The 58,400-nt window shown below is 40.4% G+C and overlaps 2 protein-coding genes across 3 annotated transcripts in view; both read left to right on the forward strand.

Moving 5' to 3' along the window:
• Positions 1-14,059, forward strand: part of adamts17 (ADAM metallopeptidase with thrombospondin type 1 motif, 17) — a 213,355-nt gene extending 199,296 nt beyond the window's left edge. Inside the window, exons 22-23 of the mRNA XM_039795147.1 lie at positions 12,487-12,664; positions 13,708-14,059. Of these exons, the coding sequence (XP_039651081.1) occupies positions 12,487-12,664; positions 13,708-13,859 (330 nt within the window). The 3' untranslated portion in view covers positions 13,860-14,059. The remainder of the gene's footprint in view (positions 1-12,486; positions 12,665-13,707) is intronic.
• A 27,544-nt stretch (positions 14,060-41,603) lies between these two features.
• Positions 41,604-52,555, forward strand: lins1 (lines homolog 1). Of its 2 annotated transcripts, none has more exons than XM_039794581.1 (6): positions 41,604-42,077; positions 42,183-42,272; positions 43,695-43,827; positions 45,394-45,999; positions 47,837-48,023; positions 51,619-52,555. In XM_039794581.1, the coding sequence occupies exons 1-6, from the start codon at positions 41,745-41,747 to the stop codon at positions 52,481-52,483; spliced, it is 2,214 nt and encodes a 737-aa protein (XP_039650515.1). In that variant the 5' UTR covers positions 41,604-41,744; the 3' UTR covers positions 52,484-52,555. The 2 variants fall into 2 exon arrangements, with proteins under 2 accessions (XP_039650515.1, XP_039650517.1); XM_039794583.1 differs by having other exon boundaries at positions 47,840-48,023.
• The last annotated feature ends 5,845 nt before the right edge of the window (positions 52,556-58,400 follow it).

Consider the following 58,400-nt stretch of genomic DNA (forward strand, 5'->3'; position numbering starts at 1 on the left):
ACATTGGATATTTTCTTTCCACCTAATGCCACTGTGTTGAGATAAAATATTTTTTCAAACTGTAGCCAGAATAGCTCAGTTGATAGAGCAGGAGCACATATTTAGAGGTTTATGCCAAACCAAAATACAACAAAACTAAAATCACACCTTGCTTAGTCACTCTCCTCTAATTCTTGTGATGTTTAGGTCATTAGGACTGCTACTTGTGCTGCTGCGTTTTTTCCATAGGTCTATAGTCGATGACTTGGCTTTGTTAATCCTTGCTGTAGAGAGCTCAACATAACTATGTCCAAAAAATATGCCAACCACTGTTTTATACAAAGCGAGTGGGGGGGGAGCCAGCGTTGAGCTATCATTTTCTTGGTCGCAGTTGATCCAGCTATCCAAATTTTCTTCTGTCTCCCAAGCAGATGTAATTTAGAGTCATCATTAAGTAACAAAACACTCGGGTCAGTAGGAATTCAACATCCTATCACATCAGATATTATTGATGCTGTTTTATTCCAAAACTCATGCACCTGTTCACACTCCCAGACCACGTGCAGGAAAGTTCCAGTTTGTTCAGGTTGGCAGAATGTGCAATGGGGAGTAGGAATGGCTTTAGAGACGTATCTCTTCTGAGGAGTCCAATATGTCCTATGGCATATGTTGAAACGGATCTGCTGGTGATTTGGGTTTATGGAACAGTGGGAAATGTTGTCCCAAACTGTCTCCCAATTAATTACGTTCCCCTCCGAGCTCAACTCTCGCTCCCATTTCTTTAGTATTGGGAGTTCTCCTACAGATACTTGCATCAGTTTAGCATAAATCCCGGACACTAATCCTCTCATCGGAGAATCAACAAGCCAATGATTGGGTGCATCTCAAGACTGTTCCCCCATGGTACTCCATAACATTTTAGGGCTGATCTTAAGCGAAGATAAAGGAAGAAGGATGTCCTAGGGACCTCAAAGCTAGCTTTCAGGTCTTCAAAACTTAACATATCTTCGTCATTGAATAGCTGGTCTAGAGTATAAATACCTCTGTCACTCCACTGGTTATAAACAAATGGTTTGTTACCAGACATTAAGTGTATGTTGTGCCAAATTGGGGTGTTCAAATGCCACTTATTGGAATAGCATAGTTGCTCCTCCACCTGTTTAAAGTTGGTCAATGTGTTGGTGATAATAGGGCCATAGGCTAGCATACACATTTTGGACACACACCTGTAAAGGCAAGGTCTTGCAGTCTAAGACTTGCAGTGAGGTTTTGCTCTATTTCTCTCCATGGGACTGTAGATGAGGGGTCCATCCACACTCTGAGGGCCCGTAGCTGAAAGCCTCTGTGGTACACTTAAAGTTGGGGAGGGCCAGGCCTCCCGTGTTTGTGGTACATTGCAGGGTAGAGAATTTTAGCCTAGGTTGTTTATTATTCTATATATACTGCCGAATTAAGGTATCAAGTTTCTTCCAAAAATTTATCGGTGGGTATAAGGGGATCATTGTACCTAAGAAATTCACACGAAGAACTATGTTAATTTTAACAACAGCAATCCTGGACCGTAGTGATACTGGCAGCACAGACCAATTGGCCAGATCCCTTTGAATACTACTTAATATAGTTTCATAGTTGTCCTGGACAACTCGCTGTAGGGATGCGTGTATGGTGATGCCCAAATATGTAATTTTGCTTTGGGTTGGTATTATAACACGACTGGCTGAATTCAATAAAAGAAGAGTAGATTTATTCCAGTTAATTTTATAGCCGGAGATTGAGCCAAATTCGTTGAAGATCTTAAGAATTTTTGGAATACAGTCCTCAAGATCAGAAATGTACAAGAAAATATCATCCGCAAATAATGATATTGAGCTGCTATTGGATTTAATCTGGACATTACATATTTTATTTTGCCTTATGGCTTGGGCTAATGGTTCAAGAGAGATTGCAAACAGCATTGGGGAGAGCGGGCATCCCTGTCGTGAGCCCCGCTTGATGGGAAATGGCTGAGAGTGCAAGCCATTGGTTGAGACTATGGCTGTGGGATTCGCATATAAAGTACGTACCATGTCAATGAATTTGGCCCCCAAAACAAGCCTCTCCATTACTTGCCACAAGTAGTTCCACTCTAGGCGATCGAAAGCCTTTTCCGCGTCCACTGATAAAACTGCTGCCGTTGTTGGGAGGTTTTTGGCTTCTTCTATTACATGAAATAATCTGCATACATTGTCTGCAGCATGACGCTTGGGTATAAAACCTGATTGGTCGGGGTGGACTAGCTTCTCGATAAAGTGCTCTAAGCGGAGAGCCAGGACTTTGGAATAAAGCTTAATATCAGTCCTGATGAGGCTGATGGGCCTGTAATTTGAACAGTCCGTAGGATCTTTGCCCTTCTTTGGCATAACAGAGATCAGCGCAGTGTTGGTGGAAAGTACCCTTCTCTATAGCTGAAGTTAAAGCTTGTAAAATGGTAGGTCCTAATATGTCAAAATACTGCAGAAGAAGCTCTGATGGAATTCCATCCAACCCCAGTGTTTTCCCTTTTTTAACTATTTTTAATGCAGATTTAAGTTCCTCTAACGTTATAGGTCGACCCAGTTCTTCTGCCTCCTCTGGGTCAAGAAGAGGCAGATTTAGCTCTTTTACGAACTCCTGGTACTGTGTCGGATCGGAGTTGCAGGAGGACTCATACAACTTTGAGTAAAAGGATTGAAAAGTGACGCTGATATCCTTAGGATTTGTTACCTCGGTCTGTGCGGATGCTGTTGATAGTAGCTCTGGATTCGCTTTGTTTTATATTCAGAGCTAGCAATTTGCTTGGTTTACAGCTGTTAAAATAGTAATTTTGCCTCACTCTGTGCATTATAAATTCAGCTTTCCTTCTTAGCAAAGCATTTAGCTCTGCTCGATTTGTGATTAGAAGAGTATGTGTAGATTTAGAAAAACAAGTCTTAAGAGATTATTCTGACTATTTACAGCGTTCTTCCAACTCTGCAATCCTTGCCTCTCTTTTCCTCTTCAAGTTGACCATGAAGGAGGATGTGAAATCCCTGATAAACTCTTTAGTTTCTTGCCATGTATATGCGGGATCAGGAACTGAGTCGGTGTTAATTGATATAAATTCAGCCAGTTTGGTTCTAAATTCTGCATCAAAAGCTGTGTTCTGGAGAAGGGAATTATTAAATTGCCATCCACTAGATCTTTCTCCTAACATATCGCAACAGAAAGTGGTTGTGGTCAGACAGAATTGCTGGTTCTATTGCTATCGTGTGGAACATTACCTTAAGTTCACTGGAGCACAAAATATAATCAATGCGGGAGTGGATGAGGTGATGTGTGGAAAAGAAGGTGTAGTCCTTGCTAGTAGGATTGTGCATCCTCCATATTTCTGTAAGATGGTGGGATTCCACATGTGCTTTGAACATGTCTGATATATGTTTCTGGGCTTTGGTGTGGTTGACCCCTGATCTATCCTGATTTAAATCTAGTACTGCATTCATGTCTCCCCCTATAATTAATGAATATTCGTTGAGAGAGAGCAATTCATTGGTTAGAAGCAGGAAAAAGCTTTCATCATATGTAGACGGTGCACATATCGAAACAAAGGCTATTTTCCTACTCCTTATCGTGTTACATATATAACATATTCTGCCTTACTGCTTTTGTCTACGGTGAGGGCGCATTTCCGCAACAGCAACACAATAGAGCCCTTGGTTTTGGTGTTGTCACTAGATGAGGCAGCAACCTTAAAGTATTTATTTTGTAGACGATTTACATCTCTTTTACGTAAATGTGACTCTTGTATGAGTGCCACATCTATGTTCTTCCTTCTTAAATAGTCCAGGAATTTAGCTCCTTTGATCGGCCCGTTTAGCCCGCTGATGTTAACTGAAAGGATTGAAAGCTCAGCCATATTCAAAATTTACACGCATACATGTCTCGAGTACCCTACAGGAATTTGCTGAAAAATATTTAGTAAAGGTTGAAATGTTAGCTCTGAGCAAGGTGTGACAAAAACATATAATATGACAAAAAACAATAAATCCCCTAACCCTCTGAGACCGCAGACCCCCTCCCCTATTTGTAAAATGCGTGACCACATCAAACGCAGTTTGCGCCAAACTCCAGCTCCATACTACACCTCAAAACTACACCTCCTCACAGTCACCGGTCAATTGAAACAGGTCTAGTGAATTCTTATGTTAAACATGAACAATATTGGTTTCCGGTTCCGCTAGCGAGAGGATGGCAGCTTAATTTGTTAGCTCCCGATGGTGTCTTAAAAATATACCCCTAAATTACTCTTTTTGCTAATACCTGGGAATTTTTGTCAAGATGGAAAAGGGGGTTTCTACCAGAAGTAGGAAAACCGCAAATTTGGTTGAGGATGAGACCACTTCGAGCCATAGTGACCTAGGCAACTCCCCGGAGATAAGCTCTCAGGGCGGCGACACACCTGAGCCTCTGCAACGTATCCTGGACGAACTACGTGAATTTAGAAAAGATAATAACGTGCAGCTGGCGGACATTAAACAAGAAATACAAGGCGTGAATGACAGACTGGATGAAGCGGAGGGTAGAATACAGGAAACAGAGACGGTGCTACAAGCGGCATCGATGATAATTTAGAGGCTAACCCAACGCCAAGCTAAGCTAGAAGATAGGCTGATAAACCAGGAGGGTCATTCACGTAGGGAGAATCTGCGGATTTACAGTATACCCGAAAATAAGGAAGGGGCCGACGTGGTTCATTTTCTGGATAATTTGTTTAAAAAAGAGCTAGCCCTTTCGGAAGACCGAGATTTGGGAATTGAACGAGCACATCGAGCACTGACTCAAAAGCCAGACAGTGCGCAGGGCAAGCCCCGCTCTATCGTGGTAAAGTTTGGGAGCTACCGCACAAAAGAGGAGGTTCTCCGGAAAGCATGGATGACAAAAGAAGTATTCTGTGACGAAACGCGTTTCTTTGTTGACCATGACTTTCCAGTTGAAGTGCTTAAAAAACGCAACGAGTACACGGGTGCCAAAAAAAATGAACGTATCAGGTTTCAGACCCCATATCCTGCGAAGATGCGGGTGTTTTATGAGGATGGCACCCGTCTCTACCAGGACGCAGCAGAAGCGACAAGAGATATGGCAGCTCGCGGATTCCCTGTCGCCGTCGTACCGTCCGCAGCGGTCCCGGATCATGAGGAGATTCAACTCTTGTCTTCGTGGCAGACGGCGAGAAAACGACGACATGTGCGGAGCAGCGTCCAAGAGCTCGGTGCAACAGGGGACAATACACAGAAAAGCCATCACGCACGATTCAAGGAAAAGCTCCAGGGATTCAGATGACCACCTACTACTGAGGACTGATGCTTCAAGGTCACCTCATAAAGTCGGATAACTTTAACTAGAGGTAATTCATTTAAAGGGCTCCTACTTCCCTTTTTTTTTTTAAGTTAATATAATGAAGGGTCGGGACAACCAAATTTTGAGTATGCTTATGTTTTGTTCAGCACAAAATCTTGCTAGTGTGTGGACAATATATAGGGCCCCATCTCCGCGAAGAGGTGGGAAATCTCCCTATTGGGACCTAGACTATTCAGGGCCTTGCAGGGCTCTCTTGATACGAGCCTCAACCTTGGAAACACGTGTTTTATTTTGGTTTCATCATGGTAATGTTGTCATTGTTTACTTTGTCCGTTATTGTTTAATACATGTTCTATGGGAGAGATTTTGTTGGTGCATAAACTTTATAAAACTGGACATGGCGCATGGGGGAGTTATTATACAGGGTCACCAGATAAGAAAAGTATGAATATACAGGACGTTAAGATAGTATCACTTAATGTGAAGGGCATTTCAAACCCAGTTAAGAGAAGTAAAATTTTATCAAAAATGAAACGGGAAAATGCTCAGATTGTCCTCTTACAGGAGACGCATCAATCTGTAACAGAACATGAAAAAATGAGAAGATTGGGATACACAAGGGCTTATTATTTTTCCTATAATCTGGTCGAAGAAGAGGGGTAATAATATTAATCTCACAAAAAATACCTTAATAAGGAAGGGAGATATATAATGGTTACTGGAAAGATAAATAATGCAATAATCACAATATGTAATGTTTATGTTCCTCCTGGAAGCAGTTTTGGTCTGTATAGGAACATGTTCGATTTAATGGTGAAAGCAACAGGAATTGTAATCTGCGGGGGAGACTGGAACCTTCGCCTTAACCCTGAATTAGAGGGTTCAGACATCCAAAAAGGTACCTACTACATCACTACATAAGAAAGTTAACAATCTCATGGTGGAATTGGGCATACTAGACCTTTGGCGAGACTTCTATCCACTAAGACGTGACTACACTTTTTATTCATTCCCTGGTAACACATATTCTAGAATAGATTATTTTTTTGTGTTTAAGAGAGATCGCTCCAAAATAAGTTTTTGTGATATTGGCTCTACGGACCTGTCAGATCATGCTTCTGTTTCTTGTGGGGTCCATATCAGTGATAATCCACGTAAAACATTGTGGAGATTGAACACAAGTGCTTTAAACAATCCATTTGTGGCTCAGATGAGAAAGGAAATAAAACTGGAGAACGATAAGGTAGAGGTTGATGCGGTAATAGTGTGGGATGCCTTAAAAGCAGTTATTCGCGGGAAAATTATATCTTGGTGTGCTTACAATAGGAAAAATAAACAATTAAGACTTACTGATCTTAACAAAGAATTAAAAAACCTTGAAGTGCAACACAAAAGGGCACCAACCTCTAATTTGCTGACCAAAATTAAGAAAATCAGAAATGAAAGTGACTTATTATATACCAAAGAAATAGAAAAAAAGATGATTTTTGCTAAACAAAAATACTATGAATCCGGACCTAGATCGGCTAAAATTCTTGCAAGGAGGTTACAAAAACAAAGAGCAGATAATACCATATACAAGATAAAGCATCCAGCTTCCAATATTTTACAGTATAAACAAGAAGAGCTACAAAATTCATTTGAGAATTACTACAAAATTCTGTACTCACAACCACCGTTAGAGAATGAACAACATATTGAAGCCTTTCTTAAATCTCTTAATTTACCAACTGTCTCGGAAGAACATAATACAGTTTTGACTGCTGCAATAACTGAAATCGAATTAAATGGTGCTATCTACAGGTTGAAGGCAAATAAGTCACCTGGCTCAGATGGCTTCCCTTCAGATTGGTATAAAGCATTTCGAACTGAGCTGTTACCCAGCCTTCTAAGGGCCTGCAATACGGTTCTTAAAGATTCAAAGATGCCGCCCAACTGGAGGGAAGCAGTCATCTCTATTATTCCCAAAGAGGGAAAGGATCTTTCAAAATGTTGATTATAAGTTATTTACGGCTATTTTTGCTAAAAGATTAGAAAAAATACTACCCCAGCTCATACATACTGATCAAGCCGGTTTCATCTTACAAAGACAGACTCATGATAATATTAACGGTCATTGCATATTATGGATCATATAGAACAGAATAAATCAACAGCCCTTTTGGTAAGCCTCGATGCAGAAAAAGCCTTTTGGCTTTCTTACACAAAGTTCTTGAACAATTTGGCTTTCATTCAAATTTTTCTAATGTCATACAGACACTGTATGACAAACCATCCGCTCAAATAAAAATTAATGGCAATCTTTCAAACACTATTACATTACACCGAGGCTCGCGACAAGGGTGCCCCATCTCCCCTTTACTCTTCGCTCTCTATATCGAACCCCTCGCACAATGGCTGAGACAGACAGGAAGTATCAGGGGAGTCATAAGGTAACTCTGTACACAGATGATATCTTGATATATTTAAGTGACCCTTCTAATACATTTCCTGATTTGAACCTCTTACAAAAATTTTGTAGTTATTCTGGTTATAAATTGAATGTACAAAAGACTCAATTGTTGGCTTTTAATTACTCCCCGACATGTCTTACTGACAAATTTCAGCTAAGATGGGATAATTGTTCATTGAAATATATAGGTATACACTTACCAAATAATGTTTCACGGCTTGCAGAGATGAACTATGGCCCCCTCTTGATAAAAATTAGAGAAGATATCAAGAGATGGAACTCTATTTCCTTTCTTAGTCTGAGTCATAGAATTGATTGTGTGAAAATGAATATCCTTCCACGATATCTTTTTTTATTTCAAGCCCTTCCTATAGAAATCTCCATAAAAGAATTCTCAGAAATGGATAAAATCATTTCTCGGTTTATTTGGCAAGGGAAGAAACCTAGGGTTAAATTTAAAACATTGCAGCTCTTGAAGGGGGAGGGGGGAATGGGGTTACCTTATTTTAAAGGATATTACTACGCAGCCCAAATTAGACCCTTTATTAACCTATGTTAGCCAGGTGGAAAGATATTGAACTCTCAATCATGAAGGACCCTCCGATTCACGCATTACTGGCCTGTACGAACCTAGACAAGCTTATAAAGGATACTCAAAATCCGTGGATCAAAACCCAATTAAAAATTTGGAATAAAGTAAAAGGAGAGTATCAGTTAAATGATAAAATACAGATAATCCAATGGTGTGCTTTTGACCCTGGTTTCAGGCCAAATTTGACGGATAATAGTTTTAAATCATGGATTTCCAAAGGTATAACGACTTTCTATTCACTCACAGAAAATGGAAAATTAAGGGATTTTGAGGGTCTGAAAAAGGAATACCATCTTGAAAACTCAGATTTTTTTCGATACCTGCAAGTACGCAATTATTTTGAACATAGTATTAAACCTAAAACAGACCTTAATGACCCAATACTAAAAACGATTTTGGTTGCATACAAAAATGCTTCTGTTAAGGGGGTTATAGTTTTACAAAGGTATCTTGGTGAAAAATACCCACTCCACAGACTACATAAAAGAAAAATGGGAAAAGGAAAGCAACGTGTCAATATCTACAGTTGACTGGTTAAATATATGTGAGTTTAAATGGAACTGTACAAACTCTCATACATGGCGTGAGTTTAATTGGAAATGTCTTATTCGTTTTTTTATAACACCGAAGCAAAAAGCACACTTTGACCCAAGTGGTGCTAAATGCTGGTGGCTGTGTGGCGCTCGGGAGGCTGATCACTGGCATGTGTTTTGGGAATGCCCTAAGATCAAACCATTTTGGGCAGAATTTCACAAGATCTTAAATACTATACTCAACAATTAAGTACCTTTACAGTTTTCCTCTCTTTTTTTGGGGAATTGTGAGTTCCTGGCCAGAACTGCTGATAAGTATTTATATGCCATTCTTACATCTGCCTGCAAAAAAGCATTTACAAGACGTTGGCTGCTTCCCGACCCTCCCACAGTCTCAGAATGGATAGATATCGTAAATGGGATATATGTAATGGAAGCAATTACCTTTTCCATTCGTCTAAAGAAAAGTAAATTTGTTAGTCTGTGGTCCAAATGGGTCAAATATATAAAGCCCTTAAGATCAGACTTTGTAGAGGTGCTGAATTAATGATCCTGTGCTTTTTATTTATTTCTAATTTTTTTCTGAAAAAATGAATGAGTTCAGAGTGCAGCTCGTGCTATATCCCCTCAGAATAAAAAGAGGGATAAAAAAAAAATCATCTTTTGGAATTGATCTTAATGCCTAATTGAAAAAATGAGGAAAGATCCAACCTTTGAGAACGCCAATTTTCTTTGTGAATGAATAATGTATCGTAAATAAATAAATGTTCTTCCTTAAAATACAGGGGCATACTGTAAGTATAGACACCCCTATGTTAAATTCCCATAGAGGCAGGCAGATGTTTATTTAGTTAGCCAGTTATTTCATGAATCAGGATACTATGCATCCTGAAAAATAGCTTGGTCTTTGGAATTAAAATATCCCCACATCATCACATACCCTTCACCATACCTAGAGATTGGCATGGGGTACTTTCCATAAAATCATCTCTCAATGCAAATCAAACCAGCTATTAGGCTAACTGAAATAAAACCATGCCAATCTCTAGGTATGGTGAAGGGTATGTGATGATGTGGGGATATTTTAATTCCAAAGACCAAGCGAACTTTATCAGGATGCATAGTATCCTGGATTCATGAAATAACTGGCCTTTAAAAATAAAAATCTGCCTGCCTCTATGGGAATTTAACATAGGGGTGTACTGACTTATGCCCCCTGTATTTTAAGGAAGAACATTTATTTATTCACGATACATTATTCATTCACAAAGAAAATTGGTGTTCTTAAAGGTTGGATTTTTCTTCATTTTTTTATTAAGGCATTAAGATCAATTTCCAAAAGATGATTTTTTTTATTCCTCTTTTTAGTCAACTTTAGCATGGGTTCCTATACTCATGCCAACAGGTCAGCTTTCCCTTGCCAGCAAATCGGCCTGTTTGATCACATCCAGAGAAAGCATGGAACTGTGGTAACACTGCAGCTCTTTCCTCACCAAGATCATTAACTACTGGCTCCAGCAAGATCATCCGTTTCTTGTTACCAACACCAGTGATGAAATAGGTGTCTTTGCATAGCTGATGGTACCGTTTAATTACAAGAATAAACGGATGTAGAGTTTTGTTGCCCCTCTTCGTACAGCATCCAGGCAGTCAGCTCATCTTTGGTACTGGTACTTGATAAGAACTGCTTTGCAGACACTTTCCCCACTGGTCTGCTGTCTTCCACATGGTAAGCAGTTGGTTGGTTGCCACCTTGCAGTCTCTCCCGTGTGGCCATCTTCAATGAAGATGGGAGATCATAGCGATCAAACACTACATGGATCTCACTATGCTCTTTGGTTTTTCTGTCCAGTATGGCTATGAAGTGTTCAGCCCATTGAGCACACATTGTGATCCATGGTGGGTTTTTCCCATTCACTGTACTACTGCCATTCCATCTATAACAATTACCTTATTGGTTTGCTGAGGACAACTATCAGTCGTGACATTCTGTTGTTGATCACCAACATCATGGTCATTGCTAGCCTTCTGGTTGGGCCATCTCCTCTAGTATAGTCATGAGCTTGCTCTTGTCTGTGCATGGCAGAAGGGTACCAGTTACTGTGAACAGTGCACGTGGTTGGGAGGTAAACTCATGCTGACCAATGGCTTCTCTCAGGTTGATCTCTGATCGTGATCGTGCAACAATCAGCATACATGCAAATAGTTCTTTTTTTCACACTTACATAGGTTACGGAAGGCCTTACAGATTTCAGCTGGTGCTGGCTATGTAAAAGTCTATTAAACTTGATTAACAGAGATCTCTGCACTTTTTGCTCTGAATGGGTGTATACAAGAACTGTCAGAGCAGGCTAGGCCTACACTCAAGCACACTAATAGGTGTAAATTGATAGTACTGATATTGAAGTATTATTTTTTAAGTAGACATTTTTGAGCATTTTAGGCACAATTTCTTGCTAAAGAGATCAATCATCAGCCTAAAAATATTTTATAATGTTGTATTGTTTATGTGGTCCACTTTTGCACACCTCCATGTAGAATATCTTTACTTTTTGGCACCAAACCCTATGCTACAATACCAGAAATGTGAGGTTTATGGACAAAACACAGAATTTGACCTTTTCTGAATTTGACCTTTGATTAGGGTCACTAAAACCTTCAAGAAAAAATGGAGACATGTTTTTTTTTTTTACTCCTAAGAACCCCTAGAACCAAGATATAATGCTCTCCAGAAATTAACATGCGAAACCCACAAACCCCAAATTAGACACATAGGCCCCCCCTACTATTCACTGTGCTATATATCACTGATTTAAGCACACGTAGCTGCTTCGCCAAGACCCGGTCAATTAATTCCTCCATGTTAGAGAACGTGTCCATATCAGCTGCTCCGTTAGCCACCACTCCATTAGCCACCGACATGTTAGCGAATTTCTCTGAATGAGTAGACAGCCCAGGCGACAACGAGACCCGCTTTTTCGTGCCTGCAGGCTTTTCACCGAGTCACCGTGACAACAGACAAAACGTTTTGGCGTCGAAGAAAAAGCAATAGACCTGGCTATTTAATGAAAAATGGAGGCGAGTGTTGGAGCTCAGTCTATTGCAACAATTGCGGGTGCCGGTCACATGCTTCTCTTCTTGTTTGGATTTTTTGAAGTGGGGTTGTATGAGATACTTATCTATATAAATGTGTGTCAGTAGATGGCGTTTGGAGAAGCAGGCAGGAGTACCGGCACGGAGGCTAAGCAATGTCCTGCTCTGGACGGGGGCAACAGCTAAACACATTTTAGACACCTTAAAAAGGCTCACCTGAAAAAATCTATATCCGTTTAAGTGTACGCTATATTTAGAATATTTTCACCACATTGCCTTGGCATTAGACAGCCCTTTCTGACAGGGAACTGAGCCCGTCCTGCCTGATTCTCCAGCCTGGGGTGGGAGGGGTAAGCCAACCTCCATTTACTGTACATAGGTAATAAGCAGCTCATAGAATCCCACTTCAATTGTTTAACCTGTACAAAAACAGAAATGTAAAAATGACCTGTGTCAGAAGTAAACCCTGTAATTGGCTGTTTCAGTGCTCGTCATCCTGCGGGAAGGGCCTGCAGTCGCGAGTGGTCCAGTGTATGCACAAAGTGACTGGACGTCATGGTAACGACTGCCCAGTGACGCTGAGACCACCGACCTACCGGCCCTGTCACCATGGTACCTGCAACGACAAAATCAATGTGAACACCATTACCTCTCCCAGGCTAGGTGAGGCACTTGTCCCGACTCTGTTCTACACAGGGGGTTAAGGGTTAGGGTTGCCTTGTTCATTCGCAAGAGTACAGATTATAACTAAAGACCTCTGACCAGACACACCGTGGAATAATGAACAGCTTTTCATATTAAAGGATAATTTCAGGGGGGTTTTCAAACCCATTTCCTGACCAAAAATCTTTGAAATTGGTCCAGTATTGACCAAGATCGCAGTGACAAGCAGGCGCGAACCAAGCTGCAATGTAACTTAATGGGGCAATTGTGCAACCTCGATTTTATTATTTTTTTTGCTACTGACAGGCTCTGATTGTTATTAAGTGTCTGACAACATTATTGATCTCACGGGATGACTTTTGTCTGTAGGCAGCTGGTGGAGAGTCTGTTGTTTCACTCTCCACAACGCTGTCTTCGGACAAAAAGTCACCTTGCGAGATCAATAATGTTGTCAGACACTTTTAATAACAATCAGAGCCTGTCAGTAGCAAAAAAGACTAAACTTAAATATCAAGGATGCACAATTGCCCCATTAAGTTGCATTGCAGCTCGGTTTTCGCAAGCCCATCATTGCGATCTTGATCAATACTGGACCAATTTCAAAGATTTTTCAGTCTATTAGACACAAATGCATGGGGAAATGGGACAGGTTGAAAAAGGATGGTCATACATGCACACAGACAGAGATTCTGAATGCAGGACTTCTACTGTGCGGTACTAATAGTTTTACTTAATAAAAAACATTTTGAGTACTTCTTCTACCACTGCCAAAACCAACATACAAATCTGCGGCCACCCCTAAATCATTAACCACCCCTAAAAAACACACCCAATAGCTACTGAAAAAAGATGATGTCAGCGAGAGCATCAAAGCATGTTGAGTAGGTCAGGCTCCCAGGAAGTGCGCCGGGCTTTGAAGCCAATTTTTTTAGTGACCAAACAGAGGAATTGCATCTTCCAGGTCCGTCATGTGATGTCTTGTGGCCCAAAAATACTTTGTGATGCAGCACATTAACTTGCTGCCTCTCTACTATCTCCCCCAGCTGCTCTGACCTACAAATGCATGGGGGACCAGTGGACAGTGCACTGTCGTGTGATCCGAGAGAAGAACCTTTGTCAGGACATGAGGTGGTACCAGCGCTGCTGTGAAACCTGTAGGGACTTTTATGCCAAGAAAATACTGCACAAGAGCTAATGACCAAATGCACCTACTTGTCCTCTACATAACACTCTTTTTTGTAAATGTTTTTAATATTGTTAAATGTTAAGAAAGTATAATGGTAAGAAAACCATTTCTACTGTTGATGGAACTTTTTGTATTTAAAAAAAGAAAATGGCAAGTACACATAAATGTACATTTTAAATGAGCTCATAAACTTCTAGATTTGATGAAAACTTGAACGTTCAATATTTCTTTTGCTGTACACCAAAAAGAAAAAGAAAAATGGGGAGGCCTTTATTTGCACAGAATGATTAAAAATAAGTCCTTGGTTTTGAAGTAGACTCTAGCTTAGTTTCCATCCACTTGTCAATCAAGTTTGGTAAAAAAACTCCAACCATCCAACAGCTTTAAATCGAAAAAAAGCCTGTGTGTAATGATGTCACATGCTGTTTTGTGGTCAAATTGGTATATTGAATTTGAGACATTTTATGGTGTTTCCATTCATTTTCACACTGAATCGCACAACATTCAAGCTGACATTTTGTCTGGCGAAAAACATTTTGCCAGACAAAATGGATACCAACCTACAAATGAGTAATATTGCACAAATTGTAATAGGGCTTATGTGCCAGCTGATAGCGAAATATCAAGCTATAATAAGACAACGACGACGCTATCAACACATTGCTATGATGATGCAGATGCCCGACGACAACGGAGGCGGCCTGTGGTGTGGGAATGACAGTGCTCCAAACTGTTCTGGAAGATCGTGGTTTAGAGACACTTCACGGAAACCCTTTGGTTGAAGCATTTTCGGATTTGACCTGTTGTGTAATTTCATTGGCCAGTCCCTTGACCCAGATAAGCCATGGCCCTCCCGTTCCAATCGAGAAGTGTTTATGCCGTGTGCAATGCCATACGAACGAGGATGATGCGAAGGTGGCGCATGAGATGTCACTGCGTAACTCCAGAGCACACCTTGTGCCACAGGTGTATGGTGCAATAGACGGGACTCACGTCCTTATTAGACCCCCTGCTGAAGGCTGCAGGGATTTTGTCAATAGAAAGGGCTGGCCATCAATCGTACTATCGCATAAGCCATATATCGATTAAGAGAAAATCCGATGAGACCGAACATATAAACTTGTGAGTCGATATTCATGAAATTCAATTAGAATTTTACTGTTTCCATAAGGACTTTTTCATTCAATATTACTTAATTCGCATGAAAAACGTGTGGATGGAAACATAGCTTCTGACATGTCTATCAGATAACATGGGATTATGAGTCAGCCACAGCTTTCCCCCTCTCCTGTCTTTCTTCATTGTATCTTTTACTCTGTTGTACTGTATTACAGCTAATTGTTGCAATTTCCAATAACTTGTAGGCGAAAATAGGTTTATATATAAGTAAATAATAAATTATTGTACTTAAAGGGGTGATAGAATGCAAAACCGATTTTACCTTGTCATAGTTGAAAAACAACAGTTTGGAGGGTAAATAGGACATACATAGAACGTCAAAATTCCATTGCCACCGCTTTCCTCTGCAAATCTAAAAATTTTAAACTGCTGCTGAAAACGGGTAAATCTCAGCAAAGCTCATAGTTGACGTCAACTATGTGGCTGTACCTTATTTGGCTCTAGTCTTTGTCACGCCCCAACATTTACATAGGCTACACCACTGACCTGAGGTCAGTTTAGTCTTCTAGGTCACGCAGATCTCAGAAATTTTATACATTGTTCGTCTGCTGTTTAATTACTAAATTCACTTCTGAGACTTTTTTATGCAAGAAATCAGCTGTGTAGAGGTCAAATATGTGCCGTTTTACGAAAATGGATGGCTAATTGCAAATTTTGTCCGACTGTGTGTCAGAGTTCAGCAGGAGCTCAGCAGGCTAATGTGACAGCAGCCGGTGCTGCCTCGCCGCCTGGCGTGTCCTCCTTCACAGACCCTGGCCCACTGTGCGCTAGATGGATCTCCGTCACGGCCGGCAAAAGTGTTAGCTAAGCTTTGTAAGTCCTTAGGGTAGCTGTAATATAAGTGGCGTGACGAAATTCAAAGTGTAAATATATTTTAGTTATGCCGAAAGTGTAGCTAGCTAGCTACACTTTCGGCATAACTATAATATAGCCGCGATCTTTACCCATAGGATTGAAAATACACTAGCAGCTAACGAAACCCCTCACATTCACAAAAATGCATTAAATTGAAATTGGACACAAGTGTTAGCTTTGTAAGACCTTAGGGTAGCTGTAATATAAGTGGCGTGATGAAATTCAAACTGTAAATATACTATAGTTATGTTGGAAGATGGCCAGCCCCGAGCCCCGGTAGTCCAGTAACCCAGAAACTGTGACTTTCTCAGGTATAGAGCGCAGCAGGGCTGCCACTGTCTCGTCAGACTGTGTTGACCTCCTGAAGTCCGACACTTCTTACCAAATTTGCAATTAGCCATCAATTTTCATAAAACAGCCCATATTTGAGCTTTATATAGATGATTTCTCGCATAAAAAAGTCTCATTGCAGTGTCTGAAATATGAGACCTGCTGTCTCGTCTGTGTATGGGGTTCGCTCAACCAAACAGCGCGCAGCTCATCTAAATATTCATGAGCATACCATATTTGGAAGAAAAGCTCTCGTTCCAAATAGGGCCAAAACACAGGGATGCATAAGGGCCCATAAAATAGCAACCGGGCCATTTTCAGCCCAATCAATGTTACACACCCTATTAAGAGACCTTAAGGAACAGTGTGAAATACCCTATATAATCATTATATCACCCCTTTAAATACCGGTATTAATTAAGTATACTGTAATGTGTAAGTATCGATCAGGAGCCATGGTAAAACGCTGCAGCTTTACAGTGAATGGACCAAGCTAATGATAGGAGACTGGCCGGTCTGTTTGAGGGCCCTGATAGCTCATGGGGCAGAACATGGTGCAAGCATAAACATAGTCTCTGTATGCATGGGTGTTTCAAATGCAGTTGAGTTGATGGGTTTATTTAAATTCACCACTTAGATCAACTGTGCACCTCAGTGCAGTATATTCTTATCAGTCCTAGCTGTTAGTTCTGTAAGTAAGTGTGTGTCAGTATGAACAGAAAACCATACAGTATGAGCAGTGAGAACTAACAGCTTTCACTGTTTCAGTTCTCGTCATCCTGACCATGGACGTGCTCAGTGCTGTAGTCTACGTGATACGCCGTAAACCCACTAGGAAAGGACAAGTGGATGGTGATGGCGCAGTGGATATGACACCTGCCTTTGGTGTGGGAGACCTGGGTTTGATTCCTACTGCGATACATCAACCAATGTGTCCCTGAGCAAGACACTTAACCCCTACTTGCTCCAGAGGCGTGCGACCTCTGACATATATAGCAATTGTAAGTTGCTTTGGATATAAGTGTCAGCTAAATGTAATGTAACAAGGATTTCCCTATACCCACTTACAAAAGCGCGAGAATAACATTACGTTACGACAATTGTTTTGTGACATAACTTCACACTTTCGTTCATAAATTCCCCCCATCTGTGTTGCAAGTCACTTCGGAACAACATAGTTGCTTGGCGGTATTTCTCTGCGCAACCCTAAAGGACATATGAAACAAAACTTAATTTAAACTACACTCTTTCAGTGTTTTGGTAAGCCTGCCCCTGCACCTACTGCAGACGTTAATGTTACAGAAACTACAGAAAATGAGCCAAATGAGGCTGATGCTATACGCGGTAACGTTACAAAAAACTTATGGGGTTGTCGCTTTGTGACTAGACTACACCACTGGACGTGCTATACAGTAGGTTGCTTACATTTGTTACTTGCTGTGCCGTCCCAAGCGTTGCCACTGCGGCTAAAATATAGAGTTGTTGTGATCCTGCTTGGTAGCAGGACCCACCATGGCTGTGAGCCATTCAGACTTCAGTTGAAGAATAGACTTTTAGTCTTTAGACATGAACTCTTACCCATGGCCAGTGCACATAAAGTAAGGGTTAATCCCAACTACGTGTCCATTGTCAGGAATAACTGGACGACAGAGGAGGCCAAATGTCGAAGTCCATTAATTCCTGACAAAAGACACCTCGAAGGGCATTACATTACAACATGGTCAATTGCCGCAATTTTTTTTTAGGACTGTTTATTTTAATGCATGTACAATCAAAATCTTAGATAGACTTAAACCTGGAACAGTCATTCCCATCCCATAATGTTCTTATGCAATGCAAACATGTTTCAATGCTCCAGCAAATAGGACGGACCTTAGATACGACTTTCCATGCTTAGCAACGGGAGGTATTTCTATTCCGCTCAGCTCGTAGAACCCTTCAGCTAATGTTATGCTAGCAAGATTCAGAGTCAATGACGTGTATGGGTGGCAATCAGTAAATGTAATTTTAACAGTATTTTTAACAACAAGACAAGCTAGCTATCCAGCCATGTCATTGTCCCCAAATCAATATAAAGATTTTCACGAACAAATGATCGGCCATTTGTACTGGCGGCCGCAGCCTGAAGTAGAGAGCTGAACAGCGAACTGGATGAGAGATGGTCGCTGTGAAACAAAGTCAGTTCAGAGTTTATTTTTACGGTCTATGGTTCAGAGGGGCGGTGCAACTTACTTTTACAGCATGTGTGTTAGCGCCATCCTGTGGTTTTTGGTGTTGGTTTCAGAATTGAAAGCGTTATTAGCAATGAGTACACTCTAAGAAATATCTGTGTTTTAGCAGTTGTATGACTGTATATTTTAACAGAAATTGTTTAGTAGAACGTGATTCACAGTTGTATTTTAGTTTTTTTTCATTTCAGATTGCATAATTTGTACTCCGACAACTTTTATTGGCCACAGATATTGGTTTTGTCCACATTGTCACTTTTTTTTGACGTTTGTCACTGTTTTCTATGTTTGGTGCTTTTTTCATTTTGGACTTTTTTGCAACGCTTTTGTTGCTTTTTATAACTTAGCAGATTTGTATGAGATAATTTTATATAGGCCTAACAGAAAATGTTCGGTATTTTAACTATATTTTAATATATATATATATATATATATATATATATATATATATATATATATAAACCTTTTCACTCTTGGCTTTTTAAACAAAGATTATTTTGTCCACCACATTACATTTTACCATCCTATCTGATAAAGACCCTGGCCAAATGACCAAATCTAATTAAGATACAATCCATCCCGAGGGTGGTGGTAGAGCACCTGAAGCTGTTTGATAACTGACAAGATCACCAGAAGAAGAACTTCTGCACTTTAGTTACAACAATAACAGTTAAGATAGCTAACAACAGCTATCCATAAACTTAACACAAATGCATGGATGAATTCTATTCATTAATTTTTACTCCACTCCCCTCCCCCACACAGATTACTGCACACTGCCAGTCATGATCTAAATTTCCCCCATAGACACATTCACATTAAAGTCAGTGTGATTATTATTATAATATATATTCTTTATGAATTTCAAGTCAAATTCATAATTCATGTGCACTGTGTACACACAGGTTTTCTTATGCCTGTACACATGTACATAGCTTATTTTCACTATAATTCCATCCATAAGTAACACAATTACAGAATGTTTGACTATTTTGGTCATGGATTTCATAAACTTTCTGTAATCAAACATTTTAAATCAAAAACTATCAGATAGGGGCCGCTGGGATGAAATCTTATCAAATGGGGGTCCGTGGTCTAATTTGTGTAATTTTAGGGGTCCTTGATGTAAAAAAGTTTGGGAACAACTGTTTTAGAGAGCCACATCTGATCAACACAATGATCCCAATAATAACTCTATGTAATAACAACTGTCATGCTTTTAAAGAATATAGCAATGGCATTGCTATTAATGGCACTGCCTGCTAATAATTATCTTTAAATGGTTGAACATTGAATACTTCCTATCTGCACTGACTATGTGTCACCAACAGCTGCTGTTCAAAAACATTATCACCCTCTCAATCCTTTCTACATAGTTATGGAGCTCACATGCATCTGTGAGCATAACCCTTCAGTCTTTTCCCTGGGGATGAATGGTGCTATCTTATGACCTGTTTCACTGTTGTGGAATTCAGCTTATAGTCAGTGAGTATGTTAACATGTACACTAATATTCCACTACTGTTCATAATATGACAGTATTCTGAATTTCATACAGGTCATGTATACAGCATATTTTGTTTGGATATTCAGAATAAGGCCTTTTTTTCAAATTTAGCTTTTTCCGATCAAAACGTGATCTTCCGATATTATTTTGGTTTTAGAGGCTTTGGACATACTGTATATACAGAGCATTTGGAATATGAGTCTCAATCAGGGTTTTTACCTAAGTTTGTGACAGTTTACGGCCTGTTTAGGGTTAACGGTCAGCTCTGTGAAACCAAGCAGCCAACAGTTTGCAGGGCTGCGGTAAAGATGCATGGCCAAAGGAAAAGGAGAAACACAGCTACTTTTAAACATTATGAAAGACTGGAATATTATGTGCATATAAATGGTCCTATTGTCATTGTTGAAAGTTACCTGCTTTTGTATGTTGTTGGATTATTTAATAACATGGCCTTTTTATTGAGGAGTCTTTTCTTTTTTGCCGATGTATTGCAAATATCCTTAATTATTCCTGTACTGTACTTTGTTTTAGTTGCACATGAACTGCCATTACATGTATTTTATGGTGCTGATTTGGAACTGAGTAAACCCTCTGTTTCTACAGTGATTTGACCATGTGTCTATTGTTCTGTGTAGATATATATATATATATATATATATATATATATATATATATATATATGTGTGTGTGTGTACTGTCCTCCACTTTGTGTCCGATATTCCTTTATTCTTTATTTCCTGCATTCTGAGCAAGAACCTGAATGGTAGGATCAGATTATATTTTATTTCAAGTGTACTTTAAAGTGATTCTCTTTTATTTTGTTATAATAATAATTGATGTAAATAACATTGGGAAAAAAAACCTATATGACCCAATTTTAAGGTATGTGGATTTACTATTAAACCAAAATGCAGACTGCTCTCTTCATCTTCCTGTCCTCACAGCACACTGCCACATACTGTAGATTGTCCTCCCCCATCTTATATGTACGTTTATAGTGACAAATTCCATAAGGAAGGTTGGGATGGTGGATGGGTCAAACAAACACAGGCCTTTCACCCAGGGGTTCCAGTCCTAAAGCTAGTCTCACAAAGCTAGTCTCACATTGCCAGACCTTCCTCCACAGCGCTGCAAAGGAGGGTCTGGCTAGTCCACACAGCATTCCGGGATGGAAGAAAAACATCAACAACAAAACAACAAATTTATCGCACCGTTGTGACGAAAAGAGAGCTGAGCCAGAAGGCAAAGCTCTCGATCTACCGGTCAGTTTTCGTTCCTACCCTCACCTATGGTCGTGAAGGCTGGGTCATGACCGAAAGAACGAGATCCAGGGTACAAGCGGCCGAAATGGGTTTCCTCAGGAGGGTGGCTGGCGTCTCGAGTAGAGCCGCTGCTCCTTCGCGTCGAAAGGAGCCAGTTGAGGTGGTTCGGGCATCTGGTAAGGATGCCCCCTGGGCGCCTCCCTAGGGAGGTGTTCCAGGCACGTCCAGCTGGGAGGAGGCCTTGGGGAAGACCCAGGACTAGGTGGAGGGATTATATCTCCAACCTGGCCTGGGAACGCCTCGGGATCCCCCAGTTGGAGCTGGTTAATGTGGCTCGGGAAAGGGAAGTTTGGGGTCCCCTGCTGGAGCTGCTTCCCCCGCGGCCCGACACCGGATAAGCGGATGAAGATGGATGGATGGATGGAAGAAAAACATGCTCTGGTTTATTGACATTTCTTTAAACCAATCACAATCTTCTTGAGCGCTGCTAAGTGCCGGACGAAGCAATGGTGACACTGCAAAATAGTCTTGGGAAGGAATCAGCTCTATTGTAGTCCAGCCTTTACTTCCGTGACAAGCGCTCGTCACTTTGCATCACTTTATAACCACGTTATAATGCTCGCCTAGCTGCTAGGGTGGTACGCCCTCATACTCTGCTTCTGACTGGCTAGTAGTCCTTACCTAGGTACTTTGCATGTGCGACTCCCAACAAAGATGGAATAGAAGTGTGATGCTTCACTCGGTAGCTAAAAAAAAAGAGAGTTCAACACACAGGGTGAAAAAAGGAGCTGCATTAATGTTCAGTATGACAACAATATGGTGTGTTTTGGAAAATTAAACCATGTAAACCTTTTCTGGTACAACCTCTAAATACAATTATGAACCTGAATATTTGCATAATATGAAGTCTTTAAGGGGGTGATAGAATGATTATATAGGGTATTTCACACTGTTCCTTAAGGTCTAATGGGGTATGTAATATTGGTTGGGCTGAAAATGGCCTGGTTGATATTTTATTGGCCCTTATGCATCCCTGTGTTTTGGCCCTATTTGTAACAAGAGTTTTTCTTCCAAATATGGTATGCTCACTGATTGGTTGAGCGAATCCCCATACACACTTAGAGACGAGACAGCAGGTCTCATATTCCAGACAGTGCAATGTTTCGTTACCAAATTCACTTATGAGACTTTTTTATGTGAGAAATCAACTATATAAAGCTCAAATATGGGCCGTTTCATGAAAATTGATGGCTAATTGCAAATTTGGTAAGACGTGTCAGACGTTAGGAGCTCCACACAGTCTGACGAGAAAGCGGCAGCCTGCTGGGCTCCATACCCAGGGCAAAGTCACCCTTTGTGGATTACTGCACTACCGGGGCTCTGTGGCCGGCTGCCGGCATAACTATAATATATTTACAGTTTGAATTTCGTCACGGCACTTATATCACAGCTACCCCAAGGTCTTACAAAGCTAACAAAAGCTAACAGTCCGATTTCAATTCAAGGCATTTTTATAAACGTGAGGGGTCTTGTTAGGAGGAGCAGCTAGCTAGCTATATGTCCCATTCAATACAATGGGAAAAGATAGCGGCTAGCTAGCTACACTTTCGGCATAACTATAGTATATTTACAGTTTCAATTTCGTCACAGCACTTATATTACAGGTTCCCTAAGTTCTTATAAAGCTAACAGTTGTGTCCGATTTCAATTCAAGGCATTTTTGTGAACGTCAGAGGTCTTGTTAGGAGGAGCAGCTAGCTAGCTATGTGTCCCATTCAATACAATGGGAAAAGATCGCGGCTAGCTAGCTACACTTTCGGCATAACTACAGTATATTTACAGTTTGAATTTCGTCACGGCACTTATATTACAGGTTCCCCAAGGTCTTACAAAGCTTAGCTAACAATTGTCCGATTTAATGCATTTTTGTGAATTTCAGAGGTCTCGTTAGGAGGAGGCTAGCTAGCTCTCATTGATGGACTCCAGCTCACCACGGGCTCTATCAATGAGACTCGCGGACAAGAGGCGTATATATTTCCCCGATCGTTTGTTTAAATAACTCAACACACATATCCATTATAAGATTAACTGGGACCTGCGGTAAGAGATTGCGGGCGTAACAAGCTCGCTGGCCGCACTCTCAGTCACACACCGGCCATTTAGCAGGAAGAGGGGAGGGAGAACAGTGAGCTGCTGGCCCTGGAGCTCTGTCAGGGCAGCGGCGTTTGGTAGTCCAGTCACCCAGAAAGGGTGAGTTTGCGCGGGCTGCCGGAGCTCAATCTAGCTCACAGCAGGCCGGGGTCTGTGAAGGAGGACAGGCAGGGCGGCGATGTAATCAATTTTCGTAAAACGGCCCATATTTGAGCTTTACATAGTTGATTTCTCGCATAAAAAAAGTTTCAAAAGTGAATTTTGTGATGGAATAGCAGATATCTGCGCGACCTAGATTCAGACTACCTGATCTCAGGTCAGTTGTGTAGCCTATGTAAATGTTGGGGCGTGACAAAGAGAGAGACTAGAGCCAAATGAGGAGGAGCCGCCGAGTTGACGTCAACTAGGCGGCTCGTTGAGATTTGCCCGTTTTCAGAGGCAGTTTGAAATTGTGAGATTTCACCTGCGGACGGCCGCGGGTGAAGTGCGACAATAACGGAATCGCGGAGGTTGGGTTTAGGAGAAAAACAACGGAGAAAGGACGCCTCAAACCACTATTGCCGTCAAGTCCAGGTTTCCGTGGGGGAGAAGCAAGTCCAGGTTACCAGGGTGGAGAGCAGGTTTAGTGGATTCCGGGAAGGAGCAGGTCTGTCAGAGAAAGACAGTAGCTGGCTAGTGGTGGGATCCAGTGGTGGTGTTTCTGGTCCGGTGGATGGCAGGAGTGAAGCGGTAGTAGGAGTCAGGTTCCAATGGCAGCTGAGGCACAAGAGAAGGGATCAGGACAGGCAAACATATAGTAGACTAAACAGATAAGCAAAGGTTTGTCTGAAGCGAGACTAACTGTGGTCGTCTTGACTATGATCTGACGCAGAGTGAAGGAATGACCGGGGTATATGAAGCCGAAGTTGTTTGTGGTAGATGAGAGGCAGCTGGAACCCTGAGTCCCGCACACCAGACTCCACTCCTGCAATTAGGACAGACAGAGGGGGGGGGAGAGAGGAGAGACAGAGCAGCTACCTAGGAGCAGCAGGCCTAGGCCTCCTTGGCATAGAGAAGTTTAGGTAGGGCCAGAAAGTGAGCAAACTTAGAAAAAACGATCAATTACCGTAAGGATGACTGATTTACCAGAGGAGGGGGGAAGTCCAGTGACAAAATCCAGTGCTATGTGGGACCAAGGGCGGCTGGGTATAGGCAGAGGTCGGAGAAGTCCGGCGCTGGGCTGGGTAGAGTTCTTACTCCGTGCACATACAGAACAAGCAGCGATGAATGTACAAGTGTCCATCTCCACCTTGTGCCACCAGAACCACCGGCGCATGAAGTCCAAGGTCCAAGTGACTCCGGGGTGACAGGTAAGAGGAGACGAGTGAGCCCACTGCAGAACCTGGGCGCGGACAGACTCAGGAACAAATAACCGGTTAGGAGGGCCATTACCTGGGACAGCTTGTTGGGTTTGGGCCTGTCTAACTATTTTCTCAATATCACAGGTATTGGCTGCAACACAGCAGATAGAGGGCAAGATAGGTTTGGGGTTGCTACCAGTCTACACTGTTGCTTAAGGTCTCCGAATAGGGTATGTAACATTGGTTGGGCTGAAAATGGCTGAAAAGGTACAGACCAGAGCCAATTAAGGTACGCCCGTTTTTAGCTGCAGTTTCAAATTGTGAGATTTGCAAAGGAAAGAGGTGTCAATGGGACTTTGAGGTTCTCTGTATGCCCATTTCACCCATCGAACTGTTGTTATTCAACTATGACAAGGTAAATTTGGTTTTGCATTATATCACCCCTTTAAGGGTCTGCAAGGATAACCAATTTCTAAGTTTGCTTTTTACCACACTCATCTGGCTGAATGCTCTCTCGACTTCAGCATTTGGGTGTGGCAAGGACAACACACTTTACTAGTACTCATGCTTTCTGTACTCTGCTACTGAGTGTGACAGAAATTCTGTCTCAGTCAGATGGAACAAGAGCTTCTGGAAGAGCTGGACAAAGAAAAGTGTCAGGACCAACCCCATCTGAGGTTTTTCCCCCCCTAAAAGTATCAATAAAACCACACAGTGTATTGTATATAATATATAAAATAATTGTGTAGAGAGGAAAACAATACAGACGGGGCAAAAAATGCATTTAAAGTAGAAACATTTTAAGGTCCCCCCACTCTCTTGCCTCACAGTGGTTTGGTCCACTCATAGACAGATTATGGCATGGGTAAAGTGCCTTGTACGTAGCCTATAGGTCAAAAGTCAAGTATTTCGTCATAAACATGGAGAAACAAGTGCTCAGTGGATCAGCTAAAGGTAAAGCGCGGAAAGAATAAGAGGCTAAAGATGCTGCTTTGGCACAACAAATACCTTCAATTTCATCCTTTTTTACCAACAAACAGCAGGTGGAACTTTATTATTCAGTTAGCAGCGATATCGGTGCTACAGCACTGCTGCCAGCTGGAGATGACCTGGATGCTAGCAGTGCTGCCAGCCTTTGCCAAGACCAAGGGTCGCAGGAAGACAGTGTTAGCAGCACAGAGGGAAGTTGGCCGGGCCCTGAATGAACCTAACCAGACTACAGGCCTATATCAGAGGGGGGCTGATGATGACTCTTGGTGTGAGACTGTTAGGGATCCTGCAATGTGGGGAAATATATCCAGTGACAAAGTGAAAACGATTCTCTTTGACAGAGGGGCCTCTTTGTTTCACAACAGAGGAGCTAAATACCCTGCATCAGCAAGAGACTGTGGAATAGGTGGTTGAGTTTGCTCGTTGACTAATGATGTGTTGTGCAGCCGATTGCTTAATGGACAAGTGGCACCACGAGAATGGCTGTTATATTCATTGAGCTCCTATGATCGCCACACAATGGAAACTATTTGGGGATATTATAGTTGTTATCCAAATTTGATCTGTTTCTGGCAGAACACATTCAAAAATATGATCAGAGGGAAAAGGGAGTGTCTCCCACTTGTTAACAACATATGAGGAGTTAATTGATTTAATGGAAGAAAAAACTAGGGAAGTAATTGCAGAAGAACTTCATGATGCAAAATATTTCTTGGTCATTGTAGATTCGGCTCCTGACCTTTTCCACGTGGATTAGTTGACGTTTATCTTTAGATTTGTTAACAAGCAAGGCAAGATACTGGAACGTTTTGGCTTTTGAGCCATACGGGACAGAGCTTGGCAGATTGCGTAATCGCCATGGTGGAAAGCCTTAGGTTGGACTTACCTAACTGTAGAGGCCAATCTTTTGATAATGCCAGTAACATGTCGGGGCGGTACAATGGACTGCTAGCGCACCTGAAGCAAAGAAACCCATTAATTAATTATGTGCCGTATGCTGCACACTCTCTAAACTTAGTAGGTGTAAACAGTATAGAGGCTAGCAGTCCAGATGTGGGAAGGTATTTTGATCTATTGCAATCATTGTACACAGTTAACTCCCAGAGACTAGGAGAGGAGAGAATGGAGTTATCCGGTTTTGAATGATCGGGAGGAGGTTGCGGTAACCAATAAAGAAAAGGCTGAGATAATGGTACAAAACTTTGTCAAAAGTACACAGCTCCAATAATCTGGATGAAGAGGGGAGGAGAGGAAAACTTAGAAGCTTTAAGGAGGATAGGAAGTGATGAGGATGAACATAATGTGCCTTTTAGCATGGGAGAGTTAACTCGAGCATTGGCTAATACTGGGAATACTGCACCGTGGAAAGCTGAAGTATGCTCATATTGAAACATCTAAGTATGGAGGGGCTAAGGAAGCTGTTGTGTCTGTTTAATAACGTATGGGAAGAGGGAAATATCCCAGAGAGCTGGAAGGACGTAATAATAGTTCCAATAAGAAAACCAGGAAAGGATGAAAGTAATTATAGATGGACAGGTGGAAAATATATGTAAAAAGGTGATCAATGTCATGAGATGTCTTGCAGGGGTAAAATGGGGAGCTGACTTGCAATGAGATATATATATATATATATATATATATATATATATATATATATATATATATATATATATATATATATAGAGAGAGAGAGAGAGAGAGAGAAAAAAAAAAAAAAAAAAAAAAAAAAAAAAAAAAAAAAAAAAAAAAAGCGCTCTGATCAGGTCAAGGTTGGACTATGGCAGTGTAGTATATGGGTCAGCTGCCAAATCTGTGCTTGCGGGCATGGAGAGGATTCAGGCTCTGGTTTTGAGGGTGTGTCTGGGGGCAGTTAGAGCATCACCAGTGTGCGCCTTGCAAGTTGAACTGCTGGGAGAGAAAGATAGAGAGAGAGCACATAAATTTGGCTTTGGTTGGGTGGGGCATGCAGTGGCAAGAGACTTAGGAGTGCATGGTCTTGAGTTTGCTCAAACTGTAATATGTCCTGTGGTGCCTGTCTGGATGATAGAGGATATCATAGTGGATGTGGAATTGCTTAAAATCAAGGCGAGGAAAGAGAGTAGATCTGGTGAGTGAATTTTATGAATATGAAGATATTAAATATAAGGAATATGTGCAGATCTTCACAGATGGATCAAAGGATCCAGAAACAGGAAACACTGGATCTGCTATTGTAGTCCCGAGTTACAGAGGGAAAGTTTGTAGAAGAACATCAAGAGAATATAGACAATTAATATTGTATATATGTGGGTTCTTGCTCACATAGGCATTTTGGGTAATGAGAGGGTGGACAAGCTAGCCAAGCAAGCGGTGAGGAGGGGAAACATAGGCACAGTTATTAAATTATCATAAACAGAAGGAAAGAGCATTGTGTAGAAGGAAATAAACAAAAAGTGGCAACATCACTGGGAACAACAACAAAAGGGAAGACATTTATATAACATCAAAAATAGTGTTGATAATGTATAGGAGAAACTGTGCAACATATTTTAACTAAATGTAGTAAAATATATGTTAGAGAGAAGGATCATGATGGAGGGAATGAGAAGAGCAGGACTGAGGGGAACTGGATTGGGAAACATACTGGAATGTGGAGTTGAACAAGGCAGGAGGTATCTGATTAGTTTTTTAACGGTAGCTGATTTGTTGGACAGAATCTGAGTAACTAGCTGATAACTGTAGGTGAAATTTGACACCAGTAGGTGGCGGTAGTGCAACGCAATGGATGCAAACCACCGTTAAAATACTCAGAAGAAGAAGATGTAGGCTAATCAGAGCCCGTCTACAGAGAGCCTGTTCACTCCCTATTAAGGCTCATTCTACCGAATTTGGTTGCAGTTCCACCAGAGTTCAGCTGGGGGTGATCGCGGGTGAGTGCAACATGAATGGGAGTCTATCGAGTTTTTGCAAGTTCAACATGGATTATACCCTGGAAATCCAGAGTTATGATTAAGTAATTAAGTAATGATGCTCATTAACTATGCCATTGTAGCCGAGCTGCACCAATCACATCGGTGTATCTGATATAGGCAGGCCAGAGGCGAGCTAAACAGATAATCTACCAGTTAGCTCTGCTGGTAGCTAAGCGTATGGGGCTCTGGATACGTCACTCTGTGTATTGTTGTGATTGGTCGTAGTGTTATCCAATTGCGTGCAGTGAGATTTTCAAATGCATGCTTGGTGCCGCCCCTCGAGTTGGGCCATTTTCATTACTCAATGCCAGACCCTTAATCTTTCGGATTTGGGTCTGAATTTCCATGCTACATGGATTATAGTTCGGAAGTTGAATGAACGAGTATTTATGTCCTTTTGATTTCTTACAGGTAGAGTCGTTGTTGCCCTTAACACGCTAGCATTCTGCTAATGAATGCTGATTGGTCAGTGAAGGACTGATTCCAACCAGAGATCCCGCTTGATGGCATCCGAAGCGGAACCAGAATGTCAGAGTGAATATTTCAGCGTGGTCTAAAACATTAGCAAACCTCTTTTTAGCACATGTATTGACAGGGTGAGCCTAACCTGTCAGCTGTATTGTCGATGCCTCGAGAGAAAAAAGAAAGAAGAGAGTTAAGAAGAGAGAAACTTGCGCTGGCATATTGGATCCGATTAAAAGGAAGTGGGAAAGAAACCCCTACAAAAGAGACAATACAGGAATGTTGGGAGTATTCCAAGTTTCAGGGGCTTGGGTTTGTATGGACAAGAGAAAAGAGAGTGAGGGAATATGAAATGGAAGCCTTAGATTTTACCATGACCAACCCAGTTAGTAACATTCCACCATGACTTTTTCCAGAAGTAAAGGCAGACATTTTAATATCCTGGAAAAGAAAAGAGAATGGAGAATGGAGGAAGTGGTAATTAAAACAAGCATTTACCTGAGAAACAGTTATTATAAATAATTATCTTAAGATTTACACAGATGGATCCAAGAACAAACAGGAATGTGTTTGGGAGTTGGTATACATATCCCAGAATTTAAAATAAATCTGTCCAATAGATTATCTGACCACACTCTAAAAACTCCTGGGTTATTTCTTCAACCCAGTTTCTGTGTTATTTGTGTTGGGTTAAAATGATGGGTTATTTTTTTAGAAAGTAACCATTTTCTGGGTTATAGGCATAGACTGTTAATATTAATAGACAGAGCGGTTATAGGGCTAATATTTTGACCCAATTCCTGGATTGTTTGGGTTGCTGGGTTATTTTTCACAGAGTAACCCATGTTCTGGGTTATAGGGTTCTCTCTCTCTCTCTATAATGTATTTTTTGTTGGAGGGGTGTATTTTGTGGAGTTATTATATTGTCATGTCAACATAGTTTATAATATGAACAATCACACTTGTGTGTTGTGTACATTATGATAAAACAGTATCACCAGTATTTATAGGAGAAATAAAGTGACACACCCTCTAAACATGGATATATTAACTAAGAAATAGAAGAAATAAGTTCATATATTAAACCCTTGCCCCTACAACATACACATCAGTCTGCCAGAAATTCAGAAGAAGAGGAAGAAGAAACACCTCCTTCCCTCTCTACCCCCGTAGAAGAACGCCCCCTCTCTCAGAGGAGGGGCGGGACTGTTGATACAACGTATGTACATATCTTCATTTCAGAGCGAAGGAACTACTCATGACATAAACCACCGCACACTAGATGAGTAACTTAGTATTTGAAGTAATGCAGGAAGTGTGCATTTAGTTTCCATTGTGTTTCCACAACAATGTTAGTGAGTAAAATGGGTTATTTCAACCCAGAAAATGGGGTTGTTCTTTTGACCCAGAAGTTGGGTGATTTTAACCAAAATTTGGTCAGGTATTTAACCCAGAAGTTGGGTTATATTAACTACACTAGCTAAGTTTCCATCCACTTGTCAATCGAATTATCTGAAGTTAGGTAAAAAAACTACTGTGCGTAATGACGTCACATGCTTTTTTTGCGATTAAATTGGTATATCGAATTGATTTGAGACATTTTATGGTGTTTCATTCATTTTTGAACTGAATCGCACAAGATTCAAGCGAACTTTTGCGAACAAAGTTTTGCTAGACAAAAGTAGTTGTTAATATTAGAAGCCAAGCTATAGCCTAAGCTCCGATGGACCTTTGGCTGAGGATCTGATCCAGCTCATCAAAAAGGTGGAACTTGCCTTATATTTTTCCTCCGGCACCGCTGCGAGACAACTCTCTTTTTTTGAGCCGTGTATCGCTGTTTGAGCGCCTTCCATTTACTCCGCAGGACGTCCCACGGCTTGTCGTAAGGGGACATTCTAAAACGCTTAACATGAAAAAGCTTAACATGGTTTAATATCTAAACAACGATCAATCATCACCAGATGTATCATGGTCATATCTTGTCATGAACACTTAAGCCTGTCAAAAAAAACTAAATCGAAATCCAACGATTATAAGTTATCTCACGTTAATGTGTCAGATAACGTCTGTAATATTTGGACATTGGGTTAGATTTGACCGTTTTAAGTGGTTATGATGAGCAATATAGAAGAGGATTTTTTGGTGATGATTGATCGTTGTTTAGATACATTAAACCACGTTAAGCTTTTTCACATTAGGACTTATAAAGCCAATGAGAACCGTGGAGAGTCAACCCCCAGCCGCTCCGCTGCCCTGAAGCAGAAACACTTTATGTCAGATAACGTCCATAATAATTGGACATTGGGTTAGATTATTTCAGTGGTTATGAGGAGCAATATGAGAGAGAAATTTGGTAATCATTGTTTAGGTACATTCAACCACGTTAAGCTTTTTCCTCGCCATATTAATAATTACGGCCACTGATGAAGAAAATATTAACGTGAGATAACTTCTAGAATCGTTGGATTTCGATTTAGTTTTTTTGACAGGCTTAAGTGTTCATGACAAGATATAACCATGATAAATCTGGTGATGATCATCGTTGTTTAGATACATTAAACCACGTTAAGCTTTTTCAAGTTAAGCGTTTAATGTCCCTGTCGTAACTGTTGGTCATTTCCTTTGCGAGCTCCTGATAAATGATGGCGTTTCTTAGATTTTTGCTATCTAAAATAGCTGTTATATTTTTCTGGTAAATTAAATTAAAAAAGTATCTCGTCTCCTCGTTTGTCCACTTACATCTGTTTTTGTTTTGCAAACAGAGCGGAAATACTGGGCGGAACTGAACTTCTTCTTCTTCGTTTTATTGCGGGTTGCAACCATAAAATGACCTAAAACTTAATCGCAATTCATTATTTATTCGGCAAATAACGTTTCCATCAGCGTTTATCGCATAAGCCGTATATCGATCAAGAGAAAATCCGATGAGACCGAACGTATTTCATTTGAGTCGATATTCATGAAATTCAGTCTGATTTTACTGTTTCCATAAGGCATTTTTCATTCGATATCACTTAATTCGGATAAAAATGGGTCGATGGAAACATAGCTACTGTTGGGTTATTTTACCCCAACATTTGGGTCAAGTATTTAACCCAGAAGTTGGGTTCGAAAAGTATATTGTTTATCCAAGTTGGGTAAAAAATAACGGGTTATTTTTGACCCAGGAGTTTTTAGAGTGCAGTTATCTGTATATACCACAGACTGTTAATATTAATGGACAGAGCATGTGTGACGTCACCCATTTGTAACCCCGGTTACAGAACCTTATAAAATAGATCTAAACTAAAACTAAATTATTGAAAAGTTAATGTGGTATGTTATTTTAAAATATATACGTGATTAGATTAATTTCTTTGTCAACCATACTTACATAATTAATATTTAACAAAGGGTTCAAACAATTCCTTCTAGTTAACCCCTCCCCCATTCAGTGGATCAGTCCGAGTGAGCAGGAAGAGGAAATGCTTTTTTTTGTTCCAGCCGAAGTAGCACTTGAGACACGGAGCAGAGGATAGATGATCAAATTAAACAAATACTTGTAGTTGTTACATTCCTGCTGCTAGTTGCCAAAGGAAAATTCTTGGGCCAGGTCATCGTCATCGTTTCTTCGCCTTCTCCCTTTTTGTCTGTCCCCTACGTCCTTACTTCGTTCCTGGGTGTCCTCAGCGGTGGTGTGGAATTCTACGAGACGAGACATTGGAGTCTTCAGCCCAGCCTGCTCTGTTAGAGAATTGTCTGGTCCTGGAGTGGCGAGCCAACCCTATGAGCCTTCAAACGAGGAGATACTGAAATAGAAAGAGGGAAGAAAAGTGGTAGGACAATTACATTTCGCTTGCCCCACAACAAGTTTGAAGGAAACAGACATTGCTACGCTACACTTTAACGGTCAAAGGACACCGCAATGGATGGATTTTCCCAGTAACTCACTGAACTGAACTTTTGATCATTGTCCTTATTAATACTATAGTGATTGATTTGTCATTGAGGTTATAGTTCTAGAATGTGTTGTTGAGTTATATCATTACTCTGATCATTACAGGTAAAAGCACAGGTTCATGTGATTGGTGACCTTGAGGTTTCATGTGATTCATTTTCATGTTTATATATATGGTAGTTTGTTATTGGTATTTTATTTTGGGTTATACAAAGAAAGAGTGCCAAAATATTCAGAGAATCTGCTTGTTTAGTTAGAGGCACTATAAAATAGGATCTCTAACCCCTAATATAGATGAATCAAAATTAATGAGTGCCTGAAAAATAATATGGAGCTAGCGTAGCATTAGGCTACATCTTGAATCTAAATAGGGATATTGAACCAACTAAGTACTCACTTGACAAGTGGATTCTTAACTAGATTTAATGAAATTTAACAAAAAAAAGTGAAAGGGTGGTTATTGTAATTCTGTATATAATGTGTTGCACCTGTGATGTTTTGAGAAAAATACTGTTCTAAGGAAAAAAAAATATATACACAAGAAAGCCAGTTGAATGAGAGAGAATTAAAGTTTATTTCCTTACCTCTTCAAACGTACCTATTGAGTTGTGTCTTTCCTCACTCTTGCTGCCGATACCCATTTCTCCCCAACGATCTAGATCTTCTGAGATGCTGGTCCACATTGAGTGTTATTCCTCCATTGCCGATTAGGGAGGCTATTCAGGTATTACTTCTGGTTGTTACACATTGGTTTGTGGAGATCTGCTATGAGTCGTTGAGTTTTCTGTTACGGAATGCAACTGCTGCTAAAAGCTAGCCTACATAATTCGAGGTAAGATTTAGCTTCACTAGGTTTTAAATATATCTTTGTCCCATAGTTAAATTACATATAAGAGGATTCACATTGTGAAGTAAATGTATCTGAAGTTACCATGTAAATTGTATGTAATGTTAGCTAGCCACTTATGGTAAAACATGCTAACATTAATTTTACGTTTTCCTAATTTAAACGTAGTGTCAGCGAAATGCAAAAGGGGGATTGTCAATGCTTATCATTATCGAACGCTAACTATTAGCAAATGTATAACCAAGTTTCTTATAATGTTTGGTTAACTGTAATAACAATTATGGACTGATAATGTCTTGCTACTGTTCTATGGTTGGCGCATTTAGCCTTGACATGCTTTTAAGAGCTAACGTTAGCAGAAATAAGCTCATTTAACTAAGTTAAAGTTACACTAAAGAACAATAGACTGTTGTTGATTCATGTGTATTCTCCCAGATAATTAATGAAGTACAGTTACATGCTAGTTTGCATATATATTTACTATGAGGGGCTCAAATGGAAATTGATGATTCTTTCTCTTCCTTTCAGAAATAGGAGTGCAGTGTCATGATTGTGGGTTTCGGTTTTGGTCTATTTTACTTCCTGTGTTTTCCCTCCCTTGTAATTGCCCTGATTTGTTTCACCTGTTGTATCACCTATCCCTTGTTAGTCCTCATTGCCTCTTGTATTTAGTCTCTGTGTCTCCCTTGTCTTTTGTCTTGTCTTGTCTTGTGTGCGCGTTCTGTTCTTGTCGTCCCTGTCGTGGAGTTACTTGTTTTCTGGATTATTGCTCCCAGTAAGTGTTTCCTGTTAATAAATTTCTCTTTAAACTGCATTTGGGTCTCATCTTGCCTACCTTCGCATCAGCGTGACAGAACAATCCGACCAACAATGGACCCAGCAGTTTTTCAGCCGTTCTTTCACCCTTTGGACTCGGTCAGTGAAACTCTTTTTCTGCTCCTTGCATGAGGAGGACCCTGCCTTTTCTAGGCATCTTATGGCGGTGCGTTGGCAGGCTACGGCACAGGAGTTTTGCTGTCCTGTCGCCATGCCTGTTTTTCGTCCAGAGCCTACCAGTGTATCTGACCTAACCTGCATACCTGAGTCGGAGCTAACCTGTGTACCTGAGCCGGAGCTAACCTGTGTACCTGAGCCGAAGCTAACCTGTGTACCTGAGCCGAAGCTAACCTGTGTTCCTGAGCCTGAACTGACCAGTATTCCCGAGCTGACATGCAGCTCTCCTGACTCGCCGCGGACGTGCAGCCGCCCAGACTCGCCGTGGACGTGCAGCCGCCCAGAATCGCCGCTGACGTGCAGCCGCCCAGAATCTATGTCGCCCGACCTCCCAGACCTCCCAGAGTCTACGTCGCCCGACCTTCCAGAGTATACGTCGGATTTTTTTTCCCAGAGTTAATTTCACCACTAGTAAGTAAGTAAGTAAAGTTTATTTCTATAGCACATTAAAAAACAGCTCGCGCTGACCAAAGTGCTGTACATAGCGCATTAGCCACAGGGTGATAAAATAAAATAAGAAAAATAAAATAAAACACGTACAAATCAGGCTAAAGTACATCGAAAGATAAACAATTACAGCCGGGATCGTGGGACATGGAGGAGGCCTTGGCTGGAGGATCTGAGGGACCTGGGGGCTACGTGAAGATGAATAATGCTTTAAAAACCATCAACCGTATTTTAAATTGTATCCTAGACTGGACTGGAAGCCAGGGAGACCAAAGTAGAGAGAGTTACAATAGTCTAAGCGGGAGGTTATGAGGGCATGGATGACTTTTTCCAGATCATTGTATGACAGAACAGACTTGAATTTAGAAATTATTCTTAATTGGTAAAAACTAGACTTTACAACAGAAGATATTTGTTTCTCCAGGTTAAGATGGGAGTCTAAAATAACACCTAAGTTACGTGCATGGGGTTTAACATAGGGGGTAAGGGGACCAAGGTCGGCAGGGATGGCAGTTTTGGATTTTGAAGGACCAAAGATACTAAGGGAAATTATATTTTTTTAAACTGTTTGGCAGAATCTATTAAAGCCCAACTTCAACAAGGGTGAAATGTTCATGGCTGTTGTACTCCTGTTGAAGTTGAGTTTTAATGGGTTGGGGGTTTTTTTTAGCCCCAAAGAATGCCCACAGTGTCATACCTTATGTGATGAGTGTCATTTATTTAACATAGTATTAATTTCTTTTTATTTAACAATTGTGGCCATAACACTGTTCGTATTACCAGCTCTGCTCTTCCTTGTTCCCTACACCCTCTATTACATTTTTTGTTTTACCTCCCTTACCACCCCAGTCTTACCACCCCTTGGTCTTTGACACTATCTTCCCCCCTGTCTGACGTAGTTGTAAAACATTGTAAATAGCGTAAAACATTGTAAATAGTTTAAAACATTAGCGTTCATAGTTCTTCATTATTATAGTTAGTATCAGTGTGCTGCAGGGCTTAATTTGAGCCGGAACACGCCGGAACATGTTCCGGCACCTCCGACGTTGGATCCGGAACCTTTTTTATTGGATCCGGCACCTCCTGTGTCACAATGAAAAATTAATCGTCTAAATGAAAAAAATAAACTACTCTTTGTGTAGTGTTCGATGTTGTCATCTATCTTGTTAGTCTTTATTCCCCCCATTGAAGTTCCACAAAAATCTTGTGTTTGCATTGTCGATGCGTTTTGAGGTGAATTTTCAGGGTAAGACGGAGGGGGGAGAGGGACGGAGGGAGGGGAGGCACTTCAACAGCACGGCGCTGCACTTCTAGTGACACAAGCGCTTGTGCTGGTTGAGATTGCTGTTATAGCCTAATTTAACTTAGGGGAAAAATGTCAAAGACAACAAAGTTTACTTAACTTGTTTAAATACGCTGGCCAGTCGGATCCTAAACAACCAAAAACCGTTTCTGCCGATCAAGAATGTGGAGACCACGGTGGTTTTTTTGGTTAATTTAATAGTCCGATGCTGCTGGTGAAAACAATTGTTGCAGTGTATTTTTACATTTCGCACCGATGCAGTGCACGTTCTGAAATAGAAATAAACATCGCCCTGATGTACACACAGCGTTGTTTAGTGTTTTTTTTAGTCCGAGAAGCTACTAGGCAGTGTAATTTTCTTTTGTTCCGTTACCTCCAACCCCCGTTTTGAGTCGCCCGATCCACCCCCCCTCTGCGCTCCGGGACCTCCCACTTTACAAATTAAGCACTGGTGTGCTGTTCCAAGAGCATTACATACTTATAGAGGTTGTTACTGGGACCAATTTACATTTATACACTACAAGAAACTGTTAACATAAATACACTTCAGAAAGGTTTTTTCACCAGAATGTGAGCCTGCAACATATGAAATGTCTCACACACAAGGACTCATGATGAATACTTGCTCCTGGATTTTTTAGTACCTTTTTCCACTGTGCATTAGAGACAACCTATAGACTGCTCACTTTAATTGTAAAGGCAGCTTTTATTTCTTGACCCAGGCCTTTGGACTTGACTGAACAGAGTGCTGCACAAGTGCTTTAAGCTTTATATGTTAAGCTATATTGTTATATTGTGGTTTGTAATGTCAACCATTTCTACTGTCATTAACAAAGTGGTTCAACTACCTCTTTTTATTATACAGACATGTTTTGTGACAGTTAAGTTTGCCTTTATCTTGACCCACAGGAGTGTTTTATGTGTGGAATTTTCACTGGATTGTAAAAGGTGAACTACATTATTTAATTCATCAATTTTTAACAATCTTAAAAATATTGTGTGTGTTGTTTATGTTTATGTTGAAAAATGCCCTTTTCAATGTGAAATAAAAGTCTTTCTAAAGCTACATTAGTTTTTTTTTTTTTTTTTTAAGTAACATACACAGTATTGTAGTCATACAAGAAGACATTGGTAATTTGATAGAAGTTGTAATTGGTTAAAAGTGTCTTTCTATTTTGGCTTTAATCAACATAAATATAATTTCTTAAATGTTACCATACTTGAATGTTGACAAAGAAGGCTCAGGAAAATGTAGTTTGTGCTTTTGTTGTGTGTCTTTATGTACTTGACAATTTTAATCACCATGAAAACACTGTAACCAAAATCCTTTTAGATTAATTTATAGGCATATAGTTAATTTTGAAATAAATAGTCAAGTGTTTATTAGGTACTTGAAAATGCACTAGGTGCTGTTTAATCTGTGTAGGGTTATTGTAAATTAATTATAACAAAAGTATGATCACAAAGTACCTGATATTTACTGCACTGACATTTTTAAAGTATGAAAACTAAAAACCATACTACTACTACTACTATCACCTATCAAACTACAGCAGAAACTAAGGCAAACACAATTGAACCTCTAAATACCAAGGACTGCTAAAGTGCTAAAAGTTGGTCTGTCAGTAGAAGTCAGTAGAAGAAGCTGAACCAAAAATGATTTTCTGGCATCATTATAATTAGAACACATTTGAGAACTTCGGGTGTGGTCAATGCAATCAGTTTTCCACAACCAGATGAATGGCACCAAATACGACGCTCTATACACCAGATCTTCCTTCTATAGGCTCTGGTAATTCAGTTTTCAGTGTGGATACCTTTGTAATTACAGTAAAAGACAAACATGTAGTTAAGGCATGGTGGATTACAATTAATTATATTAATATATGAGATTGTACATGAATGTATGCTTCAGTTGAGGACTTGCAGTATTAAGTAAACATTATCTTAGACAATGTGTATTGTATGCAATACTTTTTTAGTGATATGTACATTTTTTGGTAATAAACAGCATTTGTAAATATAGATTGTAACATGTATGTAACTCATCTTAAAATAGACTAATGTGCTGCAGAAGGTCCTTAAATAGATTAGCAGACACAACAGCAGTGTCCTTCAGCCTCCTCTTGCCCTAATGGTAAATACATAAAACATCAGCAGGTAGATTAAACATATCACAGGATTATAATACTGTACAAATTATGGCGTATTCTGAAAAATAAAGTACAGACTTTTAATAATGGTTATTCAAATACTCAAAACATACATACAACAACACTGATGACATACTAAATAGAAATTTAAATATTTGTATATACAAAAAATATTTACATTATACAGGAGCAATGAAGCCATAATGACAATAATACATTTGCAATTGCACCCATTTCTGGCAGTTGTAACAAAATGATGTTGGTGGAAATTGAAAGTTTGACACCATTATCACAGACATAATTTTGGGAGACTGATTTCATTAAATGCTGCTATCCATACATTCAGAATATTTTTTACTGTTTTGGTACTCCATGTTATGTTTTGTATTTCAGACACCTACACCACTAAGTGATACATAAAAAGTATAAATAATGCATTAAAATTAACGTCTACCTGCTGTCTATGAAAAATTGGTCTCACAGAACTCACATCCAGAAGGTGTATATATTATCAACGTACACTAACAAGGCACCACATCTGCTGTATGCATCTGCAATGAAAATGATTAAAATGTATATTTAATAGATTAAGTTAAGTTGTGACAATAATATAAATTTTAAGTTTTTTTCAAGATAGTACACTAATATAACTTTACAATAATATAATTTTTTTCATGTGCGCCGTCCTTCGCACGCCTCCGGGTAACGTTGCCTAACTCTCGGGGTACATATATTTCAGTATATTCAAGTAAAAGCAGTCTCCGCTTGTCCCGTGCGAATGCGCCACACAAAACTCAGATGTGAGGGGGTAATTTCTAAATCACATGCGGAAATGATTCTAATCCCGTACAAATAGGGTTTATGAATTTGCACTATAACGTTAGCTATGTCAGGCTTTGATTTTAAGCTAACATTACCATTACATGCACACCTATTAGCAATAATACCACATATGGTTAAAAACAGTTCACCAGCGAGACCGTTGTGCATACCTACTGTAAACAACTGTAATGTTAAATATATATCTTTTAGGTTTACGTGCAGTTTAGTGTCCCAAATTCCACTATGGCCACGCCAAGACCCGCCCTACGAAGCAGCTTGATTGGTTGGGGTTAGGCATTTTACCTTGAGTTGTTAAGGTTAGGATAGTCGATTGGTTGAGGTTAGGCATTTGACCTTGAGTGGTTAAGGTTAGGATAGCATATTGGTCAGGGGATAGGACCTGTACAAATGAGGTTACGTTACGGGGAATTTGGGACACTAAACTGCACGTATACCTATATTTTAATCCGTTTATATGGTCTGCATAACGTTATTAGTTAGCCTCCTAGCTTGGTTAGCAAGGTGCAATCTAGCTAGCTAACTGATATTAATTGGGATGCTAATGTTGGCTAACGAAAAACAGTATTAAAACAAAATGTAACGTTACTTACCGAAAAAACTGAACTGCCGACTCCTTTGAGTGTCTTGTCGTACAACCGAACACTGAACAAGACATTATTAGGCGACCACAGTCGACCAACTGTCACAGTCACTACGACAAAAGCGTGGTCAACCCCCAAAATGAAGTTCACGTGCCATGGATAAGCTTTGCTAAACCTCTGTCATGATTGACAGGCCGCAAACTGTCAATTACATCATAACCACACCCTAAAACACCCTCTGCTTTATTTTCGATTTTAAAATCGAGACCATAATTCAAAAAATGAACATCATTCTGTATTGCAGATGACTTAAAACTAGCCATTGAGACCATAAACCCATTATGAAAATGTTTACTGAAGTAATAAATCAAGTGAGAAGTGGGTCACTTTCTCATAGACTTCTACAGAAACCGACCTCCTTTTGCAACCGCACGGGTCGGCCCCTGCTGGAATTCAGATAGAATGTAGGTTTAAGGCACTTAAAAGCATTTGCTAGCATTTCGCCGAACTGGATGCTTTATCCTTTAATATTTACAGTCAATGTTATATACAGCAGAAATAGTGGCAGCCATCATTGCATTACACTGGGTTGAAGAGGTCAGACTTGATAGGGTGGTATTATGTACAGACTCTGTCATAAAAAGCATACAGTCAATGACATCTGTCAGAGAAGACCTACTTATAGAACTTCATCACTGTTTGCTAAGATTACATTGGGGTGGCATAGATGTTCAGTTTTGTTGGGTGCCAGCACATAAGGGGGTAAAAGGGAGCAAAGGTGCAGACACACTAGCTAAAGAGGCATTAGTAAAGGAAATAACAGTTCCAATTCCACTAGGAAAAGGTGAAGGAAAAGCTGTGGTTCCGAAGAAAGGAATTGAAATATGGCAGAAATGGTGGGAGGAAGACCGAAAAGGAAGGGGATATTATAAAATACAAGTATAAAGAATTATACGGAAAGGACCAGGAGGGAGAAAATTATAATGACAAGACTCAGGGTGGATCACACAGGACTGAATGGCACCTTGTTTTAATGGGGAAAAGCAATAGTAAAAACTGTGAAAACTGTGGGGTTAAAGAAAATGCTGAACATGTCATATTGTAGCCTACTGCACATTGAATGAAGTGGAAAGACGGGTGTTTAAAGATAGGGTTCAGAAGGCAGGGCGGGAGTGTAATCTGATATGGATACTGAGATCAGAAGGAGAGGGAGAGGAGATAAGAATCACCAGAAAGGCACTAATTAAAATTTTTAAAAGACACAGGTTGATGAGTAGAATTTAAGATAATTGTAAAATGACATGACGTTACACACTCCTGTACAGTAGGTGGCGGTATGCACATAAACGTTGTTTGCAATCCGCCATTAAATGAAAGAAGAAGAAGAAGAAGAAGAAGAAGAGCAGCTGCAGCAGCAGCAGCAGCAGCAGCAGTAGCCGCCGCCACAACACCATAGACAGTATATGACTTTAACTACTGTTGTTTAATTACTATTAATAGTAACAGTCTGTGGTTTCACACGGAAGAGGCAGAACCATGGAACACTCAGCGAGCTGCAGAGACCTCTCCACCATGAGAGAGCGCTTTGACTGTCTGACAGAGGCGTACGCATGTTTTCTGATGGGAACATGCCCCAGCCAATGTGTGGCCTGCGTGATATTTTCCGGACTGGTCCCCGGCGAGGTCAGAGAGTGTGCTCCTTCCGAGAATCGCCGTGTGAACAGCGCGGAGCTGAGCTACATCAGTGTGACTCTGGTGGAGAAGATTACCTCCAACCTGACGTCTCGCAGCCTGTCTCCAGCAGTCACCTTATACTGCGTGGAGATGCTGACGGTGTTGTTTCAAGACATGGATCTCATGTCACTACTTGTAAGTGCCCCACTCCTCCTCAGGCTGACTACAAAAACACACAAATACATTTTAACACCGTACGTGGTTTCTACAGTGATATCTTAAAAGAGCACTATTCCACAGATGCAGCAGTTCCAGGCTGAGGACCAGATTATCTCACACCTGGCTGCAAAGACTGTATCAACGTGGGTGCTCTATCAGCTCCACAAATCTGTGAGTTCCCACGGCTGCAGTCCAGATTTTAAGAAACACTGACGTTTTAGCAAAGTTTGCTTAGAAAACTTCTTCAATTCAGCTTTATTTCAGACACACATACCATATCAGTATAAAAGTATGTAAAACACAACAACACAGACCAGACAAAAAGTTCTATACATTTAAGTTCATAAGTGATCAAAACACATACAGACATTTGTTCCAATGTTTCCATAATACCTTGTGTCACTCTGTGCGGGGTCAGTTAAAGCCATTATAATTACATTTACACAAACTATAATACATAGCATTCCTCAATACAGCATGAAAGGTGGGAACATTACTAGTCACAAACGTTCATTTACTTCATACGCAATCTGTCTCTTTTGTTTCAAACTTTTTTACTGGTAAACTTTCTTTAACCACACCAAATTAACACTCATATAATCTCCCTTTTAGAAAAGTATAGGAAAGTATGAGCTCTGTACATGCCATATCAATAAGTTATTCAGTGTTTCTTGTCATAGAAAAATGCCTTAAATAAATGACAGTGTCAGTGAGCAATGATGATGCAAAGAGTTTGGCCTAAAAGCTGCTGTACAAATTTAGAATAGAAAGGCCAACAGGTCAGGAGAAGAAGAAGAAGTGGTAGGGTTTAGATGTAAATATTACTTGACCAATACTAGCTTTATATTGAATCTGACATATTGTACTAATAAAAAAAATAAACGTCCTCTCACTTTCAACTGCTTTTATTTTCAGCCAAGTTAACATGCGTAAAACTTTGTATAAACATAAAAAAATTAAACTACTAAGAAATAAACTGAACAATGTTTCACAGACATGTGACTAACAAATGGAAAAATGTGTCCCTGAACAAAGGATGGTCAAAATCAAAAGTCACAGTCAGTATGTGGTGTGGCCACCAGCTACATTAAGTACTGCAGTGCATCTCCTCCTCATGGACTACATCAGGTTTGCCAGTTTTTGTTGTGAGATGTTACCCTACTCTTCCACCAAGGCACCTGAAAGTTCCTGGACATGTCTGGGGGGCATGGTTCTCGCCCTTACCCTTCGATCCAACAGGTCCCAGATGTGCTGGGATTGAGAGCCGGGCTCTTCGCTGGCCATGGCAGAACACTAACTTTCCTGTCTTGCAGGAAATCACACACAAATCATCTTCCCTGTCTTCCACCGTTCTGCAACTTTTGATTTTGACCATCCTTTGTTCAGGGACACATTTTTCCATTTCTTTTAGTCACATGTCTGTTAAACGTTCAGTTTATTTCTTAGTAGTTGAATTTTTTTATGTTCATACAAAGTTTTACGCATGTTAAGTTGGCTGAAAATAAAAGCAGTTGAAAGTGAGAGGACGTTTCTTTTTTTGCTGAGTTTATGTTCCAACATTATATGTGTATGATATGGACTTTGATTTCTCAGGGTACAGTCAGTCCTGTCTGGCAGAAGAAGTGTGTGCAGGCATTTTACATCTCACTCCCCGGTCCCGAATTGGACACATGTCTGTGGTCACTGAATGAAGTCTTAAAACAACTTCTTAAAGGAGCTCATCGAGGTAAAACCTGTTAGTTTTTTTCCATTCACACTGTGAGCAGAAGCTCTGTTCATTTACAGGGTTTCTGCGGGGTCTTAAAAAGTCAAAGTCAAAATTGTAGGCCTTAAAAAGTCTTACATTTTAATAATTTTAAACAGGTCTTAATTTTCCTACGTCATTAGTAACGCTACCTCTAATGCTCATTGAAATATTCCTGCAGTGCTTTAGAATGTTGTTGTTGTTGTTGTAATTGTTTCAGTCGCTAGTCCAAATATAATTTGCTGTATTACAACTACAAATGAGACCAACATGCAACTTATATTGCAGCCGATCTAGACACCAGTCCTATAATGCCAATGAGGAAATCGGGGAATTGCTTGAGACAATGTTTTTGGATTACAAAATTTTTCAAGAGTTGTGATATAGGTCTTAAATTTAATTCATAATGGTCTTTAAAAAGTCTTAAATATGACTTGGTGAAACCTGTAGAAACCCTGATTTAGCTTAAACCTGTGACGGCCAAACTCTGCTGATGTGTGAACTCTTATAAACCTTGTTGGTCACAGCAGAACTTCATGCTCATCAGCCAGCTCACATATTCTCTGCTTTTTGTTTCCCTGATCCAGGACCGTCATACTGTGCATCACTGTCTTTGTTATCTCCCAAACCTAGGACACTGAGTGGCTCATAAAATGTGCTACAGGAAAGTTTGTGAAAATACAAACTATAGCCCGGCCAATACTGGATTATTAAGGCAAATACCGATAGATAGAGCCCATGCCAAGTAACCGCAGAAGTGAAATTGCCAAAAAATATCTTTACAAAAATAAAATAACCATAATGGTATATCAGATGATATTCATTCCTTTATGTTAACGCATAACAAACAGTGGTGGAAGAAGTATTCAGATCCTTTACTTAATTAATAGTGCTAATAACACAATGTAAAAATACTCTGTTACAAGTAAAAGTCCTGCTTTGGTAAGTATCATCAAGAAAATGTGCTTAAAGTATTAAAAGTAAAATACAGATAAATCCCCCCATTTTAGAAACTGGAAACTATCCAGACAGTTCTGTCAATTAACTGTCAACTTCCGGAATTGCTCAGGTGCCGCCGGAAATTCCTGTGGATGTCACTCTTTTCAGGCGGTTATCCGCTACTTTTCATTTTCTTTGTGTTGGAATTTTAAACTGGATTTATGAGGACTATGGTTTACTGCTCCTCAGATCACTGCAGGGTAAATCCAGAGAGATAGCTAGACTATCTGTCCAATCTGAATTTTCTGTTTCAACTTTTGGACATACACGTTCCACCAAAACAAGTTCCTTCCCGAGGCTATTTTGCAGCGGCACCGTGGCTCTGCTCAGCACTTAGCACCGCCCATGAAGATTGTGACTGGTTTAAAGAAATGCCAATAAACCAGGGCACGTTTTTCTCCCATCCCAAAATGCTGTGTGGACTAGCCAGACCCTCCTCGGCAGCGCTGTGGAGGAAGGTCTGGCAATGTGAGTCTACTTGCAGTGTGATCTTTGTTTTGTTGTTGTGTCTAATCTCTCATTTTAAATGCATGTATTTTCTTCCATCAGAAATCCTTGGGAAACTTCTGGCAGCTTTTGACTCCAGCCTAAGTACTCTATGTTCAAAGTTTCTCCCTAAGGAGAGAGACAAGACAACGCAGTGTTTGGTGGATCTTCCCAGCAGCAGCAGCGGACGCTGGGGAACAACCTTCTGCCTCCTGCTGGACCTGCTGGAGCTGCTGACTGCATGCAGTGTGATATGTGGAGCTGGCATCTGTCTGGAGAGTCCGAGAATGACCTATGTTCACTCCTCAGCGCTCCTGATGACAATCAGCTGCTCCTCAGAGTATTTTGTCAAAAAGCGAGCGCTGCTGCTTCTGAAGAGAGCCGTTCTTCAGAAGGCCGGAGAGGATTGGTCTTTAGGAGAAGTGCTGCTCACTGGGCTGAAACACAAGCACTTCGACGCGGATATGAGTGTGCTGTCTCAGAGTGTGTTAACAGCCATGGCTACTGATTGGTTACACAGTGTTCAAGTGGAGTCTTCCTCATTCTTTGGGGGGACCAGATGCATCAGAGGGAAAGAAGGTCAGAAACCAGACTGTGTGATGCTGAGAGCTGTCAGCCTGCTTCTTCTCAAGTCCATGGAGCTTCACATACAAACAGCTGGGGGAACAGGTGAGAATCCAGTAGGGCTGCAACTAGTCTATATCCATGACGTTCCACTTCCGGGATTGCTCCGGTGCTGCTCTTTTCGGCCAATGTCCGTTAGCTTCCGCTTTCTTTGTGTTGTAATTCTAAACTCCGGTGGATTTATGAGTACTATGGTTAACTGCTTCTCAGATCTCTGCAGGGTAACTCCAGACAGCCAGCTAGACTATCTGTCCAATCTAAGTTTTCAGTTGAACGACTAAAACATCCTGTGAATGAACACGTTCCATCAAAAACTTTCCTTCCTGAGGCTATTTTGCAGAGGTACCGTGGCTCCGTCCGGCGCTTTGAAACGATTGTTTATTAGCATTTTGTTAAACCAATCACAGAGCATATATTTCTCACATCCCGGAATGCTGTGTGGACTAGCCAGACAGGAAGGTCTGGCAATGCGAGACTAGGATGTAACTAAAGATTAATTTCATTGTTGATTATTTTCTCGATTAATCGATTAGTTGTTTGGTCTATAAACTGACAGAAAATGGTGAAAAATGTGGTTCAGTGTTTCCCAAAAGCCCAAGAAGAAGAAGTCTTGTTTTGTCCACAACTCAAAGATATTTAGTTTACTGTCACAGAGGAGTGAAGAAACCTAGAAAATATTCACATTTAACAAGCTCCAATCAGAGAATTCTTACTTTTTTCATAAATGACTCAAACCAATTATTCGATTATCAAAATAGTTGGTAATTAATGTAATAATTGACAACTAATCGATTAATCTTTCGCAGCTCTAGAATCCATGATAAAAATCACAACACTGGTACACATACAGTATATATTGTATGTATTGTTTATTTTTTGGATTGATGTCACATGATAAAAGTTTGAAGGAGTTGGTGCTAGGTTTAAAGTGAACTTTAAACTTATGCAATTTAGGGCTGTAGCGAATACCATTTTTTTTTTTTTTTTTAGCTTCGAAGCTTCGGTACTTAGCAACAGCGAATAGCTGGACTGTCTGACGAGTGACGACCGACGCAGTGTTGGTGAATGAATGCTCAGCCAGCTGGTGCCTCACTAGAGTATTAGCGTTATGAACTGTCGTACTATCTCTACCTTTAGCAAATCACCTGAAAACAACACCAGGCTGCTACAGTATAACCTTACAGACCTCTACACACATCAGACAGCTCACTGTAACTTAACTATTCTCCATTCCTGTCTGAGATGGACGACATAGTGCTGCATAAATTAGCTTGCAGCTACCGGCTTAATACCAACAAAACACAACATTTTTTTGAACAACAACACGTTTTTAAAAAACAACGGATATTAAAATTTAAAATCGAATACCTACCTTTCAAACGAATATTCAAATATTCGGCTCCAGCCCTAATGCAAAGTGTCAAGACCTTTTACAAACCCCAATTCCAATGAAGTTGGCACGTTATGTAAAACGTAAATAAAAACAGAATACAATGATTTGCAAATCCTTTTCAACCTATATTCAAGTGAATACACTACAAAGACCAGATATTTAATTTTCAACAACCAGACTCTGATAAATGATGATCGGTGAGCTTTCACAGCCGTGGGGACGCGGTGTTCTACGGTTTAGTAGTACAGTTAATCCAACGGCAAGACCACCAGCCAAATGCTACTACTAGCAATAGCCTCTGGATAGCCTCTGAGCCTGAAGTCATGCACGTGGTGTGAGACTTCCACAGACTGTTAATATTTACAGTCTATAGCAACTTTACAAGGGGTAGGGGCTGGAGGCCACTGATCTGTGTGCGCTGTAAAAAATACATAATTGATTGGAGAAAAACACTGGGTTATGCTGATACTTGCCTTTGTCATCTCACAGCAGGGGTAGACAGTGCCACCGAGGTTTCTGGGTATCTGCAGAGTCTGTGGGGTTTCCTGAGGCGGTGCAGTGTCCAGCTGACAGAGAACACTCATCGGTGCTGCTGGGTCAGCCTGCTGTTTGGAGAACAGGACGACGACATGATGGAGACCGCCAAAGCTTTGTTTTCCATATTTCTCCATCACAGGTACAACAGTACAATGTGTCATTCATTTTCATCAACAGTATGTATGTCAGTGTTGGGCAAGTTACATCCAAAATGTAATACAATATAGATTACTAATTACTGTAATTTGAGAGTAATTAGTTATATTATATTGCTGAATCTGTCTTAATTTCAGATCTTTGATATTTTGAGAGACTCTAGTCACACTCATTCCGCTCCCCGTTTCCGGGTTAACACTCTACCAATCAGATGGGTCATTTAAGTCCGACAGGCGGGGCGATACATGTCAAATCGGGCCAAAATGAAGGCCGACGGCACGGAACACACCATACAGACTCGAGCCACGGACCTTGCCAGACTGTCCAACAGCCGATTATCGTGTGTGTCAGCGCCTTTACAGTTACCTGCTGGGACACAGATGTTGTCCGTACCGTCTCTGGTTCTGGCTCTAAACACAGGAACAGTGACAGGGCGGCTCGCTTCAACACAGCGTAATAACTCCTGAAAATAATGGGAGTATGTCCATCTTGCAAATGTAGAATCCATCCATGCAGTCATCTCAACCATTGAATTCCAGCAACAGGAAATATTACTCACTGACCTTTTTTCTCTGGTGCCAAAATGTTTCCACGGTGCCGGTGAATTCTTAAAAAAACAATTAATTTCGGGTTAAAATGCGTTGTAACTTGCGTTTTTGAGATTGTAACGGGTATGCAGATGTGTATAAAGTACTAGAGACCCATACTTGAGTAAAAGTACAAGTGCTCTATCAAAAAAGGGACTTGAGTAGAAGTAGAAGTGCTCTTTAAGCATCACACTTAAGTAGAAGTACTAAAGCATTAAAGGGGTGATAGAATGCAAAACCGATTTTACCCTGTCATAGTTGAATAACGACAGTTCGGTGGGTAAATAGGACATACATAGAAGCTCAAAGTCCCACTGACACCTCTTTTATACAATCTCTATTTTAATCATATTTTGAAACGCCGCTGAAAACGCGGGCGATCCCAACAAAGCTGAGTGCGTTTACGCGCAACCATCTCAAAATCGGAACCTTAAGAGAACAGTCACGCCCAATATTTATATATTAGGCTACACAACTGACCTGAGATCAGGTAGTCTTCTGAATCTAGCTAGGTCACGCAGATCTCTGCTATTCCATTACAAAATTCACTTCTGAAACTTTTTTATGGGAGAAATCAACCATATAAAGCTCAAATATGGGGGGCGCTTTACGAAAAAGGATGGCTAATTACAGAATTTTCTCCGACTGTGTGTCGGAGTTTAGTGCCGGTGTTGGTGCTGCCTGGGTTGCTACATCGCCCCCTGACCGCAGTGTCAGCGAGCTGGTTACGCCGCAATCTTTTACCGCAGCCCGCAGGTTCCAGTAAATCTTATAATGGGTATGTGTGTTGAGTTATTTAAACAAACAACTGGGAAATAAACCCTCTTGTCCGCGAGTCTCATTGATAAGAGTCCATCAATGAGAGCTAGCTAGCCTCCTCCTAACTCTGACATTCACAAAAATACATTCAATTGATATCCGAAATCGGAAAAGTGTTAGCTAAGCTTTGTAAGACCTTGAGGAACCTGTAATATTCATGCCGTACGAAATTCAAACTGTAAATATACTTTAGTTATGCGGAAGTGAGCAAGCTGCGATATTTCCCCATTGTAATGAATGGGACATATAGCAAGCAGCTGCTCGTCTCACAAAGACTCCCCGCGTTCATAAAAATGCTTTTAAAATCAAATCGGACACAACGGTTAGCTTTATAAGACATTGGGGATGATGGATGATTTTAATAAGTGCGTGAACAATTCAAACTGTAAATATAATTTAGTTATGGCGAAAGTGTAGCTAGCTAGCTGCGGTATTTCCCAATTGTAATGAATGGGACATATTGCAAGCAGCTGCTCGTCCTACAAAGACGCCTCACGTTCATAAAAATGCCTTAAAATCAAAGTGGCGTGACGAAATTCAAACCGTAAATATATTGTAGTTTTGCCGGCAGCTGGCCGCGGAGCCCCGTAGTGCAGTATCCACAAAGGGTGACTTTGCCCTGGGTATGGAGCCCAGCAGGCTGCCGCTTTCTCGTCAGACTGTGTGGAGCTCCTAAAGTCCGACACGTCTTACAAAATTTGCAATTAGCCATCAAATTTTGTAAAACGGCCCATATTTCAGCTTTATATAGTTGATTTCTCGCTTAAAAAAGTCTCAGAAGTGAATTTGGTAATGAAACATTGCAGTGTCTGGAATATGAGATTCTGTCGCTTCTCTAATGTATGTGTATTGGGGATTCGCTCAACCAATCGGCGCACGTCTCTAATATGTGCGTATGGCAAGTCGCTCAACCAATCAGCGCGCAGCTCATCTAAATATTCATGACCATACCATATTTGGAAGAAAAGCTCTTGTTACAAATAGGGCCAAAACACAGGGATGCATAAGGGCCAGTAAAATATCAACCAGGCCATTTTCAGCCCAACTAATGTTACATACCCCATTAGGAGACCATAAGGAACAGTGTGAAATACCCTATATAATCATTCTATCACCCCTTTAAACATGTTTTGTACTAGTTTATTTTATTTTACTACTCAAGTACTGAAAGTTAAAGTACAAGTATTTTGTTATTTAGTTATTAAAGAAAGCAGTCAAAAGTTTGAATATCATATTGTTTAACAAATTATAGGAATTAACAAATATTAATTATATTAAAAATAACAAATATTAACAAATACTGAAATAAAATGTACAATTATCACACTGTGCAAGTAAAATGAACATCCTCTCCAGCACAGTAACTATTAAAGCCCCAAAAAAACGTATCACACACTAGCTAGTAACGTGTGATGAACAGGAGAGTTAGCAAGCTAGCAAAATACAGATAAACTAGGAGCTTCACATCACAGTGTCAAACGGTTAACATTCAGTACTCAATGCAGACTGAAACAACTCAGGAATAGCTTCATCTGCTGCAACAATAGCTAAATAGAGTACAGACTTACATCGTCTCTGACTTGTGAACGGGCAACCGTAATGAAAAGAAACACGACGTGATCTCTGAGATTTCTTCTTTCTTCTCGTAATTAGCGTACGTAACTAACGTACACACACACTGTAACCTACACAGTCTTCGTAGCGTGAAGAATTCACAACACTAACAAGTAAAGATGCAGCACATAACAAATGTATCGCAGTAAAAGTATTAAACTCATCGAAAATATGCACTCAAGTAAAAGTGGAAGTAGGAGAAGAAAATAATACTCTAGTAGAGTACAGATACAGCCTTTTAGTACTTAAGTACAGAAGTGAAGTAGTTCTACTTCGTTACTATACAGCTCTGCGGGTATGATATTCCCAAAATTGTATTAGTAATGCGTTTCTCCCAACACTAGTTACAGTATAATGTCAGAAAGGGGTGTTCAGCTTACACACAGCTTTTCACAGCACTGTGCCTTGTTGTTTGACACATCAGTTCAGCAACCACTATTGGTGACTGGGTAAAAATTGGACAGATTAGGCAAATAAACCTTAGCACATAATGAAAGACTGAAAACAACACAGGCTGCATCAAGTTTCACTGGGATTCTCTGATGTTTCTCCCTGCAGAATGTGTTCTGGGCTGGATGACTTTGCTGTGTTGGAGGCGGCCTGTGCCTCTGGCTGCAACCCTCACTGCCACTTCCTGCTGCTGCTTCAGAGCATCTCCTTCGACCACAGCATCCTCCTGGACTTCCTCATTTCCATTGAAACCTGCTTCCTGGAGTACTTTGTGCGATACCTCAAGTTCCTGCGAGCAGATTGGCAGGGTTTCACTGCAGCGTGCGGAAGAATCAGCTCGCCACATTTTCATCTCTCACTGCAGCAGTCTGTTACTGCCTTATGTGCTGCTGATACTTTAAAGGTGACGTGCAAAGGTGAGCCAGATCGGGTTAAATTCAGCTCCTGTGCCCAGTCCACAGGTGTAACTTCACAAGTGGGAAGGGTCAGTTTGGCTGCTGGTTTTCACCTGGTAGAGTATGATAGTTCTGACGAGTCTGATCCAGAGAACATGGAGGTATCTCAGGATGAACCAGCGGCGTCTGTATGTGACAAAAGTACATTTAGTGCCTTGGATGTGAAACAAGAGATCAGTGGACCACCAGTACCTATCAGGCAGAAACAATATGAGGCATCTGACTCAACAGGATTACTGAGTCGACCTAACTCCACTCTGGAAAGAAGAGCAGAAGGGCCATCCCTGCTGGTGTTGCAGAGTGAGCAAACATCCGGTCCAAACATGGCGCCTCAGCCGGGACAGGAGGCCTGGGAAACATTAGCCAGAGCAGTCATCTGTATGTCAGAGCTCAGAGAGGTGGTGACCAGGCTGCAGACAAATAAACTCTTCCCATACAACCCATCTTCACTCCTGAAGCTCTTAGCACAAGTAGAGAACTGTTCCAAGCTATCGCATCTCTTACATTTCAATAAATGATAAAGATGTATAATATGTTTTGTGAAGTGGTTTGGAAGCTAAATTAAAATGGTCCAGTGTTTTAAGTTACTAGTTATTTCTCTCAAAAGTAATTGATTTACTTTACTAACTACTGCATTTAAGAGTGACTATTTACAAGGGAATAGAGCTGCACGATATGAGGAAAATATGCGATAACGTTTGTTGAATTTTGCCATATTACTTGCGATAAGTAAACATATTAAAGTGTACTCAGTTCTGCACTTCTGCTGCTTTCAGAATTCTGCTAAAATGCAACAAATTGCTTATTAAATTTAAAACAAATTAAAAAGGTAAAAATTTCCAACATTCTTTTATTAAACATATTGAACATTTAATTGAATATAAAAGGCACCACTAAAAAAAGAATGAGTTACATTATAAAGTGCAGTTTTCTATAAATATTTTCTTTCAACTAAATCGGGAGTGTCTTTCGCGATGTGTATATCGCGGCAGTTGATGACGATAAAAAACTGTTAACTGTTAAAAGCCCGACCGAGATTACTCAGGTTTTCGCCCGTTGTCTGTCACTTTCACTTTTAGCTTTTAGTTCTTTGTTTAATTTCCTTTTTGTCTGTGCAGCAGATAACTTCTCAAATAACATGGCATTAAACAATGCAAGAAAAGTAGCATGGTCAATTGAGGGTCAAACTTCACCCCCTTGATGTCGTGCTGTAATGAAACACATATACATCCATATAACGGCAAGATCTTCAGCTTTCCATCGGCACATTTCTCTTTTCTTTAGCAGTACAATTTACAAAGATATTCCTGGATACAGTTTGGGTCGCTGGTAACTATTCACAGTTAAAGCAAACTAAATACTGGACTGTGGTAGGCTTTGGCATAGGTCAGAGATCTTCAACAGGGGGTCCGGGACCGCTGAGGGGTCCTCAGAGTTACTGCAGAGTGGGCACCAAATTATACATTTTCAACTTATTAGCTAATTTAAATCAGCCTATTTAAAAAAAAAAAAAAAAACATTGATAGGCTTACTGGCCTATAGGTAAAGTAGTCTGTACAGTATCCACAGATTCAGGTAATCCTAAGGATTCACTGTGCCACATTTAGTATTAAAACATGATTTATAAAATTATGCCAACAATTATTTGAATAGCTTTGTATTCTATGCACTAAAAGGGTATGTATAAAGGCTTTAGCATCTACTTTTCAAAATAAAAGCTGGCGTCTGGAATAAAATACTTTAAAATACTTTACTACTTTAATACTCTATTTTTTTTAAAGACACTGATGTGTAGGCCTACCTTAAGGAAAATCACAGAAAGAAACCATCAGAGTTTGCAACCATAAATTGCTCTAGGTAATGTTAGCTAATATTCGCTAACAAATGTCAACCAACGCTGATGCAGGTTTCATCAAATGTACGTTAACATGAGTCATTTTGTACCCACCACTTTTTTTGAAAACCTCGAGCTCAATTTAGTTAAAGAAAAAAGTCCATAACACATATAATTCTTGAGCAACAGATGCCAAAAAAATCCACAACAATTTCTATCCCAACAGGGCAGGCACTGGCTGCACGCATCTCTGTTCACAACACTGCCTGTTGGGACATTCTGCTTAACGTGAAAAAGCTTAACGTGGTTTAATGTAGGCCTACCTCAACAACAATCAATGATCACCAAATTTATCATGGCTATATCTTGTAATTAACACTTAAGCCTGTCAAAAGAACTAAACCGAAATCCAACTATTATTATCTCACATTAACATTTTCTTCTTCATTGACTGAACTTACCGTTGGACACCCCTCGGCATGAGACGAGACAGCATGAGACGGGAAGGCTTGACATGGGACGCTCCAGGCTGCAGCCATACCCGCCTCTTAGAATGTGCCATTTCTGTGTCTGTAGCTTTAAATGCTATTGAGGAGGAGAGAGGGGGGCAAGGTGGAGGGTGGGGGTTTGGCCTTGACCAACTGCCACATTTGAAAGCCATGATGTCTCTCTCTTTCTAATGGACGGGTCAAATTCTCTGGGCGGGCAAAGCAGAGGAGGGGAGGTAACCATAGGCATGGAGGTGACCATAGGCATGGTGGGGGAACTCATATTAATGTTAAAAAAAACTCCTAAAGTGAAATTTTAATTTCCATGGGACCTTTAAAAAAATCAGGTAACACTGCTCACTCAGAGTAACATTAATAAAACTGGTTGTGCTTTTTGGATAGGGGTGCGCCAGTCAGATACTCAGAATTGGTATCAATCCGAACTTGGCCAAAATGAACAAAAAAAGAAAAACCTTATCCTGATGCTGTGTTAATGTGAAGGGGGAAATAGACAGAGCCAACTCTACAGCAACTGACTAGCAGCACAAGCTAACATATTGTAACGTCCCTCAATAAGCAGCCGGTGAGACGTATAGCCAGTTTACTGTCAGTTTTATTATTGACCCGAATACAGGCTACTGTGGGGCGTAGCCAACGCCAAAAAGACAAGAACAGTTAAGCCAACTCACGTTTTCCTGACCTTCCCCTAGCTTTTGCAGTTAACAACCCCCTCTCTTCCTGCAGGACACCACAACAGCCACACCCCCCTTGGGACATTCTACCAGAAACGTACATTATCTGTCCTGGAATTGTTACAGTGAATTTAACTTGTATAATCAAAAACTGACAGAAAATGACTAAATGGGTGATTTCTGTGAGTTGCACTTTAAAGGAATATGTAATTTATTAGGTCCTTAGATGTTTTATTCTTAATTAAAAACACTTTTGAAAATTACAAATTCTGAAAAATGGTCTGTCCTCAGCCAAATTTGAACTACCTCGTCCAAAATTTTCTTATTCTGAAAACTGTTATTTAGAAAACAAAAACTATTAATTAAAAGTTTAAGTTGTTATCATTCACATTAACTGATTAAAAACATAAAATGCTACATAAATTCCACAAATAAATCGTATTTTACAGCTATCCCCATGTTTTCGGTCAGCCCTGTCACGTTATATAAAAAACGACATAAAAAGTGTGTAATACGCCTTTAAGGGTATGACTCAGAGGACATGACATCATTTGACTGAGTTGATGCTGACACTGATGAAGGGTAAGTTTTTCTCAATGCATTTTATGATTTAAAGCTAGTTTTTGCATGTTTCCTTTGAGGAGGACGAGCTAAAGGGTCAGTCACTGTCACACTAAAATATCCTAGAATAGAATGAAAGTTTTGGAAAACCAAAACATGTCTAAAATGTTACTGAAATGCCTTGCTTATAAGCTAACAGTTTTTTATGCTTGGAAGCTAGCATGCTGAGTAATGGCAGTTAAAATGGCCGACTGTCAGGCCCCGTCACGTCAGGCCCTGTCACGGCTGGTCACGGCCCTGTGTGACAGGGCCTGACAAATGAATGATACCGTTTCTTTTTATTACCTTAATTGCATATAATATGTATTTAAAACATGTCGTAGTAAAACATTTTATAAATATATTATATTACAAACATACACTGTGAATGTATAGCTTTTTATGCTTTTATAACAAACGTTTTGAATATGTTCCCTCTTTAGGCCTATGACTGCTTTTGAGATTGCATTTTGTATATGAATAAAATTGCAATACATATATAATTCTAATAAGTATAAGCTTTGAGTAATAATGACTGTAAATATTTCAATTTATACAGATTACAGTTAGATGGCTCCAGTTAGTGCAGCTGAGAGACAAAGGCAATGTCGAGCACGACGAAATGCAGATCCTGAGAGAAAGGAGAAACATCTTCAGAAAGAAAGGGAGCAATGGAGGCAGAAAAAGGATAGGAGGAAAAGAGTTCATGAGTTGAATAAGCGAGACCAAAGACATAGGCGGAAATTATGGAGAGAGCAACAGAGAAGTTCTAGGCTCAAGAGATTGGCCACAGTTCCAGAGCCAGGGCCAGAGCCAGGGCTTTCAAGGTTAGAAACAACTACCCTCATGGTGCCACTTCATATTACAGTTTGGTAATAAAGGTAATACCATTGTAATATCTACATTATTACCAAGGATATGACATGCACATATGTCATTACCATATAATAATGTAAATATTAGCATGGTTATTACTAAGCTGTATTATGATGTGGTACCACAGTTACATTGTACACAGTTACATGTCTATTGATTAAATTTGCTGTATCATAGTAAATAGCCTAGCCTACCCTTTATACATTTTGAAGTCATATTTCCATTTCCAACTACACAGTAACTTAATAGAGTAGTGTAAGCTTTTAATGACTGTTAATGGTTGTGTGACAATATGTGTGATATGTTGCAGACAAAAGATAGAGGCGCTTCCAAAGAAAGAGAGGAAGAAACTCCAGGATGAAGTGAAAAAGCTACAAGAGGCCTTAGCTGCTGAAAAAAGAGAAAAAGAGCGATATAAAAAAAGGTTCCAACGGGTGCTGATGAGGTCAGGGTCTCCAGCAACAAAAGCAAGATATGCGAGACCAAGAAACACTCCAAGTGCAAGGAAATCCCTGTACCATGAAGCATTGATTGGAGACCTACAGCAACACATTCAACAAGCAGGTAATAGTCAGGAAAGAAGACAGATCAGTACCTTGGTGACAGGGAACATTGTAAAAAATACAGGTTACAGAAATATGCTCAAAGTACCCTTGGCTTTCCCCAAAGGCGATGGAAGTCAGTAGGAGGGAATCCATACTCCTTCTCAAGAAAGAAATGTGTCCGCATGGAAGAGGTATACAAAAACAATGTAAGAACCTTTTATACCAGAGACGACATCAGCCGTATGACGCGCGGGAAAAAACAGACTGTAACACAAGCCAAGGTCAGGATGTAAAAAGATTCCTTGTGGACACACTGAAGAACCTGCACAAGAAATACTTGGCAGAGAATCCAAGAAAATCGGTGTCATATTCTCTGTTTTGCCGACTACGGCCCTATTGGGTTGTGCACCCAACCCTTTCTGATAGGGAAACATGCTTGTGCAAATTGCACGAGAACTTGGGCTTTGTAGCTCAAAAGCTTTGCCAGCATGAAGTTGCTTAACACCCTGACCTGGAAACGTTGATGACAGAGATCTGTTGTGACCAAACCAAGAAAGAGTGCATGTACAATGACTGTGGGAAATGCAAAGAGAAGAACGTCCCATTTCTCAGGGAATTTGAAGGCTCAGCCCGGTGTCATACAGCAGTGGGTCACAGAAGCCACGACAGGACAAACAAAGGGAAGCATTGAAACAACTTTCAAGAAGACAGTCAAAAAGGAGGTTGAGATCATGCTTGATGATCTCATTGAGCTCTTCAACGGCATGCTGGTTAAATTCAAACGCCATGCATTCAACATCCGACAACAGTACAGATACTGCAGGGAACTGAAGAGGAACATGGCTGAGAACGAATGCATTATACATGTGGACTTTTCTGAGAATTACATATGTAAATACGCATCTGAGATCCAGGCAGTGCACTTTGGTGCATCCCATGAGCAAGCAACACTGCACACTGGAGTTTTATATGTAGGCCCAGTTGCTGAACCACTCTGCTTCAGCACCATCTCACCATCACGGCTAAAGGGGCCCCCAGCAATATGGGAGCATCTAAGCCCCATTCTGTCTCATGTCAAGAATGCCTTTCCTGCTGTCACAGTGGTACATTTCTTTAGCGATGGACCTTGCACACAGTACCGCCAGAAGGGGAACTTTTACCTATTCACCTCCCTCCTCCACAAAAAGGGATTCCAAGCTGGGACGTGGAATTTTTTTGAGGCAAGCCACGGGAAAGGGGCGCCAGATGGGGTTGGAGGTGTTGTAAAGAGGTGTGCGGATCGCTTGGTGAGCCACGGACGCGACATCAAAAGTGCAATGGATCTGTTTGAGGCCTTGGTGCACACAGGCACCACTCTGAAACTGTTCTATGTAAGTGAAGTGTCCATTGACAGAGCAATG

Source organism: Perca fluviatilis, chromosome 3, assembly GCF_010015445.1.
Source record: "Perca fluviatilis chromosome 3, GENO_Pfluv_1.0, whole genome shotgun sequence".
NCBI classification, from domain to species: domain Eukaryota; kingdom Metazoa; phylum Chordata; class Actinopteri; order Perciformes; family Percidae; genus Perca; species Perca fluviatilis.

What these genes read in the sequence shown, in the direction of transcription:
- lins1 (XM_039794581.1), top strand. Translation starts at nt 41,745, where the DNA reads ATGGAACACTCAGCGAGCTGCAGAGACCTCTCCACCATGAGAGAGCGC. An exon ending in TGGATCTCATGTCACTACTT is followed by an intron (nt 42,078 to 42,182) that starts GTAAGTGCCCCA and finishes ACTATTCCACAG; the next exon opens with ATGCAGCAGTTCCAGGCTGA. An exon ending in ACAAACAGCTGGGGGAACAG is followed by an intron (nt 46,000 to 47,836) that starts GTGAGAATCCAG and finishes GTCATCTCACAG; the next exon opens with CAGGGGTAGACAGTGCCACC.